The sequence below is a fragment of the Lolium rigidum genome, chromosome 7, assembly GCF_022539505.1.
Source record: "Lolium rigidum isolate FL_2022 chromosome 7, APGP_CSIRO_Lrig_0.1, whole genome shotgun sequence".
Lineage (NCBI taxonomy): Eukaryota > Viridiplantae > Streptophyta > Magnoliopsida > Poales > Poaceae > Lolium > Lolium rigidum.
Window position 1 is genome coordinate 21,112,781 of NC_061514.1, and position 72,089 is coordinate 21,184,869.

General features: G+C 46.5%; 2 protein-coding genes across 4 annotated transcripts; both read right to left on the bottom strand.

Annotated features, from left to right (window-relative positions):
* Positions 1-30,899: 30,899 nt before the first annotated feature.
* Positions 30,900-35,809, bottom strand: LOC124676418 (pentatricopeptide repeat-containing protein At1g80550, mitochondrial-like). 3 transcript variants are annotated; one of them, XM_047212486.1, is made up of 2 exons: positions 33,865-35,809; positions 30,900-31,092 (listed from the first exon to the last, which is right to left on the bottom strand). In XM_047212486.1, exon 1 carries the CDS (start codon positions 35,807-35,809, stop codon positions 34,496-34,498), a length of 1,314 nt encoding a protein of 437 aa, XP_047068442.1. In that variant the 3' UTR covers positions 30,900-31,092; positions 33,865-34,495. The 3 variants fall into 3 exon arrangements, with proteins under 3 accessions (XP_047068442.1, XP_047068443.1, XP_047068441.1); XM_047212487.1 differs by having other exon boundaries at positions 30,900-31,097; XM_047212485.1 differs by having other exon boundaries at positions 30,900-31,278.
* An 815-nt stretch (positions 35,810-36,624) lies between these two features.
* LOC124669410 (probable cyclic nucleotide-gated ion channel 5) lies at positions 36,625-45,410 on the bottom strand. The gene is made up of 8 exons (XM_047206025.1): positions 45,335-45,410; positions 44,597-44,809; positions 43,257-43,830; positions 42,708-42,920; positions 41,617-41,924; positions 37,844-37,955; positions 37,536-37,772; positions 36,625-37,450 (listed from the first exon to the last, which is right to left on the bottom strand). Exons 2-8 carry the CDS (start codon positions 44,623-44,625, stop codon positions 36,773-36,775), a joined length of 2,151 nt encoding a protein of 716 aa, XP_047061981.1. The 5' UTR covers positions 44,626-44,809; positions 45,335-45,410; the 3' UTR covers positions 36,625-36,772.
* Between the last annotated feature and the right edge of the window lie 26,679 nt (positions 45,411-72,089).

Below are 72,089 nucleotides of genomic sequence, written 5' to 3' on the forward strand. Positions count from 1 at the left end.
TTAATCTCTACACAAAACTCCTATATGATAAGATGCACATAAAAGTTGCGAGGATTCACTTCAACCCGCAGGCCGTGAGGACTACTCACGCATAGTAACAAGATCAAAGATAGAAATCATTGTTGCAAATTCTTGGATTGAAATCAAATATTTTTACAATGGTCGCAAATTCTCAAGGATATCTCTATTACAAGGTGATGGCTATGACTATGGAGGGGATTGGAGAGGAGATGGATGAACTATGGTGGTGGATCTCCTTCGATGAGTTGCAAATGAATATGGCGGATGGTGGCTCTGTTTGGCGACGAATGGCTCTCCTTTTAGAATGGCTCTCTTCACAAAAGTTATATGGTTGGACTTCAAGGGTCCTCCAGCGCACCATACGGGCGGACGGTACGGGCGGGTCTTGTCCGTACTGGTGCCCGCTATTGCTCCTGGAACCGACCTTTCGACCCTGGTTGACTTTGCTGTAATTGCAGACCCATTTGCCTTAAAAAGGTGATTTCATGCACATCACACAAAAAGAGAAGGGATTCCATATTTTGCAATAATTAGTCATTAGTGGCACACTTAGAGAGATATTTAGTCAATTTCTTGACTTAACAAAGGGTTTAAACGTGAGGAGAAATGGCGTATTTCTGAGCCATCACGTGTCTACTCCTAAAGTCTAGGAAATACAGGTACATAAGTACACATTGTTCCACATCAACCCCCCCCCCCCCCCGCAGTCAAAACCAGGCTAGGGAGCACGTTGAGGCTGGTGCGGAGATCGTAAAATATAGAGGAGGGCAATCCTTTGGTGAATATGTCTGCATACTATGAACTGGTTGGGACATGAAGAACTTTTTCCTCGCCAAGGGCAACACGGTCAGGGACAAAGTGGGATTCTCCCGTTTATGATGAATTGGGTTGATCAACGAGTAGGTGTCGCTGATGTTTTTGCAACAAACAATTGTGGCCTTGGTAGCTGGCTGATGTAGTTCAGAGACAAGCTCACGAAGCCATACAGATTGAACAACACAATTAATGATTGTCCGCTACTCGGCCTCCTGCTGGAGTGCGAAACATCTTACTGCGATTTGGATGACCAAGAGACCAGATTGCTTCTGAGAAAGACACATGAGGACCTTCGCCTCCGTTGTGGCGCTTGACATAGAAAATCTTCCGCCAAAGACCCCCGTGGGGGTTAATGCCGAGGAAAGCCTCACAGACGGTGATGAAAATGGCGAGGTGGAGAATGGAGTTTGGGGTCAGCTACCAAAGCTGAATCCCATAAGAGAAAAGAAGGCAGCGGAGGAACTCGTGGGATGGGAGAGATAGCCCACGGTGCAGAAAGGCAGAAAACATAATGGTGAAGCCCTTGGGAGGCTTTGGGCGAGAAGCAGAACATGGGTGAATGAAATCTAACTCATCAGAAGAGATGAGCCCCAACGTCCTCATCTTGTTCCCGTCGCGCTTCGAGATGTAGGACGTCGTCCAGTCGAGATTGGCGGCGGCGCCCGCTTTGTGTGATCCGGAGGGCGCTTTGGCCCTGGCAGTGCTTGCAGTTGCGCCGGAGCTGGTGGTCATCTTCTCCTTGCCCATGGCAGCAAGGGAGCTCTTGGAAGCAGGGCGATGGTGAGACAAAGGCAAGGAAGAAGATGAGCAGTGCGGCAGGGGTGAAAAGTTAAAACTAAACGCCCCCCCCCCCCTTTATAATAAAGAGTTGTTATGGATTGTGGCCGTTGAATCCGCATCAAGGAGATGTGGACGAGAATATAACTGCACATGTGTCAAGAAGGGAGATAAACCGGTGGCCCATTACCTCCACTACGCACGAGAATCGAGGAAATGCCTCGGTCAACGTGCAAGGATCAGTCATTTTCTACCTGACCGCGCAGATATAGGATGGACCCGATAGGTCATGTCCTGTCAATAGAGCCGCCGCAGAGGCCACGTCACTGATGATGTCATTGAAATTATCGGCTCTTCATTTGTAAAGCATCTGAAAGAATCTATAGCGTTGGACTGGTTGACTTTAGTCTACGCACTGTTGCAAGCATCCATCCCTAGACTCGAAGGCTACTCCCACCGGGAGCGCTGGACGCGCACCCGATAAAAACTACTAAAGAAGAAGAAAAACAAACCCGAAGATTTCAGAAGATCCAGGATCGAGCCCGGGGACTTGATCTTGAATAGAGTAACGTTGTTTTGTCGTTGGCAGTTAACTAGCATCGATTTATCGAGTAAGACTAGGCTCGTTACTTTTATCCCTTATATACTATCATAATAAACGACTTCATTCAAAGTTTTGTGAAGACCCGATAATAAAAAGATATCAGATGATGAAGGATATTCGGAAAGCATCGACATTAGAATCTTTGAGTAATTGTTATCACCAGATTTTGGCTAAATCAGGAGGTAGGCCGCGATCAAGATGGGCTTGGAAGATTACACATTGAAGATCTATGAAGCGGCCTTGCACGGAGAAGTTGGGCTAGTTTGCCCGTGTATCTTTAATTATAGCAGACTGTATCTAGATTAAAAGTTAGGGTTTATCTCGCGCACGGTTTAGTACACGCCCACATTAGAAAGTCCGCTGGACTATAAATATGTATCTAGGGTTTATGGAATAAACAACAACTCACGTTCAACCCCAAAACAAACCAATCTCGGCGCATCGCCAACTCCTTCATCTCGAGGGTTTCTATCGAGTAGCGACATGCTGCCTAGATCGCATCTTGCGATCTAGGCAAGACAAGCCCCACGTTGTTCATGCGTTGCTCGTTACGAAGCGCTTTTGATGGAGAGCAACGTAGTTATCATAGATGTGTTAGGGTTAGCATTGTTCTTCGTTTAAGCATGCTTACGTAGTGCAACCCTTGCATATCTAGCCGCCCTCACACCTATCTCAGGTGTGGGGGCGGCACCCCGCTTGATCATTATTCGAGTAGATCTCGATCCGTTACGATTGCTCCTTGTTCTACAAGGATTAGTTTAATATCCGCAATAGTTAGGCCTTACAAAGGGGGGAGGATCCAGGTGGCACGTAGGGTGGCGTTCGCAAGTCCTAAACAGGATGTTCCGAGGATCAACTTCATGTTGGTTTTTAGGCCTTGTTTAGGATCGAGCTTACGAGCACCGTGCGTGGCCGCGAGGCCCAACCTGGAGTAGGATGATCCGATTATGCGGTGAAAACCCTAAATCGTCGTAGATCTCATTAGCTTTATCTTGATCAAGCAGGACCACCAAGTATTCGTGCACCCCGTACGAATCATGGGTGGATCGGCTCTTGAGCCGATTCACAGGATAACCCGAGAGCCGATCGAGGCTCGTATTTAATGTTTACATGTATGCCCCTGCAGAAACTAAGCGAGGCATCCCCATCACCTTCCCCGACCGGGTATAGGTCGGTGGCACGCCCTTGCACTTCGCATCGCCGCGTGTGACCGGAAGAGCATTGCGGGCCATCGCTCGGAGGGGTCTCGGGCCAGCCGCAGCTCTAGGCTCTTCCCGGCTCTACGGTGTTGACAAGGCCGCTGCCCGCCGGTGGGTTTTGGCAGTCAACACATTCTGGCACGCCCGGTGGGACCAACGTCTACGTCAACCACATCGCCATCTACATCTGAGATGGCGGACGGCACGCCAGTCACCTACGAGGAGCTGCCTGACGAGCTCAAGAAACAATATAACGAGATCAAGGCTACCCTCGAAGCCGACCTCATCGGCTCATATCACAGAACCCGTTCGCATGGCGTCAGGCGGAAGGAGTTCTCACCGGAAGGCGCACTCGATGAAGTGGACCTATCTCGTCCCGTCGGAGGAACGTACCGGGGCCGTACGCCATGAGGTTGATGGCATGGTGGCTCACTCGTTGCGTCTCCATTCCGAGAGCCTGGTGAATACTTTGGAGCATGTCGCCGTTCGGATGATCAAGGAGGTCATGAAGAATCAGCACTCTTTGTCAGAACCAGCTCTCGGGACGCATCAAGGAGAGTTGCCATTCCAGTCCCGTCCACCAAGCAGAGGAAAGCCGATGGCGAGACATCGGCTGATGCGAACGCGTTGCTCGTCCTCCCGACAAAGCCTAGTGCTCCAGATTTACACGAGGGGTATTACGATACCTTCATGAGAGGGCTTTGACCCAGCGAGTCGGCTAAGATTATGTTCACCACACGGTCTGCTTGGGTCCAACGGCGATCTAACGAACGAGCGACCACATCGGCTACACGAATCCCAACAGAGCCGACGTACGAGTGCAGTGCCTTGGCGTAATGCAAAGCCGATATCTGTAGTTACCAGACAGATTCGGCTCGGGGGAGGCATATGGTCACCACACCAGATAGATGGTAAATGTTAGCCGGTGGAAAATCGGCCAGTAAAAAAAAAAGGAGTCAGAACGTTGCAAACGTAGCGATTACAGAAAGACCCAGTCCAGCGAAACATCATCTGTCTGTGAAGGCCCTACTGAAGAAACACACCAAGGGCGATAATGGCGTCGACACGGATGCGTTCCGCCTCAGCGATCTCAGCCTCGTCATCCGCGTCTTTGCCCGTCACCGGCCTGATTGCTCAGGGAACGGATTTCAGCCAGATCGGTCTTCAGATCGGCTGTGAGGCCTTTTGCTTCATCTTCGGAGCGGGCAACAAGGACCTCCTTGTCTTGGATGAGCCGTTTGGTCACCCTTACCCTCTCTTCAAGGTCCTCCAGCTCCTTGTGCAGGGTCTCGAGTTCGGCGCGAGTGGCAGAAGTATCCGTCTTGGCGTCCAGAGCAGCCTTCTTCTCATTGAGCCGTCGACACTTCTCGGCAATGTCAGCTCTCAGCGGAAGTTGGGAGTGGCGAAGAGTAATCCTTTGGCGAGCCGTTTGTACCCTTGACTTGAAGGCCGACAAGGTAACAGCGGGCCAGAGCTTCACTTGCAGGGTCATCGGGAGATGAGACCGGATATCCTCGAAGATGCCTTTGGCTTCCTCGGAATTTTCAATCAGAGTCTCAGCCGGGGCAGAAAGCAAGTCTCTGAGACGCTGGAGTGGACCACGAACCGTACTAGGGTTCGGCTCTCCACTTGCTTTGGAAGAAGCTCGGTTCGATGGATTCTGGGTCGAACGCAAGCAAGCTCGAGAGATCACAACCCCGATAGGGTAAACAAAGTGAGTTTAGCGAGGCAATGGGGGAATTGATGAAGCCAAGGAGGGAAGACATACCTCTCCCAAGGAAGGAGGAACAGCCTGACGCCGTAACAATCGGCTTCTCTGTGGACTCGGGTGGGTCAGCCACTTGGGCAGCCGCTATCGTCGGGGTAGCTAGATCCCGGAGTAGCGGACGGCCTCGGTACCTCCTCAACATCTTCGCTAGAAGTTTCGGCGGCCTCGCAAGAGGAAGTGATTAGCCGATCCAAATGATAACGGAGACGGCATGAAAGCGTGACCACGAAGATAATTACATTTGAGACCTCCGGCTTGATGAAGAGGCTCGTGGGTTCTTACGAGCCCTTTTGACACAAGCGTTGCTCGTGCGTAACCCCGATCCGGTCGGGGCCCGAGGAGCAGGGGTTTCGGTGATCGACCTTTTCTTGGAAGCCGGCGGCCGGCGAAGCCGTCGGCTCCGGGTAGTGGACCTCTCGGAATCACCCAAGCTCGAGTCTCCTTGGCTGGTTTCTTCGGCCCCGCTGGAGGATCCTTCAGTGGAGGCCTGTAGGAAAGGATACAAGCGTGTCATAAACAAATTCTTTGAAAAAACGGACAAGTGCCTACAGGGTCTGAACCAACTTACACGCAAGCTTTCCCGGGCCGGAGCTTTACGCTTCGGGGTTTTCCCGGCCGCTACCTTCCTCACCGCCGTCCTCGCCCGAGTTGAGGCTCGGGGGCAACCGGTCCCGAAGATGCTCGCTCTTGGGAGCCGATTTCGGTGAAATCGGCCGACTCGCATTATGACTTTCTTCGGGGGTGGCGAGCTCTGGCAGAGAGAGAACCACCGGTGCCGGAGGAAGAAATTCGAAAGGGGAACCGTCGGTTTGCGTGGGAGCCGGGCCATCTAGTTGCTGCTAGGAAAAAAGAGTTAGGTCACAGACAATCACCATAAGGTAATTGCAAGAAACGCTTAAGTGACGATGACACGGTCCGCAGGGGGATCATACTCGGCGTCAAGCTCCTTCAGCCAGCGGTCCTAGGGCCCTCCCGAAGACGTGGGTCTTCCACATAGACCACCAAGTTTCAAAACCATCGGTGGTGAAGGAGAAACGGAGGTCATGCGGAATTGGTATGGCCAAAGCGTCAAAAAGGTATAACACCTCTCGGGCAGTGAGGATGTCGGGCGGTTCAGCCCTACTTGCTCGTCGGGTGGTGTAGGAAGAAGTGTGGAGGCACCTGTCCGAGACCAAGCCGTCGAGCCGCTACTATCTGGTTGATAACACTCATAACCAGGCTTGATGATCCGGTTCGAGGTACTCATGCCAACAGGGAGGAAGCAAGGACGGATCATGAGAGAGTACAAGTGTTGTGTGCTGGCGTCATCGGCAAAGTCATCCAATCGGAAAGAGACGGGGTTTTCAAAATTTGCCGATTCAGTGTAAGGGTGGAACAGGGGGTTGTCCAAACCTTGGAAGAAAATCTTAAACCACCCTGCCGCTTCTCGGGGATCAGCCTCGCTGCCCGGGAGACCATACGGAGCTTGGCCGTAGCTGGTGCATCGAATTTCCTTTCCAGCTTCATCCGGAAAGGTGCAGGTGGTCAGCGATGGGAAGTCCGGGATTTGGCTTTGGAAATATAGTTGGGCCCACAACTCGAATGAACCACCGAGGGCCGCCGGCTTTAACTCGTCTTGCGGGAGAACAGTTTGACAGACATCAGTTGAAGGGATCGATAAATTTCTCCAAGAAATAGTTTGCCTAGGCCGAGTTTTGTGCCTTTAGCAAGCTCATAGGCCAGGGAGAGGTAATTCTTGGTGGGAGCAAGTGATGGACCGCAGAATATGAAGTGCTCCGACCAGAAATTCGGAAAGGTCGTGTGCTCCCTCTCTGTCACAGGGCCTTTGGTTTTCATATAGCGATTGAGATAGGCGCCCCAGCTGGTACACTTTTTTTAGAGGAGAGGGTGAAAGGGACTTTTGGCAGCTTGAAGGCAGAAGGGCTGGGGGATGCAATGTCTAGCCCGGTGATCATGGCCACATCCAGCAGGGTCGGGGTCATAGGGCCATGACCAAACATGAAGCAGTTCAGTGCATCAGACCAGAAGTAGCCGATGGTTTTCGGGATGTTCTCATTCTTCTCAAGAGGAGATAGCGATAATGACAGGGCATCGGCTATCCCTATGGTTTCCCAAGTGGCATAGTGGGATTTTGATACCCTATTGTACCATGCCACCCAACCTTCGGGAGGATTAGGCCGTGCTCGCAGCGGTCGGCCCAGGAAGTCAGATCTAGGTTCTGGCTCACAAAGGGGATTCTGTTAGCTTCGCACGAAATTAACAGGGCAGGACTCTCAGAAGAACGAGGACCGAGGCACATCGAATTTGCGAGAGAAGGATGTGGCAGAAGGATGTCTGAAACCTAAATTAGTAGCAGAGCGAGGCATTAATCTGTGTGTTTGCCATTAATCCCATGTCAAGCCAAGCGACGAGAGGAGGTTGAGGATTACCTTCAGTCCGGAAGCCGTGGTATCGGTGTTGGATGACTCCGCCATGGCGTTGAAGGAGTTGGGGGCGGCGCGGTCAAGATCTGTGTAGGTGGTTGTGGATTGGAACTGCTCAAGCGGCGATTTGGGGATCTGGCTTTGCCTTTTCAGATGGAGGTCGCGGGTTACCGTTTGGAAGGGTGACTAGGTCGATGTTGTCAGCGTTTTTTATGATAGAGACCGATGCGAGGCCATCGGTTATTTTTTGAAGGTTGTGTGACTTTGACTATCGGCAAAACCATTGACTGGGAACGCTTCTTCATTCACAAAGAAGGGTTTTTTATGAAGAGCCGATTGCTCAAAAAGAGCCGATTGCTCACGTAACTACTGACGCTATGTCACTAATCCTCGCTGCCCTCGTCGTTGACACGGAGGCGCTTCGCCGGCGGGTATCCAGTGGAGGAGGAGTCATTCGGCGCAGCTTAATAAGGAGAAGCCTAATGGGGGATTTAAGACCATTGCGGTATCCAAGGAAATGGTGCTAGATTATCAAGTTTTGCAAAAGCAAGGAGCAAGACGTCATGGTAAAGGGTACTACAACGGTTCTGCCACGACATGACCCGGTGAAAGGAGCTTAATGATTTTGGAACTGTCATTTCCAAAACCAGGGGGGCATGTGTTATCACCAGATTTTGGCTAAATCAGGAGGTAGGCCGCTGTTATCACCAGAATTTGACCAAGTCAGAGGTGGGCCGCAATCAAGATGGGCTTAAAGGAAGTATACATGGAGAATTATGAGAATCGGCCTTTTATACCAAGTTGGGCTTAATTGCCCGTGTATCTGTAACATATTAGATCGTATTTTAGTTTAGAGATAGAATCTTACTCGTGCACGGTTTAGTGCACGCCCACATTAGAAAGTCCCCTGGACTATAAATATGTACCTAGGGTTTATGGAATAAACAACAACTCACGTTCAACCCCAAAACAAACCAATCTCGGCGCATCGCCAACTCCTTCGTCTCGAGGGTTTCTATCGGGTAAGCGACATGTCGCCTAGATCGCATCTTGCGATCTAGGCAGCACAAGCCCCACGTTGTTCATGCGTTGCTCGTATCGAAGCGCTTTTGATGGCGAGCAACGTAGTTATCATTAGATGTGTTAGGGTTAGCATTGTTCTTCGTTTAAGCATGCTTACGTAGTGCAACCCTTGCATATCTAGCCGCCCTCACGCCTATCTCGGGTGTGGGGCGGCACCCCGCTTGATCATTATTTAGTAGATCTGATCCGTTACGATTGCTCCTTGTTCTACAAGGATTAGTTTAATATCCGCAATAGTTAGGCCTTACAAAGGGGGAGGATCCAGGTGGCACGTAGGGTGGCGTTCGCAAGTCCTAAACGGGATGTTCCGAGGATCAACTTCATGTTGGTTTTTAGGCCTTGTTTAGGATCGGCTTACGAGCACCGTGCGTGGCCGCGAGGCCCAACCCGGAGTAGGATGATCCGATTATGCGGTGAAAACCCTAAATCATCGTAGATCTCATTAGCTTCATCTTGATCAAGCGAGACCACCAAGTATTCGTGCACCCCGTACGAATCATGGGTGGATCGGCTCTTTGAGCCGATTCACGAGATAACCCGAGAGCCGATCGAGGCTCGTATTTAATGTTTACATGTATGCCCCGCAGAAACTAAGCGAGGCATCCCCATCACCTTCCCGACCGGGTATAGGTCGGGTGGCACGCCCTTGCACTTCGCATCGCCGCGTGTGACCGGAAGAGCATTGCGGGCCGTCGCTCGGAGGGGTCTCAGCCAGCCCGCAGCTCTAGGCTCTTCCCGGCTCTACGGTGTTGACAAGGCCGCTGCCCGTCGGTGGGTTTTGGCAGTCAACACATTCTGGCACGCCCGGTGGGACAAAGATCCACATCAACCACATCGCCATCTGCATCTGAGATGGCGGGCGGCACGCCGGTCACATGCGATGAGATCAAGGCCACCCTCGAAGCCGACCTCATCGGCTCTTTTCAGAGAACCCGTTCCCATGGCATCAGATGGAAGGGATTCTCACCGCAAGGTGCGCTCGATGGGATAGACCTCCCTACCCCGTCGGAGGAACGCACCGGGGTCCGCGGCGAGGAGATCAACTACCCGGTGGCTCACTCGCTACACCGCCACTCGAGAACTTGGTCAACGTGTTGGAGCGTGTCGCTCTGCGCGTGATCCAGGAGATCATGAGCCACCAGTACTCGCCGTCAGGACCAGCTCTCGGGACTCATCAAGGAGAGTTGCCATCCCAGTCCCGTCTACCAAGCAGAGGAAAGCCGATGGCGAGACTTCGGCTGATGCGAACGCATTGCTCGTCCTCCCGACGGAGCCTAGTGCTCCAGATTTACACGAGGGGAACTACGATACCTTCATGAGGGGGCTTTGACCCAGCGAGCAGGCTAAGATTATGTTCACCACACGGTTTGCTTGGGTCCAACGGCGATCTAACGAACAGCGACCACATCGGCTACACGAATCCCAACGGAGCTGACGTGCGAGTACAGCGCCTTGGCGTAGCGCAAAGCCGATATCCGTAGTTACCGGACAGATTCGGCTCGAGGGAGGCATATGGTCACCACACCGGACGAGATGGTAAATGATAGCCGGTGGAAAATCGGCCGAAAAAAAAAACAAAAAGGAGGGAAGCAAAACGTTGCAAACGTAGCGATTGACACATCAAGGCCCTACTGAGAAGCAAAATCATCTGTCTATGAAGGCCCTACTGAAGAAACACACCGAGGGCGATGATGGCATCAACACGGATGCGTTCCGCCTCACCGATCTCAGCCTCGTCATCCGCGTCTTTGCCCGTCACCAGCCTGATTGCTCGGGGAACGGATTTCAGCCGGATCGGTCTTCGGATCGGCCGTGAGACCTTTTGCTTCTTCTTCGGAGCGGGCAACAAGGGCCTCCTTGTCTTGGATGAGCCGTTTGGTCACCCTTACCCTCTCTTCAAGGTCCTCCAGCTCCTTGTGCAAGGTCTCGAGTTCGGTGCGGGTGGCGTGAGTATCCGTCTTGGCGTCCGCAGCAGCCTTCTTCTCATTGAGCCGTCGGCACTTCTCGGCAATGTCGGCTCTCAGCGGAAGTTGGGAGTGGCGAAGAGTAATCCTTTGGCGAGCTGATTGCACCCGTGACTTAAAGACCGACAGGGTGACAAGTGGGCCAAAGCTTCACTTGCGGTGGTCATAGGGAGATGAGGATGGATATCCTCGAGGATGCCTTTGACTTCTTCGGAATTCTCAATCGAGCCTCAATAGAGGTAGAGAGCAAGTCCTTGAGGCGCCGGAGCCGGCCACGGACCGTGCTGATATCCGGCTCCCCACTTGCCTTGGAAGGAATGGGATCGATGGATGCTCGGGTCGAACGTAAGCAAGCTCGAGAGATCACAACCCCGATAAGGCAAACACGATGAGTTTAGCGAGTAACGAGGAACCGATGGAGCCAAAGGGGAGAGACATACCTCTCCCAAGGGAGAAGGAGCAGCCGACGCAAGTAACGATCGGCTTTTCGGGGACTCGGTTGGATCAACCACTTGTGCAGCCGCTGGCGTCGGGGCAGCTAGATCCAGGGTAGCGGACGGCCTCGGTACCTCCTCAACATCCCCGCTAGAAGTTTCGGCGGCCTACAAGAGGAAGTGATTAGCCGATCCAAATGATAACGGGACGACATGAAAGCGTGACCACGAAGATAATTACATTTGAGACCTCCTGGCTTGATGAAGAGGTTGGGGGTTCTTACGAGCCCTTTTGACACAGCGGTGCTTCGTACGTAACCCTGATCTGGTCGGGGCCTGAGGAGCAGGGGTTCCGGTGATCGACCTTTTCTTGGAAGCCGGCGGCCGGCGAAGCCGTCCGACTCCGGGTAGTGGACCTCTCGGAATCACCCGAGCTCGATTCTCCCCGGCTGGTTTCTTCGGCTCCGCCGGAGGATCCTTCGGTGGAGGCCTCGTAGGAAAGGATACAAGCGCGTCATGAACAAATTCTTTGAAAAAGCGGACGAGCGCCTGCAGGGTCCGAACCAACTTACACGCAAGCTTTCCCGGGCCGGAGCTTTACGCTTCAGGGGTTTTCCCGGCCGCTACCTTCCTCACCGCCGTCCTCGCCTGAGTCGAGGCTCGGGGGGCAACGGGCCCCGAGGATGCTTTACTCTTGGAAGCCGATTTCACCGAAATCGGCTGACTCTGCATTATAACTTTCTTCAGGGGAGGCGAGCTCTGGCAGAAGAGAACCACTGGTGCCGGAGGAAGAAAGACGAAAGGGGAACCGTCGGCTTGTGTAGGAGCTGGGCCATCTTGTTGCTGCCAGGAGAAAAGAGTCAGCTCACGGACAATCACCATAAGGCAGTTACAAGAAATACTTAAGTGACGGTACCTGGTCGGCAGGGGGATCATATTCGGCGTCAAGCTCCTTCAGCTTGCGGTCCTAGTGCCCTCCCCGAAGACGTGGGTCTTCCACATAGACCACCAAGTTTCAAAGCCGTCGGTGGTGAAGGAGAAACGGAGGTCGTGGGGAATTGGTATGGCCAAAGCATCAAAGAAGGTATAGCACCTTTGGGCGGTGAGGATGTCGGGCGGTTCAGCTCTACTTGTCGTCGGGTGGTGTAGGAAGAAGTGTGGAGGCACCTGTCCGAGACCAAGCCGTCGAGCCGCTACTACCGGTTGATAACACTCATAACCGGGCTTGATGATCCGGTTCGAGGTGCTCATGCCAACAGGGAGAAAGCAAGGACGAATCATGAGGGAGTACAAGTGCTGTGTGCCGGCGTCATCGGCAAAGTCGTCCAATCGGAAAGAGACGGGGTTTTCAAAATTTGCTGATTCAAGTATAAGGGTGGAACGAGGGGTTGTCTAAACCCCGGAAGAAAATCTTAAACCACCCTGTCGCTTCCTTGGGGATCAATCACGCTACCCGGGAGACCATACGAGGCTTGGCCGTAGCTGGTGCATCGAATTTCCTTGCCATTTTCATCCGGAAAGGTGCAGTTGGTCAGCGATGGGAAGTCTGGGATTTGGCTTTGGAAGTATAGTTGGGCCCACAATTGAATGAACCACCAGGGGCCGCCAGTTTTAACTGTCTTGCGAGTGAACAGTTTGACAGACATCAGTTGAAGGGATCGATAAATCTCTCCAAGGAATAGCTTGCCTAGACCAAGTTGGGTGCCTTTAGCGAGTTCATAGGCCGGGGAGAGGTAATTCTTGGTAGGAGCAAGGGACGGACCACGGAATATGAAGTGCTCCAACCAGAAATTCAAGAATGTCGTGTGCTCCTCTCTCGTCACGGTGGCCTTTGGTTTTCATATAACGATTGAGATAGGCACCCCGATCTGGTACACTCTTTTTGGAGGAGAGAGTGAAAGGGACCTTTGGCAGCTTGAATGCGAAGGGCCGGGAGATGCAATGTCTAGCCCCGTGATCATGGCCACATCCAACGAGGTCGGAGTCATAGGACCATGACCAAACATGAAACGAGTTCAAGTGCGTCGGACCGAAGTAGCCGATGGTTTTCAAGATGTTCTCATTCTTCTCAAGAGGAGACAGCGATAATGACGGTGGCATCGGCTATTCCTATGGTTTCCCAAGTGGCATAGTGGGATTTTGATACCCTACCTGTACCATGCCACCCAACCTTCGTGGGGATTGGGCCGGGCTCGCGAGCGTCGGCCCAGGAAGTCGGATCTAGGTTTTGGCTCACAAAGGGGATTCCGTTAGCTTCGCATGAGATTAACAGGGCAGGGCTCTCGGAAGAACGAGGACCGAGGCACATCGAATTTGCGAGAGAAGGATGTGGCGGAAGAATGTCCGAAACCTAAATTAGTGGCGGAGCGAGGCATTAATTCGGGTGTTTGCATTAATCCCGTGTCAAAGTCAAACGGCGAGAGGAGGTTGAGGATTACCTTCAGTCCGGAAACCGTGGTATCGGTGTTAGGCTGATTCCGCCATGAGATGCGTTGAAGAAATTGGAAGCCGCGCGGTCGAGATCCGTGTAGGGGGTGGTGGATTGGAACTGCTCGAGCGACGATTTGGGGATCCGACTGCGTCTTTGCAGATGGAGGTCGCGGGTTACCGTTTGGAAGGATGGCTAGCTCAGCGTTACCCGGTGTGTTTATGAGAGAGACCGATGCGGCGCCATCGGTTCCTTTTTTAAAAGATCGTGTGACTTTGACTATCGGCAAAACGGCTGGCCGGAAACGCTTCTTCGATAATAAAAGAGGGTTTTTAATAAAGAACCGATTGCTCAAGGAGAGCCGATTGTTTGCATACCACCGATGCCATGTTACTAATCCTCGCTGCCCTCATTATCGGCATCATGACTCCTCACTGCAAAATATGAAGAGACAAGAGATACTGCAACGGTGATGCCATGACATGACCCGACGAGAGAAGAGCATGATGATTTTGGAAATCATATTTCCAAAACCAGGGGGGCATGTGTTATCACCAGAATTTGACCAAGTCAGAGGTGGGCCGCAATCAAGATGGGCTTAAAGGAAGTATACATGGAGAATTATGAGAATCGGCCTTTTATACCAAGTTGGGCTTAATTGCCCGTGTATCTGTAACATATTAGATCGTATTTTAGTTTAGAGATAGAATCTTACTCGTGCACGGTTTAGTGCACGCCCACATTAGAAAGTCCCCTGGACTATAAATATGTACCTAGGGTTTATGGAATAAACAACAACTCACGTTCAACCCCAAAACAAACCAATCTCGGCGCATCGCCAACTCCTTCGTCTCGAGGGTTTCTATCAGGTAAGCGACATGCCGCCTAGATCGCATCTTGCGATCTAGGCAGCACAAGCCCCACGTTGTTCATGCGTTGCTCGTACTCGAAGCGCTTTTGATGGCGAGCAACGTAGTTATCATTAGATGTGTTAGGGTTAGCATTGTTCTTCGTTTAAGCATGCTTACGTAGTGCAACCCTTGCATATCTAGCCGCCCTCACGCCTATCTCAGGTGTGGGGGCGGCACCCCGCTTGATCATTATTTAGTAGATCTGATCCGTTACGATTGCTCCTTGTTCTACAAGGATTAGTTTAATATCCGCAATAGTTAGGCCTTACAAAGGGGGGAGGATCCGGTGGCACGTAGGGTGGCGTTCGCAAGTCCTAAACGGGATGTTCCGAGGATCAACTTCATGTTGGTTTTTAGGCCTTGTTTAGGATCGGCTTACGAGCACCGTGCGTGGCCGCGAGGCCCAACCCGGAGTAGGATGATCCGATTATGCGGTGAAAACCCTAAATCGTCGTAGATCTCATTAGCTTCATCTTGATCAAGCGGGACCACCAAGTATTCGTGCACCCCGTACGAATCATGGGTGGATCGGCTCTTTGAGCCGATTCACGAGATAACCCGAGAGCCGATCGAGGCTCGTATTTAATGTTTACATGTATGCCCTGCAGAAACTAAGCGAGGCATCCCCATCACCTTCCCGACCGGGTATAGGTCAGGTGGCACGCCCTTGCACTTCGCATCGCCGCGTGTGACCAGAAGAGCATTGCGGGCCGTCGCTCGGAGGGGTCTCAGCCAGCCGCAGCTCTAGGCTCTTCCCGGCTCTACGGTGTTGACAAGGCCGCTGCCCGTCGGTGGGTTTTGGCAGTCAACAGCCGCGATCAAGATGGGCTTGGAAGATTACACATTGAAGATCTATGAAGCGGCCTTGCACGGAGAAGTTGGGCTAGTTTGCCCGTGTATCTTTAATTATAGCAGACTGTATCTAGATTAAAAGTTAGGGTTTATCTCGCGCACGGTTTAGTACACGCCCACATTAGAAAGTCCGCTGGACTATAAATATGTATCTAGGGTTTATGGAATAAACAACAACTCACGTTCAACCCCAAAACAAACCAATCTCGGCGCATCGCCAACTCCTTCATCTCGAGGGTTTCTATCAGGTAAGCGACATGCTGCCTAGATCGCATCTTGCGATCTAGGCAGCACAAGCCCCACGTTGTTCATGCGTTGCTCGTTCTGAAGCGCTTTTGATGGAGAGCAACGTAGTTATCATAGATGTGTTAGGGTTAGCATTGTTCTTCGTTTAAGCATGCTTACGTAGTGCAACCCTTGCATATCTAGCCGCCCTCACACCTATCTCGGGTGTGGGGCGGCACCCCGCTTGATCATTATTCGAGTAGATCTGATCCGTTACGATTGCTCCTTGTTCTACAAGGATTAGTTTAATATCCGCAATAGTTAGGCCTTACAAAGGGGGAGGATCCAAGTGGCACGTAGGGTGGCGTTCGCAAGTCCTAAACAGGATGTTCCGAGGATCAACTTCATGTTGGTTTTTAGGCCTTGTTTAGGATCGGCTTACGAGCACCGTGCGTGGCCGCGAGGCCCAACCTCGGAGTAGGATGATCCGATTATGCGGTGAAAACCCTAAATCGTCGTAGATCTCATTAGCTTTATCTTGATCAAGCAGGACCACCAAGTATTCGTGCACCCCGTACGAATCATGGGTGGATCGGCTCTTTGAGCCGATTCACAGGATAACCTGAGAGCCGATCGAGGCTCGTATTTAATGTTTACATGTATGCCCTCGCGGAAACTAAGCGAGGCATCCCCATCACCTTCCCGACCGGGTATAGGTCAGGTGGCACGCCCTGCACTTCGCATCGCCGCGTGTGACCAGAAGAGCATTGCGGGCCGTCGCTCGGAGGGGTCTCAGCCAGCCGCAGCTCTAGGCTCTTCCCGGCTCTACGGTGTTGACAAGGCCGCTGCCCGCCGGTGGGTTTTGGCAGTCAACAGTAATACAACTTGAGTCTACGCACTGTTGCAAGCATCCGTTTCTAGACTCGGGGACTACTCCCATCGGGAGCGCTGGACGCGCACCCGATAGCAAGAAAATTCGACTCCAAAATGATGAAGAAGGACCAAATCTTTTCAACAGTTATGGACATTCGGATGATGACAATTATAGTCCCTGCCCGAAGCTCTACTTCGGTCAGTCACTCGGGGGCTAGTGATGTGAGCATTACCCTTCGGGTACCCAACATTACTCTACCTCCTTTGGCCCAACTAGGAGCCGATGAAGATTTCCCAATAGCCAAGGTGGACATATACGTTGGTTTGGTTCCAGCGAAGGAGACCTACTCGAAGAAGGATTCCTAGCGAACAAGGCAGGAAGACGCCGTACAAGGAAAGACTAGAATAGATCTTGTTGTAACCTAGTCGAGTCCGGACAGAACTCTCGGGACCTGGCTTGCTATATAAAGGCCAGGAGAGGGCCTGTCGAGACACAACTTCAACACGTAGATCCACTGCAAGTTAGAGCTAGAACCCTAGAATCTTTGCCTCTAGGCGAGACAACCACAACAGCCTATTGGCTACCCCATTGTAACCCGATATATTCGATAATCAAGATCAGACAAGAAGGAAGTAAGGGTTTTACCTCATCGAGGGCCCCGAACCTGGGTAAATCTCTCTCCCCGTTTGTTTCGTATCCGATGTCTCGTGCTAGCCTGCAGGATTCCATCAACCATAATCCCCTCGTGGTGGCATTGCCGGGGAGCACCCTCGTCAAGGGACCTCTTTGATTTGCAATAGTCGCAAATGACAAGAATTAGTATGAAAAATGTGGCATTGTAGTGAATGCCATCTTAAATCAGCTGAAAATTAAAATGATTCTTTGTAAGAGGTTGCTGTTGTTGGAATTTTGCTGCTCCTTCCGATCCATAATACTTGTCGCTGATATAGTACAGCTATGTACCAAAACTAGGACAAGTAATATGAAGCGGAGGGAGTACTATAAACTCTAGTGCGGTTGAATACTAATGTCTTCAAATGGTTTGCAATCATCATCCTACAAATCAAACGACTTGCATCGGAATAATTCTAAGGTCCTCGGAAAATCTTGTGGAAATACATCCAAACTAAAGAGCCCTAAAGATCAACTGGCCGGTCAAAAGATTTTTTTTTTTTGGATCATCAACTTGTTTTATAGTTCGATATGCTTCTCTCCATGAATTGCCCCCATGCTCGACAAATGGTGGTGTACATGCGTGTGAGCGTGTCCACATAAACAGCAACATCATGCTGATCTTATGGTACGGGACAGTACGGTACGTATTCGAAGAACTTGACAAATGTGAGCGGATGTACTTACATTTAAGTGGAATTTGTTCCCGAGACAAATCTCCCGAGTTCCAACAGAGTCAATGCCGTTGATCCTTGGTTATCCCTCGGCGCCACGCCCTGTCTGTCGGGCATGCCAGATTGCAATGGATTTGCACACCGTACTAACCCTACCAATTTAAAACCACTAAACCCTGCCTGTCTAGTATCTACTGCGCATCAAAAGCTAGCACTTGTAGAATATCTGGTGAGGTACTAGATCTTGTTCCTGTGGGCGGACATATCTCTCTCCGGTTGAATGTTCGCCCTGAACTGTACTGTCAGCCGCACGCTTTTGGCGTGAACAAGGATCTCTGTCCCCTCGCCGCTGCATTGCCACTTTGCCAGTACGTTAACCACAGGGTATGGATGATGATGATCGTGTTATCTTAAGACATGTCGAACTTTCTAAGCCCGTCCAGATAATTGGGAGCATGCAGTAGGGTAGGGTTGATGCTTCATGCATGGCCAGGTGCCCTCAGGTGGGCGTGGGAGTTTGGGGACGTTGGGACTTGGCCAAATAGGCGCATCATAGGCTAATCAAAGCTCCTGCAATAGCTAGGCTGGAAGATCTCTCTGCGCGCGGCGCCAGCTTTGACCAGATGCTCTTCAAAGACTAGGCACGCATGCACCAGCAGGGGCGGAGCTACATAGGCTCACCATGATGCACATGCATCAGGGTAGAAATTATTTTTCTTTGTAACCATGCTAAGAAATGAGCCTATGCATCACCATGTAGCATGTAAAATGCACTTAGGTGCATCAGGGTTGACGCCGGGCCAGCTCCGCCCCTGTGCACCAGTGCGTGGTACGTGCACGGTGGCCGTGTGAAAAATGAGATGAAGTAAGCATGTATGCCATCACCAGACTCCTGACATGAACCAGCTGCATCAGCATTCAGCAGCTGAGATTGAAACCAGCTAGTGTATCCGTGGTGTGGTTATGTACTGTGTAATTTTGTTGATGTTCATCATGCATGGCAATATGGCATGCATCAACAAACACAACAAACAGATAGGAGTAGTATATACTAATGTATCTCCAATGTGTCTGTTTTGATTCACTTGTGACAGCCAGTGGACGAAATATAGGGCCGTGTCCTCTTCTGGTCTGTTTGGGTTGGGGTGAACCAAGAGGCGGGACGGGACGCATTTCTTTTTCTTTTCATAATATTTCATATTAATTATAAGCATGATGTGCCTATGCGCCCTTGTCATCGTTCATAATGATGAACACCAGCGGCAACCATGACCATGGTGTAGAAGGAGCTAGTGGCCAAAACATCGGCGGTTCTGACACTGGCGCTAGTGCTTGCCACCCATGCCACGAAGGCGCAGGTGCTAGTGCACGCCACGCCTGCGTTGGCATGGGCGTACGTGTGTGTTCCACGACGACCACGGCTGGACCGGCGCTAGCTAGTGCGGTGGATTCATAAGAGGCGTGTCAGGGCGTTGCTACATCAACGCCGATTGCCGCAGGGTCTCCACGAGCCCGTCACCTACTGAGTTCCTCCAACTCCGGCTGAAGGGCGAGCTTGGGGGCAACCTTCTCATCTAGCTCGATCGACTAAAGGGGAACCTCCTCCTATTGCTTGACGGTCGTTGACTCTAGCTCCCGGCCATACGCAAGGAGGGCTGCGTAGTTATCGATGTCGTCGCAGACTTCCTCCCTTCTCCTTCTCCTCGTCATTCTGCTTCTTGGGGCCCGACGCGTCGCCCAGGAAGTAGGAGTGGCGTTGCGCATCGGGTTCTCCCACTCTAGCCACCAATCCCAAAGGGGCGAGTGGGGACGTAGGTGAGGTCGTTCGATCTCGTTGCTGCTCCCTGCCCCTTCTGTCGTCACTGGAGGCACCGGGGGATCCTAGCGTGGTTCATGTGCCAACCGCTAGGGAGGTTGACATCGGGCCATGGCATCGGCGTCTTTGCCTCCCAGTAGGCGTGTGCCACCTCCACGGTGGCGTAGACGCAGTTGTGGTGGTGGTGCCCTAAGGAGGACCTGACCTCGTGGTCATTGTAGCCGCCTTTTTTCCACAGCCATGATCTCTTTGCCATTCCGGCCACCAACACTTGAGGAGGAGGGGGACTAGGGTTTGCAGGTGTGTGTAACAGGAAGTGGACTAGCAGGGTGTGAGGATGGGGGCGCGGCGGTGAAAAGAACATGTACATGGCCGACACTAATGGCGATGCGACAGACTAGAGGCTATGGCCTTAATTGCGACACGGAATATGAGCGAACGGTGAGTTGGTACCACCTTGACCTCGGCGGGCCTAGGGTACACATGACCACATTTCTAACTTAAATTTGAGCTACAAATAGGTTGCTTCGCTTGCATTGTCCTGCTAGGTCGCAAAAACCTCACCGCATGGACCAAAACGGATCAAACCGGGCAGCTGTAAATGGAGTAAAACAAATTAACAAACAGATCTATGGATGCGTGTGAAAAGGGCCGGAATCGCTGCACGCCTCGTTTGTAGTCCGTTGGAAGCCGACAGGTCTAGTTAGGTTCCATGCCGAGAATGACCGTACATGCGAAACGCAGGCAGCGCCGATGAGGAAGAAAAGCGTCTTTGCTTTTCAAGGTCTTGCACACTGTGCCACTTGGCTCAAGACGCCGGGACACGTTCGCGCGCCGCTCGCCCGCGCCGCGCGCTTTTTGACGCTCGCTGGATTGGACGTCAGACTCAGGGCCTCGTGCCAGTGGGTCACGGTCGACATGCTGCACTAGTGCACTGGCTCTACCAATTATCCAACTCGATCCACCACGACTAATCAACATTGCTCAACCCGCGTGACGCCAAACCGGCAAAGATTACATACGAAGCTCAGCAACCATCGAATTATTAGCATGATCACCACGAGAAAGGAAGAATAATTAATTAGCATGATCAGCGTGACAGGTTTATTGTTTTGCCTGACAGCGAAACGTTCATAGTGCACGCCTCTTTGGTTCACATTATTCTTAAGATTAAAAAACACAAGATTAGAGTGTCATGCCCCCCTTGAATCCTGCGGAATTTAGAACCTATGGAAATTTCTCTAAAAAAGGCTAGGTTCAAATTGTAATGTGGTGTTTGGATGGATGGAAATTTTCCTTCAAATAACACGGCCATGGAATCCTACGGAATGATTTCCTAAGGATCTAAGCCTAAGAATGAAGCCGTACACACATATAAATTTCTTAGGGATCAAACCTTCCAAATTTCTATGGGATTCCTTTCAGTCAAAGGAGTCATGGGACCTATCTCCCAAAGCCATTTTATTCGAAACGAGAGAAGCACCCATACTTCCTCCTCGAAACAAACTTTCGCACCGCTTTACAAATAAATTCAAATAGATGAACCGATACAAAGTGATGATGAATTCCTCTTACAAGCAAATCAGATATAAACAAGAAAAACTAAGAAGCACCGAGCTTGACACCGAAGGCTCCATGAGACTAAGGAGACCTAAGCTCCACGACAATGCTCCCAAGGAGGTAACGACACCGCATGCGCCACCATTGCCAAGACCACAAGGTGCTAGGGTTTTCACCGGAGCCCTAATGTGGAGAGGCTAGCCACAACAACACCCTCAAGAGGGTCACGACACCTGCATGTGTTGCCGTTGTTGGCGCCGGAACGCTGGGATTTCTCCTGGAATAAGTCTCGCCACACCTGGTCCCTCAAACTACAAGTCATCCCCGAGCCGAGTTCTACCACGCGATCTGGGCACTGACCATGCCGATGCGCCACCAACACAAGGAGCTCCCGATGCCCACTCCTCACCACTTTCATGGCCTCAAGGGAGGGCCATCACCACCGCCATGTTGCCAGCCGCCCGGGCAGTCCACCTTCCGACCCGGCATCCACGAACTTACGCCCGTGTCGCGAGGTCCATCGTGTGACCTACGAGTCGAAGGAGGTAGGCAAGTTGGACCCAGAGGGTGGCAACAACATAGCCACCTGGAGGACGTCCTCCACCGCCACCGGCGGGTGCCGACCAAATGCGGCAACAGGGACACACCAGGCCCTGCAAGCCCAGCTGGCCCGTAAAGTTCATTTTAATTTTTTCTCTCACGTGACCTGAGATGAATCCATTGTCACATCTCACATGAACGTACGGGCCGCGCGATGGATTTAATGAAGCAGCCGGTCATCTCGACCGGTCGCCACCTCGATGACCCCTGGTGCCGGATCCTGTTCCGGCAGCGCGGCAGGCACGTACGCAGGCAACGTCGCGGTCGTCCCGTGATTCTGTCGACTGGCCAGGCGCGCCATCACATCGAAACGGCGACCGATCACAACGTAACACGATCCTTGTGGATCGCCGGCGGGTCCCTGGCCGTTGCTGCAACAATGCGGTGCAGACACCGAGCTTGCGTTGGTGACCGGACACCGGAGCCATGCATGCATAGGCTGCTCGATCGCTTGTGTCGCGATCGGTTCAGGAAGCCGGCGACGTGCACGACATCGAACCCACGGCGCGCGATAGATGCGCAGCCGGCGTTGCTTGTGCTTTGATGCAGCCAGGAGACGCCCCTTTCGGCGGCCCAACTGTTGCCGGCTGGGAGCGTCGTCGCCACCACACCACCATGTACGACTGTTGCCGCGCCGACCGCCAGAAAAGTGGGGGCGCTCCGACGTGTCGGGATGGCCGGGCCGGACACCGTTCGGTGGCGCCAGGTTGAGTATGGGCGTCTCGCGTTCCTCGTGCACGGACGAGCGACGGCGACGCGACCGCTCTGCCGACGGTCGGTGCCGGCGCGCGCGCGTCGCTTCCGCCGTGGATGTATGGCTCGCCCACGTCGCTGGCGCACGGCGCTGGGGCACGCCGGCATGTCGCGCCCACGGCTTCTGGCGTGTCCGTCGTAGCTGTACCAATCAGCAGCCACCTGCGGGGCTCGGTTTGTCGTCGACATGTCCCCGGCCGGCCGGCCACCGTGCGTCGTGGCGCCATGCATTACTGTCCTCTTCCATTCACATGGTCACCGATGGATCGGCAGACGCGGACGTAGGTACGGCTCCAATCGTACCGTACATACCGCGCTCGGGACTTCTCATTGGCAACGATGGTGTTGCCACATCTGTCTCGTCCCGTCCCGTTCTAGCGGCAATGTCGTTGTGCCCCGACAGAGGGAGATCGAGATGGCGCGACAGGGCGGCTGCCGTTGTATGCGCGTCTGCAGACACCGTACCTGCCACACTGTACTCGCAACCGGAAGCAACTCGTACTCGGCCGATCGTGCCAATGGGAGACGGCAGGAACAGTCATTCTGGTAAGGCTGTCGGCTACCAGTACAAGCAGGCTCTCGTGGATAGTACTCCTTCGTATCACCTCTGTGCCTAATTATAAGACGTTTTGGTAGGAACAGGTGCACTGAGGATCATGTATGTCAGTATGTGGGCCATTCTCATCTGGGTTATGTCTGCAACTGGTTATCACTCTACAAACCAAGGAGATGTACAGTTAATTGTCAAAGAAAGCTAGATACACGTGCAGTTGGCGAGTAGCAACATAAAACACCATTCAGGTTCTGGAGCTAATCAGGCATTCGCTTACATGGGCAAAAACAAAAATTTCCAGGCAAGGAACTAAGCGCCTAGTAAAGGCATCTCTAAAGAGTGCAGCTTCCGTATGTCCAGAATTTTCATTGATTTCTCACTGGCAGCTACAGGCCATTTTTTTTCCTTAGAATGCAACCAAAATGTCATAAGGATCGAGCTGTGAACTCGTCTCTCAATAGCAGTTTTCAAAGCCCACCCACGGGAAACAACTGAAATATAACAGGAAAAAGGCACTAAAGAACAATAAGCTATTACAAAACGGAGAACATTCCGAAGACGGACTTCATCGATGAGCTTCTCGCAGGCCAAACCCTGGCGCCATTGCTGCATTGGATCTGCAACAGCTGCCAGCTCTTAGCATGGCACCCATCAGCAGCACCTTCATATCTAGGCTATCCTCAACAGCTCGCCCCAGTGATGATCCAGAAACAGCAGATTGGCATCCAGCAAACTCAAATGCTTGTCTTGGCAAGGGCTTTTCCAGCTCCCAATCAGCGCACCATTTTTCCCAACATCCCTTTGACACTGGCCAGCTTTTGCCCTGAAAACAAACATCATTGCGGTTAGACCACATGGTCTGCAAAATCGCAGATGATAAGATGTTCAGAACAGGGTTCTTATCCTCACTAATCCACTATCTAGCACTAGCAATGGATTCAAAATATAAGTATGATCTGATCATGTATGTCAGTATGTGGGCCATTCTCCTCTGGGTTATGTGGTACTCTAGAAACCAGGGAGAGATACAGTTCATTGTCAAAGAAAACTAGATACAGGTGCAGTTTGTGAGTAGCAACATAAATAAAACAGAGCAAAGTTAGGTCACACCCAGTCTCTATTCAGGAGCTAATCAGGCATCCGCTTACATGGGCAAAAACAAAATTTTCCAGGCAAGAAACTAGGCGCCTAGTAAAGGCATCTCTGAAGAGTGCAGCTTCGGTTTGTCCAGAATTTTTATCGATTTCTCACTGGCATCTGTAGGCCATTTTTTTTCTTAGATGCAAAGGGGTAAAACCCCTTGGTTCCATTAAAATGCAACCAAAATGTCACAAGGATCGAGCTGTGAACTCGTCTCAACAGCACAGTTTTAAAGCCCACCCACGGGGAACAACCGAAAAATACCAGGAAAAAGGAGAACATTCCTAAGACAGACTTCATCGACGAGCTTTTCGCAGGCCAAACCCTGGCGCCATTGCTGCATTGGATCTGCACCAGCTGCCAGCTTTTAGCATGGCACCCATCAACAGCACCTTCATATCTAGGCTATCCTCAACAGCTCGCCCCTGTGATGATCCAACAACAGCAGATTGGCATCCAGCATATTTGAATGCTTGTCTTGGCAAAGGCTTTTCCAGCTCCGAATCAGCGCACCCAATTTTCCCAACATCCCTTTGACACTGGCCAGCTTTTTCTACATCATTGCGGGTAGAGCACAAGGTCCACAAAACCGCAGATGAGAAGATGTTCAGAACAGAGTTCTTATCCTCACTAATCCACCATCTAGCAACCGATTCGAAATTATCACCAACTTGTCTCCCAAAAATAACTGACACAACACTCCAAAGGATTTTGGCCACCACACACTCAAAGAACAAGTGAGCAGATGATTCATGCTCATTACAAAACAAGGAGGTTAAATCATCCAGGTGCCTACATTTGTTGAGATTATCCCTAGTTAATAGCTTGTCATTAGCTAGCAGCCAGAGAAACACGTGAATACTAGGAGGCAACTTCCAGACAGCGGGGTTATGAACCGGAATCCCACCATTATTAACAACACCATAGAACGACTTACCAGAATAGTTCCCCAATGGATGGAAAAGCCAAATGGGGCGATCGCCACAGTCAGTCAACTGAACTGTTTGGATGAGCGCCACCAATTCTAATCATCTATCAAACAAACCCTGTGACACAGTCCTCCGGAACGAGAGCTTCAATTCAGCACCGTCCCAGACCTCAGCCACAAGACACTGTTGTTCATTGACAATGGTGTGCAGGTCCCAAAAGACAATAACAAGGGAGCAATGCCCTAGCCAAATGTCTTCCTCAAAAATAACCCGCCTACCGTTACCAACATTCCACTTAGCGCATCTCCAACGGGGCGACGCAAACGGACGTTCAGCGACCGTTTGCATCCGCCCGGGCCGAAAATGCGTCTGGTACCACCTCCAGCGGGACGACGCATAGTGTCTGGGCCGTCCGCAGCGACACAAACATGGCCCAAAAATGCGTCTTTGCGGACGCAGCGGTCGTCCGCCCGGTCCTCACACGGGCCCGCCTGGCAGGGGCACAGATGCTTCGCTTCCATGGCATTACTTACGGGCGGCGCGCTGCAGCTTTCCAGGGCCGCGTTAATGGCGCGCCTCGGCTTCCGCGAGCGTGCGCTGCTAGGCGGCGTCGCAGTGGCAGGACATTGAAGGCGAGATGGAGATGGTGTCCGAGCCACTTAAAGGAACGCTACCGGCGCCCATTTTCCCAACCACACCATTGCCAGAGCCCACCCTATCCACCCGACCGACGCCATGGGGAAGAAATGCTGGCCATTCCGCAAGACCAAGAACGACCACGAGGCTAGCGGCTCGCGGTCCGGCAAGAAGCCACGGGTCGGGCGGTACGTCCGCATCGAGCTCGCGCGCGGCCTTTCGGGGCCATGGACGGACGCAAACCTGCCTGGAGGAGGCTGGTACCTCAACTCCAAGCGCGTGCCGGTCCCCCACCACGTGCCGCGCGAGGATCGAGAGCGCCGAGACGAGGTGTGTCGCCGCCGAGCGATCTTGCCGCCGGATCTCCGAGAGGATCTGGCGTACGCGCTCAACTCCTACAACTGGATCTCATTCGGGATGTGGGAGTTCGACGCACGCCGCCGCGCTAGCTACCTCGGCGACGTCGAGTACTTCGACCGCGAGATCGTCGCGCAAGAAGAGGAGAACGACCAAGAGGACGCGGACGAGGACGAGGACGAGCACGCAGACTACGACCACGACAACAGCGGGCCGGCATGGGATCCGGAGACCCAGCCACCGGACATTACCGAGGACGAGGTCATTGCCATGGCACTGGCCAATAGCGAGCTCGACGAGCTCAACGAGCTCGCTTTGTGGGACGGGCTTGCAATCCAGCTCCGCGAGTCCGCGCTCGCGCAGGGGAGGCCGGCGACTCCTCCGGCCACGCGGACGCGTTCCAACAACGGCGCGTCGGCTGCTGCTCCGGCCTAGGATCCATGGCCACCTTCACCACAGCCTCCTGCGCAGGCGATGGCCTGGCCGTAGTTGCCGCAGCCTGCCCTACCTCCTCCACCGCCGGCGTACCAGCTTCCATGGCCGACGCCGGAGTTCATCGACCTCGTCAGCGACAACGACCAGTAGGCAGTACCTAGTTTTACCACGCTTTTATGGCCTTTTTAAGTCTTTTTATGTTTTTTATTGATGTAAATTATGACTTTTATGAATGGGAAAAAAAATTATGCGCTGTGCCGCTGGAGCCACCCCGACACAAACGAACGAGCAGTCGATTTCGACCATGTCGGACGAGACGCATCCGTTTGGCGTCCGAAATGCGTCGCCCCGCTGGAGATGCCCTTATAACTAACTTTAGTTGCATCGGCAGCCCACATCACACCTTTCAAATAAGGTGAACAATGTGTAGGTTTAGCTCTAAGTACATTAGGAGACAGATTGTATTTGTAATCCACAATTAGTTTCCAAATTTATTATCATCCATGTGGTATCTTTTGATCCATGAGGCGTAAACTCAAGTTAAAGTCCCTCATATTTTTGAATCCCTAGACCACCATATTCTTTTTTCTGGCTAACAAAATCCCAATTAGCTAAGTGATATTTGTGGGAACCCCCAACATTATTCCAGAAAAAATGATCCATTTGAGATTTGATTGCACCAATAGCCCATTGGGAAATTTAAGGAAAGACAACAAATACATGGGGATGCTTGCAATACAAGTTTGTAGAAGAATAAGCCTCCCTTTATAGGAAAGGAGCTTACCCATCCACCCAGCAATCCTTTTAATAATTTTGTCAAATATTGGCTGAACATCCTCTTTTCTCAGTTTAGAAAAGTGTAACGGGACACGAAGGTAAGTAAAACGAAACTCAACCAACTTACAGCCAAAAATTTGTGCAAACAAATTGACCTCAGACACATCCATATTAATAGGCAATAAATCACTCTTATGATAATTAATACGCATACCCGACATTTGCTCAAAACATGTCAGCAACCATTTCCAATTTCTAGCCATATCCAAATCATTTTGCAAAAATGGATGGTGCCATTAGCATATTGCAAGATGATAGCACCACCAAGGATGACTTGAGGCATCAACCCACAGATGAGGTTATTTGCAACAACTTTATAGGAAATACTTTTGTACTTACACGCATGGGTGTGGGTGTTTCCGTCACCATCCATTTTGCTTTGAGATTTGGATAGAAAGAGGAGAGAAAGGAATCTTTCCATCTACCAAAGGAAGTGGGAATCTTGAGGAATAAATCGGCGGTCCAGAACACACACACACCCATGCGTGTAAGTGCAGAATCCACTCTAGCAACTTTATACAACATTTTAGAAAAAAACATCAGCAACAAGGTTAAACAAAATGAGGGAGAGAGGATCCCCTTGTTTAAGCCCTTTTACAGCCATAAAGTAGCTACTGTTAGTATCATTTATTGTAAAACACAAAGGAATAGATTTAACTTGGTTCCTGAAGATCACCCCAAATCCCCTTGACTCTGACATTTTGTCAAGAAATTGCCAATCAATTCTGTCATATGCTTTTTTCATAATCTAGTTTCAAATCTAGACCAGATTGTTTTTTTAATGGACTTCGTGGATTACCTCATGAGCCGCCACCACACCTTGCAGAATAAAACGACTTTTAATGAAAGCGGACGGATTCTTAGAAATGATTCTACGACCAATAGGAGAAATCCTATTAGTCATAGCCTTAGAAATGATTTTTAAACTACAATTCCCCAAACTAATGGGCCTAAACTTTTTCATTTCCTGAGCATTACTCTCTTTTGGAATGAAGGCAATAACGACATAACTGAGCCTGGATACATCTAAGGTACCAGCCTCAAAATCCCTGATTAGAGCCATAATATCGGATTTAATTAAAGGCCAATGGTAGAACAAAAAGGGAAAGCCATCAGGCCCAGGGAACCAGCGGCATACGAGCCCATGAGGCCATAATAGCATTATAAATCTCTTCCTCATAGAGTGGTGTATCAAGGATGAAAGCTTCCTCATCCATGAGGAGATCCTGACTATCCCAGAAGTTATTATCTAAAGAAATTGCAGGGGTCTCCTCTTTTGCAAAAAGATTTTTGTAAAATGCAGCAGCAATTTTAAGCATTTCACCAGTATGTTCAACTGGGCCATCTGGACCATCTAAGACAGCCAGGGTTTCTTTCCTTCTTCGTTTATTAGCTACTGCATGAAAGTATGCCGTGTTGCAATCACCTTCTAAAACCTTCCTATCTCTTGAACGCTGACAGGATTTGGTTTCCTCTTAAACCCAAATATCATCCAACTGAGCTTTGATACAATCCAGTCTATCTTTTCCGCATCGGATAACTGATTTTGTCCTGAAAAATATCAAGAATATCAAACTCTTGTAAAATAAGTTTTTTTTTCAAAGCCACGTCCACATTAATATCCCATCTTTTTACTGTTTTCCTTAATAGTCTCATTTTAAATTGCCAGATGTCAGTTGCAGCAGTGCAACTACATCTAGTATTCCACACTTTTTCCACAATACCAGCAAAATCTCCATGTTTAATCCACCATTTCTCAAAGCAAAACAATTTCAAAGGTGGGGATTTATTAGCTCCAGTATCACTAACAAGAGGGTATGGTCGCTAACTAAAGCCCTAACAGTAACTTTTGCTCCCAATCAGTTGAGGCAAAGAACCGATCTGAAGTGGCCAGGATAAGATCAGATTGATTGTTTGACCAAGTAAACAATCTATTTGATATTTTAAAATCAATCAGATTCCACTTATTGATCCAATCGTTGAATAGGAAAGCCCACTGGGCATTGAAATGTTCATTGCTTTTTTCCTTCGCATTTCTAACCAAATTAAAATCGCCACCAATTAAGGTAGGAAGTTGATGCTTTTCCATGATGTCATGCAAATCAGAAAATAATTGAAGTTTATGATCTGCATAGGCAGTACCATAAACCATAACTAACTGCCAAACAAACAAGTCATTTTTATCCGAAACAACAACAGAAATACAGGAAGAATCAGTAACAAATGATAACTAACCTATCATTTCTAATACCAACCAAGATTCCACCTGCAGTTTTTCTAGCAGGCAAGGTAACCCAATTATATGGAATATTGCCGGCAACAAAGTTCAAAAAATACAAATCAATTTGCTCTTTTTTCATCTCTTGCAAGCCAATAAAATCAAACCTATGTTCAGTGGTCGAATCAGCTAAAGCTTGCGATCGGCCTTTTTTACTAATACTCCTTATATTCCAAGAACCACCAATGATGATACCACCGGATTTATAACTACTAGAGTTTAAAACTGAACAGTTGTTTAGAATTTGAGATAAACCAACAGGCAACTGATGGTTAGTAACACAGTAGCAGGGAATTTAGTTGATTTTTAGGTAGAGGCCAGCGGCATGCTCAGTCAACTGAGCAACATCCACATCAATAGATTCAGGCATCACAGAAATAGGATTATCTCTAGCAAACTGAAGGTTTCTACCTAATTCAACATCAATTAAACTATTGATAATCTTATTATTATCACTCACATCATTGCTGATGGTAATGTTCACTTTTTTCGACATGGCATTCAAATTATCACCGGCTAAAAGAGCAAAAGATTTACCTCGAAAACACGGAGGGATCTCCAAGTTCTTCTTCCTCTTCTGATATTCCTTAGCCTTGTCGATAATATTTTTGTTCCCATGATTACTAGTTGCCATCCGAGGGGCAGGAACCACAGGGCCCCAGGTCTTCTTAGGAAGAACAGTTTTCTGAGAAGCAACAGCCAATTGCTCTAAGATGGGAAAAAGATTTTTCCTGAGGCAGATTCTCCAATTGACCAGACTCCCTGTCACCGAATTCATTTTCCTCATCAGAGTCATTAATCATAAAAGCTTCCAGAACCTGCGAGCAATATGCAGCACTAGCAGATTTTTCCGAGCTGTTAAGAGCATCAGAATCCACTTGATCAATATCAGGCATCTCAAAGTCCCAGACCGAGTCATCCTGTTCATTGTAGTGCAAACAAGGAGGCAGAGAACACAAGCCTGGAGGAGAGTTGCATTGCCACTCATCCAAGAGGATCTCTCCCTGAACACTCCTGCAAATAGCAGAGAAAGACAGACGAACATCATCAAGTTCCATATCTTCCCAGGAATTAGGAACATCCAGGACTGTCCTATACACATTATCATGAATCCTCTCAGAAGCAACATTGGCCCTAGGGTTGAGATGTCTGTCAGTCTCCATCTGATGCATAGTTTTTTCCTTATCAAAACCACCAGTGTCAATGTCTTCCTCACCAATGTCTTCCTCACCAAGACCATCACCGTCATCAGTATTTTCAGGAATTTGCTCTACTCCACTTTATACTTCAATAGATACATTTTCTGTACAATCTCCATAATCCTTTCTTTAGGAATTTTCACAGGGTCACTACAGGCCACTTGCAGACGCACATCAGCATAGAAACTCTTGTAGAACGAACCCCAATCATAACAGCTGTTCCCCCGTCCTTGTCTCCTTGAATGGCACTTGCCTGGGATTAGATAACTGCTCCCTGCACTTTGATAGTCGTCTGAAATTAGATACAGAATGCCGCATAAGATACATTCTTTTTCAAGTAATAATGTGCCTGATCTCTGACATTGACGGCAATCTTCCCAAATGAATGTCACTTCACATCCTTGGTTTACCATCGTGGCTGGAGTTCTGTTTGATTGCCAGAGAACTGGATACAAATTTACTGAAAAAGGGTTAATTGACCACTAGTCCCTGACTCCCTCTGGGTTAAACTCCAAAAGCATGTAAAAGTAAAACCAATAATTGGTCAAAGAACACTCACACGTAAACTAGTGATTGATTAGTCCAGCAGACTACACACTGACAGAAGCATTTCATACTCTCTAGAGCCAATGCTTTGGGTGCAGTGCTAGAGACCCAAGACATTTGGATCACACAACGGACTGAACTTACAGTCAGTATTGCTTACGTAATCCACGTTGCATTTTGAATTCACAACCAGATTACATGGATAGTCCTACTTTTACAGTATATAAACACTCATATATGTGGTTCCATAAAACTTTAACTAGAAACAATAATTAGGTCCTCCCACCAGTTATAGGGTCAAACTGCAACGGGTACCAGTGTGACATCCTGGCGTAAGGCTTAATAGGATTGATAGAATACTCATACCAACAAGTTGCAACTTCTTTTCCGGAAGCTCATCTCCAAAGAACTCCGAGGTTAATCGTGCTTGGCCCGGAGCGATTTGAGGATGGGTGACCGACCGGGAAGTACTTCCCGGGTGCGCACGAGTGAGGACAAAGTGCGCAGGAAAGACATGAGTTGGTCCGTGGGGCTAGTCTAAAGATCCTAAAGAGCTGCCAGGGGTGACATGCCCGGTCGGGGGGTGGCCGGGGTGTTACATTTGGTATCAGAGCCGATCTTCGTGGTTACACGGGCGTGTGCGGGTCAGGGGTTCGGGCATGTGGCGCATGGCTGGTGTGGCCCGTCGTGGCACACGGCATGGCACATGTGCCGGCACTGGACGCACAGACGTGTGCCAAGAGGGGACGTTCCTGGCCTGGGGCTGATCGACGAGGGCGTCGATCTTCTAAGGGGGGATGAGTGTGACATCCTGGCCTAGGGCTTAATAGGATTGATAGAATACTCATACCAACAAGTTGCAACTTCTTTTCCGGAAGCTCATCGGTGCGCACGAGTGAGGACAAAGTGCGCAGGAAAGACATGTGTTGGTCTGTGGGGCTAGTCTAAAGATCCTAAAGAGCTGCCAGGGGTGACATGCCCGGTCGAGGGGTGGCCGGGGTGTTACAACCATGACTTCACAACTGCAAACATGATTGGACAAATGCTGGTCTATGGATCCACAAGGACTCCTTCAGAATTTACTTGACTTTGCCTATCTAGTATGACATGTTCAACAAGTGGCTAGCCTTACACAAGAGTTGCACATGTCCTCGGTTAACACAACTGGTACATGGATCTCCTCCGGACTAGTTTTAGCTAGGAAAATTAAGGCCAAACCCCCCAGGTTGTGATAGTTACACCAAGTAGGCATGAAGTTTCATGTTTCCAACTGTTACAACATAATATCACTGATTCCAACTGTTTGATGTTTCTTTTGAGGTAAGCATGAAGTTTCATGTACTACATAGAAAGTCATTACTTAATAATCTGGAAACCTCTTCTTGTAACCTAGCCGATTTGTCCAAGCCAAAGGTAAGTTGAACATGGTACTCTTAAACCAAAAAATCAATGAGGCTCAGAGCAATGACCCTAAGAACAGGGTACATCACCGGTTTTTAAGCTCCTGATCATCTAAACGTCAGAGGCCAGAAATAATGAGTTCACAGCGCAATGGCTATCAAAAATAAAATATAGTGAAGGAGAAGTTAACACTGGATTGAGGTATGTTTCTTAGATTCTGATTAGGCCATTTACACGGGTAACGAAGATAAATACATCCCTCCTGAAGCTGAATATTCAACTCCCTAGTCAGCACACAAACTTTGGTTAGCTTACAGTTTGTTGGTATTGGGAAGTAAATTCAGAAAAGCTTAAGCTGTTTTTCTAGAAAAGGTTTAAATTAAGAGAACAAAAAAAAAATTCCAAGTCTACCTCCGATGATAAATCTCATAAAAATATAAGAACACTAGAAGGGAAATGTTTAAGAAGTTATGTATAGGAACATTTTATTTCAATCAAAGCTGGGTGCAAAATTCAATTTTAAAACAGTTGTCATGTCAAGGGACAGTACGAAGGTCGTTGAATAACAACCGGATATCTTGTTTGTGGTGATGGTGCCTGTAGTTTCATAATTTGTATAACAATACAAGCACATCATACTGCCAGAATCAAGATCCAGAAGAATGGAAACTTCTCTGCAATACAAGAACCACAGTTCAGTACATTTACGGGAAACTCTCATTTGCAACTAGTTGCGCCCGCACCCCATTTTTTGTTGTGACACTTCTAAGTTTCCAAAAAATGCAAACTAAAATTCTAGACATACATTGTGTTGTGTCTTGTGCATCTATGAAGTTTCATCCAAAAATATGTCAAAATGTGACCTGTGTAAAAAAGAGAAGACGTACGTAAATAGTGTCACGTACTATTTACAGATCATTTGTTCTTTTTGTGTAGGCCACATTTTGACATATTTTTGGATGAAACTTCATAGATGCACAAGATACAATAGAATGTATGTCTAGAATTTTAGTTTGCATTTTTTGGAAACTTGGAAATGTCAAAACAAAACTGGGGTGCGGGCGCAACTAGTTGCGGAATATCCCCTCTCTACATTTACCTGTAATTTGTATAGCAAGCTTCACATTTTCTGTATGCATGGTAATATTGTGTTATTCTAAGCTTTCATCACAACATGAGATGTGTTGCACATCCTCCCATAGCTTCCTGACCCAGTGAGAATATTAGAGCACCACTACCACTGATTACATTTCACTTCAGCGTAGAGTGTATGATTAAATGCCCATTGGGACAAGATTGTTTGCCTTGAGAGACATATCGATGCATCATCGTTGCAGGCAGCCAGAATAATAATATACCGAGGAGCACATAATTTCCTCTATACCTCCGATATAGATATTCCTCTCCAGCTCCCTGAATACATGATTCGATGTATTAATATGATGAAGCAGGCTAACAGCCCAACTCAGTCCCAGCCACTTAGTCGTCAGGTCCTTCCTCAACTCAGGTGTCAGCACAACAAACAACCCCTCTTCTGTATGCTTTCTAAGGGAAGAGCTGTTGGACAATTGATGGGAAGGGCAAATTTACCTATAAATTCCGGTTTATTTCAATGTAAAGTCCATGGACTGATCATTATTTCAATCACGGAACGATCCTCCAATGGTGCAATCCTAACCAGTGGGTGGATGAGCATGCTAATACCACTTTTCCTGTCTAGGGGCCATAACTCAAAACACTCCACCCAACGCATTATCACTGTCAGAGTCTGCTCCTGGCACCTTAGTCCCTAGCTCTTTCCTTGGCTTGGGTGAGAGCCCCTTTGCGAGCATCTCCTCATCGTACTTCCTAGCCATATCCACCATTCCCTTTTCCAGCAATGCATCAATGAGTGTGTTGTACGCAAACGCATCTGGAGTGAGCCCTTGTTCTTCCATTGTCTTCCATACAAAGAACACTGGGCGAAGGAAGCCCCATCGCCCGAACCTCTTTATAAGCATGACATAGGTGTCCATTCTCGGCCGGCAACCCCTCTCAAGCATTTTCTCAAACAGTCCAAGGACCTCCTGCGGGCGAGTCAGATACTGGAAGAAGCAATGGTAAGTGAGCACGTTGGGCGCACAGCCGGCCTTGTGCATCTGCGGAACAAACGCATACGCTTCCTTGAACCTCCCTTCCTTGCACAGCAGCTTGACAATCGTGTTGAAAGTGGCAGCATTCGGCTTGCAACCAGCTTCAATCATCTGCCGGTAGAGCCGGATCGCGAAATCTACGCCTTCCGCGAGCCCAACCGCGTGGATCGCGGTGTTGTAAGCGACGACGTCCACCGTAATGCGTTTGTGCTTCATTTCCTTGAACACCTTGACGGCCTTCCACGGCTTCCCCGACTTGGCAAGGGCGTCCATGTAGATGGAGTAGGAGTGGAGGTCCTTGGCGACGCCGCGGGTGTCCATGTCGAGCCAGTGCTGGCGGAGGCGCGTCCAGGCGCGCGTCTTGGCCCAGCCGCGGAGGAGCAGGTTGTGGGCCTTGGTCCCCGGCGGGAATGGCGGCGGCGCGGCCCTGCCGAAGCAGAGGTGGTGGGCCTCGTCGACGCGGCGGTGGTCGCAGAGCGCGTCGAGGAGGAGGTGGAAGGAGGCCTCGTCCCGCAGGCCGAGGGAGTGGGCGGTGGAGTCGAAGGCGCGGACGGCGTCGTCGACGAGGTTGGCGGCGGCGAGGCGGTTGAGGAGGGCGCGGAGGGCGGGGCGGAGGAAGGAGGGGTCGGCGGGGTGGTGGTGGGCGAGGAGGAGGGAGGTGGCGAGCGGGAACTCGAAGTGCTTGCCGAGGATGTCGACGGCGCGGGAGAGGGTGGAGGGGGTGGGCGGCAGGTTGGCGCCGTCGGGGGAGGCGGACCAGTGGAAGAAGTCGAGCGCGCGGCGCCAGTCGTTGGTGTAGAGCGAGAGCGTCTCCAGCACCGCCGCCGCGTCCAGCGTGGGGGCGGGGGCGGGGAGCGTGGAGAAGGGGACGGCGAGGAGGCAGCGGCGGCGGCGGCGCACTAGGGAGAGCATCCCGCCAGCAGAGATGAGTGTGGAGGACCTGAATCTCCCCTGACCTGCGAGACTGCAACTTTGCCTTTGTAAACCGTCTGATTAGTCACATTTCTAAGCATTTGAATTAGATACCTCCTCGAAATAGGCTTTTGCTCCGTTTTATAAATATAAATCAACCACATCGATACAACTGACCACCAAAAAATCCGCTGGGGCCACAGCATATCATGCCCGGAAAAGAGAAAACAAGTAATGTAGCCCAAAGACAAGAACAACCCAGAGGCTGGATGGCGTAGAAATGCGACGAGCCGCCGCTAGAAGATCCTTCATATGCCATCCAGGCGCTCCCTATTCCACTATCTACACAGCGGGTACCAATAAAGCCAAGAAATTGTAGATATAGTTAAAAGCGTGTCGATGAAAGATACGCTCTTATCACCATCTTATTGCGCACAATCCAAAGGGTGCAAATCAAAGCCGCGAACAACAACCAGAAGAGGCGCCTCCTCCTCCAGTGTTATTCGCATGGACGTTAATAAAGTCGCCAAGGACTAAGACCTGCCACTCAGGCCCCAACACCTCATGCTAGAACTCCATGGGCATCGGGGTCCAGCAGATGCAGTTAAGCGCCCTATAGGCTGATCTCAATGAGAACAAGCCAGATGCAGTTAAGCGCCGATTTGAATCAGCATACAACACTAAGTCGCGGTAATATTGTACTACCACAGCTGATCTTTTTCAGTACTGCAAATATTGTACCGTACAGTCGCAGTGTAAGAGTGAGACAGTGTTCGGAAATTTCAGGCAATGGAGAAATAGCAAAACTAAGACATGCAAAACTAAGACATTATACATTTTCATCTTCTATAGTGAACTTTTACAAGCATAATGTTGTGAAGCTGTCTTTGAATTTTGTACACGATCTACAGAACACTTCTGTCAACAGCGTAAGTACATGCATTTCGCGTGTGAGTGTCTTGTTTAGTCAGCATCCTCGACTCCAAAATCTGGTTCCGGAGGCTTTGGCAATCTCACAATGGTGGGAACAGTCTTGTTCCTAAGCCGGTGAACTCCCCGGAGGGCATTGGCTGCGAACCGAGACGCGTAGATGGTTGCTCCCAGGCTAGGGCCACTGCTACTGCTCTGGCGGTTCGCCGCCTCTTCTTCCCTGCGACGCTGCTCCGCCATCTTCCTCTTGTAGTAGCGGCGCCAAGCCGCCTGAACGAAGCAGGCACCCCAGGTCCTCCACTGCTGCGAGTAGAACCGGAACGTGTGCTGAACCTGCCTACTGTGGAGTCTCCTGAACTGGCTGGCCACGAATTTCAGTTCATCGGCGCGCAAGGAGAATGCCTCAACCTCACTTAGAGCTTTCACTGTACGGGTCGAAGATGGGAAATTGGCAGCAGACTTGGGATCCAATGCCCACGTGAGTAACTCCTCGCCACAGAAATCACCCTCCTTTAGCTGGACCTTGTTGAAGAACCCACTCCGTCCCCCATCAGTGGTCATACTCTCCAAACAGCCGTGTAGAATAAACTGCATCTCGTCCACTGGATCACCTTCCCTCAAAATGTATTCGTGCTCGGTGTAGAGTGCAGGCCTTAAGCGCTCGCATATTGCATCTAGCAATCTTTCATCCATATTCTCAAACAAAGGTACCTATCAGCAGCAAAACAAAACAAGGTCAGAGATCAGTGTAATTCACTACAAGATGCGGAAAGATAATTGACCAGACATATCCTACCCTTTTCACCAAACCCAAACAGAGATGGCGTTTGATGTCCCTCCTAAGATCTTTTGGAAGGGTTTGAACCAAATTTTCTTCATCTACTCCTCTGGTCTCCAACCACCTGTACCGTTCATATCGCCTTACTCGTTCTCTGATTTGCGGTGGCAGTGAACGGTGATGCATCCACCTCTCAGCATCTCGTTTTTTAACTCTCATCTCTTCAAGGCGTATAGCAACTGATTGAAGGTAGGTCTGAAAAGAAAAGGTTAGAATCAGGCAAACAAAATTGCTGAAAAGATAGTTTCCAAGCAATGTCACTCTACCTGCATGTTACCGATGAGGAGCGCAAACAGGATTAGTCCAAGGATGCATATAGCAATAGAGAATAACACCTCCCAGGGATATGTGCTTGTTACAAACCCTTGGCCAAGGGTACTGTTAAACAGAAGGAAGTTAAACATAGCAAGCATAATGAACCACAAATATAGGATATTGAAATGAAATACTCTCTAGCCGCAAACATTAGTCATTGTGCAGACAGAAACGATCTTCAAGGTACCACTGCTAATTTCTATCAGAATAGTTTGTTAAGGATCGCAAAATAGTACACTATAGTAAAGCCTAATATATCATGGAAGTAGATTTCACAGCAAATCTAGTAATGTGAATTTCATGCTGCCAATTAAAAGAAAAATATATAACAAAGGTCCATTAGTCTTTGAAATGTTTAACCAATACAGTTTCTAGAACACCATACATTTACAATTGGAAAGAGTACACGGAAAATGACAATAGCAAATATAAACTTGCAACAACAAGAGTGCAACTTTTGACATTCAGGCAGAAGGAACCAGGTTAATGAGGATCCGGGGTTCAAAAAAATAGCTTTTGTTAGATTTCCGGCCTAAGCCACCAGTGTTCTGGACAGGCTGCTTGGCATGCCATTTTTGTTGTACATAACATAAAATCCTGTGCTTTCTTCATCTTGCATGACTAACATTATCAGAGTTCTGTTCAAGATAAAACCGCCCTCTTTCTATGTGTTATTGCAGATCCTGCTACTGACCAGGGAACCAGGAATCGGCAGCAGCTCTCTTTGGCTCCCTCCTCTCGGTTATTTTTTTTATCACACAAATCATATTTGTATCAGTAAGTTTAGTTCTAACATTATTATTTCCAAACAAAACCTAATCTAACACCAGTGATCAGTCAGTCCAGATTAAGCTTACAAGTAACACGGCTTATACAATATGTCATATTCTCCCAAAAAACCTGGCTCCAACCCATGTGGTTTTCCGGACCATAAAGCTAACCAATATTAAATCACAAACCGAGCAATGGACAGAGCGAATCAGTTTCGGTCACTTCGGCTTCGGTTCAGGGAGTTATTTGCAATTTACGAAACTGAGCATTCGGTGTATCGATCGATCGGTTCGGTATTAGGTTTTGGACAGAACGCACCAAACAACTGGGGGCCTTTGTCCGTGGCGAGCAAGACCCGCTGGCCGAGGACAGGCACCATGCAGTGAACTACCTCGGCCAGGAGCTCCGCGGCGGGGCGAGGTACCTAAGCCCGACCGCCCTGTGGGATGGTGGTGGCAGACCGGCAGCACATGGACGCGCATCTCGGGGGACTGGACACTACATCCGGCTTAAGCGAGTGCTTGCCACCATGTAAAACAAATTTGGGCTAATTTTAAGAAGGTCGAGAAAATCATAAATTTACAAACGGACCGTTTGATCCTACTTAAACCAGTTTTTGTAAGCAAGTGATTTTTTTGATCTCCTCTAAATCAACTCAAATTTTATACACATAATCTCTTACACAAGAGTGGAGAGAATATGAAGGTTTTACATTTTTTATTTTTTTTGAATTTGGGGGGGCACCTTGTGGAACTCGTGGATAGTGAAAGCCACTCTAAACATATTTTAGTTAGTGGCAGACAAGGCAGACAAAATGCAACATATATCAAATAAGAGGTAACATGTAATAAAAGCAACATTTGTCACATAGGAGGTAACATGTGAAAAACGCAACCAGCAGTACTGACAGGAGCAACGTCTCCATGCAGTTACAATGCCCAACAGTGATATCATATGAACAGACTGAGCAATGGAATTTTCACATGGTTCTAGCAAATGTATCATTACGAAAACGAAGTTTTCACATGTATCTTCCGGATTCATGGCAAGGCAACGAGAACAAGCATCACTTTGTCTTCCTTTTCTTCGGCTACTACGCACTATTTCTTGAATCTCATCGAGCAGCTTTGCTTTGTTTTGGGAGTGCAAAAGAAGGTGCCCCCACTTTACGAGCTTATACCCTTCAACATCGTTCTGCAAATTGGAATGAAAAGGAAATGCAGGTCATGCACAATGTTTTTTGCATCATCTATGACTCCTGAAGGAGAATGTAAAGTAAGGGGAATATGCTAACCGTCATGAATATGGGAGTTGTTCTTCCATCGAAACACTCAATGCAAGCCATCCAAAAGCGCTGTCTGTGGGCATGGCATGGAAACTAAGACCTGCAGGACTGCATTTATTTGCGTCGGCAATTGGGGAAGGGCGGGAGCAATTCATAAAGGCTTGTTCTAGATGCTTCACGAATATTTCAGTCCAGCTCTTCCCCAATGCAAGACTCAATGCAAGCCTTTATGAATTGCTCCCGCCCTTCCCCAATTGCCGACGCAAATAAATGCAGTCCTGCAGGTCTTAGTTTCCATGCCATGCCCACAGACAGCGCTTTTGGATGTATGGCTTGCATTGAGTGTTTCGATGGAAGAACAACTCACATATTCATGACGGTTAGCATATTCCCCTTACTTTACATTCTCCTTCGAGAGTCATAGATGATGCAAAAACATTGTGCATGACCTCGCATTTCCTTTTCATTCCAATTTGCGTAACGATGTTGAAGGGTATAAGCTCGTAAGTGGGGGTACCTTCTTTTGCACTCCCAAAACAAAGCAAAGCTGCTCGATGAGATTCAAGAAATAGTGCGTAGTAGCCGAAGAAAAGGAAGACAAAGTGATGCTTGTTCGTTGCCTTGCCATGAATCCGAAGATACATGTGAAAACTTCGTTTTCGTAATGATACATTTGCTAGAACCATGTGAAAATTCCATTGCTCGACCTGTTCATATGATATCACCGTTGGGCATTGTAACCGCATGGAGACGTTGCTCCCGTCGCATCAGTCGGTTGCGTTTTTCACATGTTACCTCCTATGTGACAAATGTTGCTTTTATTACATGTTACCTCTTATTTGATATATGTTGCATTTTGTCTGCCTTGTCTGCCACTAACTAAAATATGTTTAGAGTGGCTTTCACTATCCACGAGTTCCACAAGGTGCCCCCCCAAATTCAAAAAAAATAAAAAAATGTAAAACCTTCATATTCTCTCCACTCTTGTGTAAGAGATTATGTGTATAAAATTTGAGTTGATTTAGAGGAGATCAAAAAAATCACTTGCTTACAAAAACTGGTTTAAGTAGGATCAAACGGTCCGTTTGTAAATTTATGATTTTCTCGACCTTCTTAAAATTAGCCCAAATTTGTTTTACATGGTGGCAAGCACTCGCTTAAGCCGGATGTAGTGTCCACAACCTCTGTTCCTAAATATAAGACATTTTGGGAGTTCGAATGGGGGTGCAGATCTAATGTACTAAGCTAGGAAATTTCATTTATGAGTCTCCAAGTTCCGTGTGTTGCTCGCTTCCCAGTTCTTACATAACACTCGCAAAATTTGTCTGGAGTGGCCATCATACAGAGCTAATTAAATCTCTTGTTCTATAGAAGATGGCGATAAATGGACTTTACACACAATTCCACAATTAAACAACTCGTGTTTCAGCAAAATGACTCAGTTTGTGGGGACTGTCAAACTCGAGAGACATTCAAACAAAAATAGGCACAATAACAGATTCATGTACTCCCTCAGTTATGTAAGACCTTTTAGCCTTTTTCGTAAATGCATGTATCTAGACCCGTTTAGTGTGTAGGTTCACTCACTTTGGTCCGTACCTAGTCCACTTTGAAATATCTAAAAAGTCTTACATTAGTGAACAGAGGAAGTACTATTTTTTCCATTACCTTAGGTTTTGCAATCCCCACCAGAAGCAATAACAAAGTTTAGAGACAAAGTTTCCTGGAACAAGTATTCCAGAGACCAACGCTTGCTGATAGATACCAAAGTTGAAAGCATCAGCAGCACTATCAGTACCATTGCACTTCTTAAATATTTGGGTACTATTACTCCAACTGTTATAGCTGACACTGCTAGCATGATTGGCACTACAATACAAGTAGCTTGGATCACAGCCAGCGCTAGTGTGACAGTTGAAACGCCAGCAACTATCTTCCCGCTCAATTGTTAAGAAGTACCACAGAGTGCCAACATTCTGCAACAAATAGTGTATAGAAAAAATACAGCATAAGTCAAAGAAAACATGAATGCGTACAACAAAGTAAAGACAAAACTTATGATCAATGTTAACTACGTCTCATTTAACATGATGTTAGACAATAATGACAGGTGCAGGAAAAGGGATACCGTCAAAAGTTAACAAAGGTAAATCATCGAAATATATTTATAATATCTAATAGGCCAATTGGCAATGCCTACAATGTATTGTGCACAATCTTCAGGTTCTGAGAAATCCTATAATCTATCCTATGTGACAGGATAGCTGAAGACTTCAAATGGTAGGATGCAAATTTATATGAGTTATAGGGAATGACTCTCCTACTACTCCAGGCACTCATCATAATGTGAAATAAGGAGAAATAACTGTGATGCTCTCCAGATGAAGACGTGGTAGACGCTAGGGTTCTACCAGGTCTAGGGCGGAGGTTGTATGGGTGGAAGGGAGGGTGGCGAGGTTGGAGGCGCGGACGTCGGCGACTCGGCGCCGTGGCCGCGCGTGAGGAGGAAGGCGGCGGTGCGCTGGAGGCGGCGGCTAGGGTTTAGGGATCCCGTCTCCTGAGGGAGACGGCAACAAATATGTTTTTTGCTTGTCATAAAACGAAGGGGTACATGTGTTTATAAATAGGCTAGCTACTCGAAACCCTAGATAACTTGGGCTAAGCCCTTAATTCGGTCCACTATTGGGCCTCTTCCATGCATACTGGAGCCCGACCATAACAAGACGCTCCCAGCTGAATAAGGATAGGCAAAAACTTACATGACCAGCAAGCATAAACCAGAGAAGATAGTAACCAGCACCAGCCCAGGCAGTTTCAATAAAAACACCAGCTGTCCTTTTCAAATCAGTGGTCACGGGGAATATTCTTAGCAACCTTGGAATGTATTGACATAATACAACCCAAACCAGAGCATTTTTTGTAGCCAGTACGTCTGGACCATCAGAACTGTGGAGATATCTCCAAACTACAATCTGTCAATTAACAACAAGATAGTTCAAGCCATCAAGGTAAACTGGAAAAAAATGCTTATAACTAAGCAGAAATCATAGTTCAGAATATGGACAGAAAGTACTGCTGCATAATTATCTGTATGGTTGTATGCAAGTAATGGTACTAATTTCGCTGAAGCAAAACTGTGCTGAGTGTAGAGGCAGGCTAGTCAAATCATAAACTATCCAGTGCTGAAGTTTCAAAATAGTTGGAAGGCTCTTTTTACGTAAACAAAAGGATTACTGTTTCTAATATAAAGACTATGGGACATTTAAGTAAACTTCAGGTTGTTGAAGAGCAAGACTGTTAAGAAGTACCTGTGGAAGTGGTAGCAATGCAAAGAAATCCATTATAAAGTAGCTCTTAATGTACCGCATCGCAATTAACATTGGATCAATCACAAGCTCGCCACTTCCAAACACTCGAGAAGATGGAGCAACATAAGCAGTGCGGAATTGAAGGAACACTCGAATAAGATAGACACAATCAATAATAGTTCGTATTGTTGTTGCTGTCACTGCCAAGTCCTTATCTATACCAATGCAATTTGAGTTGCTGATGATGGGTAGGAAGAAGAAGAGCGGATCCACTCCAACAGCGAATATACATGACACGAAGAAAAATCTATTCATTCGCAAAAGGAACTTTTCCTGAGGATCAAATATATTCTTCTTAAAAGATTTAAGGTCTTCCGCAAAAGCTGTCTTGGGAGCGCCAGATGTAAGGGACTGTCTAAGTGATATGATTCTTCCAGAACCCTTTCTCATCCCTGACATGAGTGATTTTAATGGGTTAAACGAATCATAACCAAACCCAGGCATGCTGAACCTCCGGCTGCTCCTCGCCCCTATTTCAGATTGTACAGATGACCTAGGGCTTGACTCTTCCAGCCTACATAAAGTATACGAATATAATTGAAACATATTCACAACAGTCAACAGTTAAACAAAAGTAGAATAAATGTGAATGAATAGTGCACAGTGAGAAGTTAAAACATATAACTCTGATGGGCTGATACATGAAGGAAAAAAAAGGAAAAGGAAAAGGAAAATGAGAATTCCCCCTGCTTTTTCCTGCATCACTCAAACATGAAGGAAAATGTAAAAGGTAATGGCTGACTTTCTTTGTTCTTGAAGAATCTTACACTGACGCAACTCGTACAGCTAAAGCGCTAAAACCTAGCTATCAGTACAGCATAAAGGAAAATGTAGACACATTACCGGCTTCACCTATTTCTTCTTCGAAAAAGTAACATGAGCTAACTCTTACAGGCAAAAAACGAAGATCAAATAATTAGCAAACAAAGAGCCAAGACATGTCTAAACTAAGAGAGACAGCAAGGAAAGATGTCAGGTGTCAGATGAGGGGTTAAAGGATACCATAGGAAGAACCCGTGAAATATTTGTTGTAGAAATGGACCATACAGCAACAATACCTATTTCAGCTACAGGGTTACCACTATATACAGGAGAAGACCAAGAGCAAATTGGTACAAGTGATCAAGCACATTTTATTTTAATTTTTCAAAAAAAAGGCAGAAGATTTCTCGCATTCAATTAATTGCGAGAGTTACAGCATGCAAACGATAAAGATTACAGAAACGACCTTTTGGAGTTATGAAAGAATACTAAAAGTGCTATTTAAGGAGATGACAAACCTCCTAAAGGTGTCTCTGTGTCTGTCCATGTATGGAGCTTTCTGAGCCACAATCAAACATATGGCCGTGTCAAATGAAGAGTAAAGCTGGTGAAAGATCCCCCACTGCTCCGAGAACTGTCACCAATCTACCATTTCGTGGATCAACATTCATTTCCATTTCTTTCCATGCTGTCAATAGGGCACCCACAGTCCCCGCGCCCAATGCCCTGATCTGTTTGATCGATCACACATAATCAATATACAGAATACGAGTGTAAGCATAATAGGAAATTGTCAGGTGAGCGTGATACATATAAGACAAATGCAGTTGCAACGCACAGATAAAGAACGGAAGCACTCAAATTAGGAAAACCTCCTATTAACGGGTAGCATCCATCCAAGTATACTACTACTAAGCTGAAGCGGCGCAAATATAAGAAGAGATTCGCCAACAATAGAATCGTACAGCTCTAAACTAGGCGGCGCGCGTGCAGAAACTACGCCTTCATTTCCCCTATGCTAGGGATGAAACGGAGTAACTGAAATCCCTCTAATCCTTCGTCTCTCCCGGCCCGAGGCTGATCCAGATCCACGAGCCTGGCTAGAGCGGGCACGCACCACGGCTCCCGGAACGCGACCGCACGCAATCGAAGGAACGACCATACCAGCATCGATTCTCCGCAGCAGAAGCAGCCAGAAAAAAAAAAACGAGAAATCGAGGTGGGAGAGGACGGTTTGCGTCCGGCGGGTGGATCACCTGCGAGCCGTGCGGGGAGCGGGAGTCGAGGGAGAGGTACCGGCGGCGAGGTCACGAGCGGGGCGTGGCCTGGCAACGGGGCAAGAAAAGGGGAAGCAGCAGCACGGCTTCGGAGAAAGGAGAGAGATAGGCAGGCAGTCAACGAGGGGAAGCGACTGCTTGGCTTCGGCTTGGGTTGCTCCGGCACTCTGGCTGCCTGCTGGGTCCGGGGGCGTCAACGAGAAAACGGATGGCTAAGTGGCAAACCTGGTCAATGGGCCGGGCCCAGGTGCCTCCTCCAGTCCTCCCCTTCGCTAAATGTGCCGGCCCATGGCCCGAATAGCCCGCATGCCAACGACGTCCATGCGGTGTGGCTGACCGGCGGGTAGCTCTGGGCGTTGATTCCTGACGGCAGGTGATCGGAGCTGAAACCCAACGATGAGGTGGAGGTGTGGGCATGGCGATGAACGAGCAGAAGGAGGGTCCAGGTGAGGACAAGGAAGGAGAGGAGTTAAAGCGCTAGAGGCTAGAGCGGATGTAGTTGATTTTTTCACACCTCGCTCGAAAGCCTCCAACACTTGATGTAATTGATCAATCAAATGGTGTACTTAGGGTTTGATTGGTTGCTCATAACTTTTGCTCGCATCTATGAAATATGACTTTGTGGATGTTGTTTGGGTTAATGCAACATCTAATCCATGTTGTGCAAGTTGTTTGGTTGCCAACAATTCTTACTCTGCACCAGTTGGGAAGCAAAGTCTCTAGTGTTTGGTTGCCTAAAAATCGCGTTTGAGCAAATGCACGGTTGTTTGGTTACGTCCACCGTGCGAAATACGATCACCTCCTAAACTTCTTGGTGAGCTTACCCAGTTCACTGAAGATGTCCACAAGGTGTCCGACGAAATAGAAAAAAACATGACAACAACTATATATCACATAATCAGCAAGGCTAGCATACGGATTAGTTCTAGCAGTAGAGTTGCACCCCGGATATTGTTTCTAGTGCTATTGCATGTTTGTGATTGATACTTTGTCATTATTTTGTGGGGAGATTATATATTCAGATTGTGTTGTAATCATTATGCCTCTGGTCCATATCATGTTTGACACTTGTGAGTAGTTCTCCACGTTTCTGGGGGCATAAGATGATATGGTGTAATAACCCAGAACCTAGGAACAACGAAGGGTAGATTTAGAAATGGGATGTGCATTTCATCGCAAAACGGGGGAAATTTTCGCGCCTTATTGCAACTAAACCTAAGAGGGATCGAGATTCTCTCTCATCTTGCACTTAGGGTTAGGCAATGTGAGTTAGGGAAATTTCGACATGATCTCTTTTGTATCTTGTTGATTTGGGGAATTGATTTCATTTGACAAGTGTTAATACATTTAACAATAAGCATTGAACAATATAAAATAGAACTCATAATTCAAACACAATTTATAAATTCAAATGACTTTGAATTTCAAACTCGGATATTAAATACAATATTTAATTCAGAATTTAAACACTACATAAATCAAAAGCTCATGAACAAAAACTTGAGCTTTATTGATATCAACACGATTACAAAGTCTTTACAATATTCTTGATACAAGAATTGATAAATAATAAACAGAAATGAAAATAAAGATTACAATTTGCTCCTATAACTAAAACCTAAACTAAATGCTTGAAGAACATATTCGCGTCATATTCAACTTCAAAACTCCGCAAAACAGATCACAAACACTAGCCAAAATATAAGTGTTAGCTCAAGATTCAGTTTAGACAGCTTAGCAAGTGACACAAACTTCGGCTTGGACAGAACCAAGTCACAAGACACTTGTGCTTGTCCAAAACCAGGGACGAGCACAAGATAGGATCGACAGACGAGACCAAAACCGAGCAAGCTGCAGGGGCTCAAGTTTCAAGCATATGAGAGCACACAGCTCAAGTGTGCTTGGCAGCAACGACAAGGCAATGCAAGGGGTGAGTCATAAAGTGACCGAGGCTTGTGTGTCATGGCCAGGGAAGAAGTAGAGACCATATAAATAGCACACAAACCCTAGAACCAAGGCACGATCGACCGGATAAGATCACCGGGTAAGGGTGAAGCAAAAACAAGCATAGTTCATCTGTTCTTGAGCAAGAACAGAACCAAGCACACAACTCCTCAAGCCACCGGAGATCATGGTGACCTAGAAGATCATCCAAGCTCTGGAGGTGAAGGGTCGTGAACAAACCCAAGTCCGCATCAACAAAGCATTACTTTCTAGGAGCCGGAACAAGGTATACCTAGTTCCCGGAAGAGATCCAATGGATCTAATCCATCATATGCATAAGCATGGTATGAGCGAGATGCTCATATGGGTAAATCATCACTTGGTTTTCACCAAGGATTACCGCTATCAAAAGCCACTAAGACAGAAACCATCCGAGATACAAATCAGGTGCACGAAGCTAGACAGACATGCACAGATGCACACTAACAAGATCACATGCACGAGATAGCACCAAGTAGATAGCATAGATTAGCAGGCTAAGACTACACGGAAGATCCTAAGCAAGCAACCATCGAAACCCTAGATTTCTTCACAGGCAAGCATATTGGCATTCATACTTACTATGATCCCCTAATATGCAAGCAAAGTTGAGTAGCCAACAAGATCCAACCACTAGGTGAGCAACCGATCAGTAGCAAGGCTACCGAGGTCACATCACACTTAGCACCAAATAAGAGCAAGCCAAATAGACCACATCACTATCCGAGAAATGGATTCGGAGTTTAATTGCTTGTAAAAGAATCATGAACAACAAACTCATATACAAGCAAGACATTTAAATCATCATCTGCATAAGCAGCTCATCATAATTAAGTAATCTAAGCATGAATTTATCACGGATCCATGCTAAGCATGACAACAAGATACTCGTTAAGCAATACAACTTAATTCATAGCCACTAGAGCAAGTAAGCAACAAAGACACAGTGATGCTTGAGCATCGACATCACCAAATAAGTGAACCATATAACCACAGTGTTAGCCAAGTAAGCAATCATCGACAAACAATTGATCAAATTGATCAATCATAGCAAGCCAAGCTACACGAGAGTTTTGCCAACAAGCAAGAAATGATCCAATGGATCATTAGGTTGCGGAATTAGTACTCGAATCATATCACGAGCACCTCGGCACACACACAAGTGTCACGGATGCATCACAAGTACACCTAGACAAGCAAGCATGATAGTCCAAGTAAGCATAAGCAAGTCATAACCAAGCATAGCATGGAATAGATAGCTTTTGAGCAAGCACGAGAGAGCATGGCAAGTACAGAGCATGCTAGGAGCAGAGAGAAGTAAGCACAAAGCATAGATAGCAAGCAAATCGACATGTGCCGGTACCAAGAATCGGTAATCCGACCATGGGCTTGCAAGAAACCGAAGCACGGTAAGATTGCGCAGCGAGTAGTATGACTCTAGATGATCACAAGACCACCAAAGAGCAACGGATCATGAGGAGGAAGAAGAACAGTGGCAAGGGAGGCGCACGTAAGAGAAGGAGGAGGAGCAGAGGACCTTACCCGCGCTCGGGAGGCGTGGCTATGGCATGGCGAGGCAGAGTGCCCGCGCGGCCATAGCAGCCGCAAAGCCAGTGGAAGTCGCCGGCGTTACGCCGACGAACACCACCACGAGCAGACACAGCATGGAGACGACGGCACGGGCGCCGCAAGCAGCACCCGCGCCGGGTCGGTCTCGGAGGCGCACACGTCGACGACGAGGGCGAGAGCTCGTCGGAGAATCACTCGGATCGCCCATGGCGATTCTCCGAGAGATCCGGACCAAGGCGATTCGCCGAGGAGAGGACGAGAGGAGAGAAACGGCTCGGACGGATCGATAGATCTGCTCGAGGCGGTTCTAGATCGGTAGGTGACCACGGCGGAGGAGGCCGGTGATGGCCGGAGCAGGGCGGCGGCCATGGCGGCGACGCCATCGCCTCGGTGGTCGCCGGAGATTAGGGTTAGACGAGTGAGAAGAGGGCCGAGTAAGAGTGAGAGTGGTGGGCCGCTTCGGCGCCACCAAACCCAAAAGGGGGCCAGCCTATTTGGGCCGTCCCTGGGTTAGTCTATTGGGCTGGGCCCAATATGAGTCCAAGGGGTAATTTGGTCTTTTTCTAATTAATAAAAGATCAAAACTTTACCAAATTTTAATAAATCATAAACAACTCTAAAAATCCAATAAAAATTGGATTTATGAATGAAAAATAAATCTTAACCGAATAAAATATGAAATGGAATTTATGAAACAAATTCAAAATTATGAATTTTCGTAATTTAAATAATCACTTGGAATTTTCAATTATTATTTCCTTGTATTTAAAATTCAAGGAAAAATCTCAAATAAGTTCAAAAACTTATTTTCGAACATTTCAAAATGAGATTCTATTATTCCAAGTCATTTCTTTTGAACAAGAGAATTTTTTCCGTAAAACTACTATATTCCCTTTTATTCCAAAAACTATAGAGGTAACTTTATAATTTCAAATTATTTTGGAATGACTAAGGTAATTACCAAGTAAAATCATGTTACTTTGGATTGTTGTACTTTGTGTGAATTACAATGATTAATACTTTTAAATCAATTGTAAATTACCGTCAAAGACATAAATCTTAAATACAACCCTAAATTGTAATAACTCAATGGGGTAAAGGGATTCAACATAAAAAAATACATCCATGATTGCATTATTTGGATTTTTATAACATTGTCCTTACCGGACAATGATGCTTCTTACAGAACCCGAGGTCCAGGTTCCATCAACTGCATTGAACTGCACTATCTCGCAGTCCACAGGCAAGTTCACCCTTGCTCATGTCAACTTGATTATTTTTACTACTTTTAATGCAAAGCTATATACTTATCATTCCGGCATCGCAAATGAAAGGTTAATTTCCAACTATGAATATGACTATGTGGCTGGCAATGGAACCATGGTATGTGTTGATATGGTGGAGGTTCCATTGCAATGGGTTATATCACCCTAGGATTAAATTACCAATGCCAGTCCAAGTGATTCTAGCGCCGTACAAATCGCGTTGACCATGAGATCTATAATGGCTCTGGGGAAGCCGGCCGTATCTTTTCCCTTCGCACGCCAACGGATTGGTAGAGCCGGCGGGGTGCCGGAGGCACCGCCGTAGGTTGGGATAGCCTTTAAATCCCCATCCATTAGTGATGATGGCTCTACGATCTATGAAGGATTGTCCAAAGTACACCATGAGTAAAGCCGTATTATCGGGGGAAGTCTACCGGAGGTGTGCGGGTGGACAAAAGGGTGGGTTTGCGATCGCGGAGAAGGCGGTGTGGGCTTGGATCTTTATACCCGGCCTCACACCAAAGGAAGTGTGAACGGGGGCAAGTCCCTGCGGATGGCAAAAAGGGTGAGATCTCTTGTGGGAAAAGTAACGCACCTCTCGCAGAGTGTATTAAATTGTGGTCGTCACTCCTTGTTCCGGGAAGGAACCGCGAACGCGGCAGAAAGGAACTCCACGAAGTTCGGTCAACTCCGTGAAGACCGACGGGCATAGTTTTCATAATAAAAGCAACCTTTTGAAGAAATGTTTTCAAAACATGCATTGACCCGCGATTTCCCGATCAATGGTCGTAGCTAGTGCATCAAACACCTTTTATTCTTTTAGAACTTGCCGAGTACCTCTCGTACTCACTTTCTTTCGACACCCTTGCTAGACCGTGATCCCGAAGTGGAGGCTATCAACGATGGGGCACCGGAAGGAAGCTACGAGCCGGTCTACGAAGAACCCGATCTTACCGGCGGAGTGGAAGGCGTAGACTATGGGACAGCCTACGGACCGGATGACACGGAGGTGGAGGAGTAGTGACGTACCTTAGTATCATAGAGCCGAGCAACGTAGAACTTACCTAAATAAGTTGTTGAGCTCTTTTCATCTTTAGTATAATTTGTAATGGTACTTTAGTAGTCTCTTAGGGTGTTCTCATAGGACCTGTGAGGATACCAACTTGTAAGACAATGTTTGTAATAAAGTATGGAGTGTTATGACCTGCAATGTTTCGTTGTACCACTCGAGGGATATGGCAATTTGTGAGGAAGCCCCTTCACAAAGATCATATCAACGACTTGTATACTACAACATGCAGTGGTATCGTCGGGTCACCGCAGTCGGTATCAGAGCAAATGTTGCGACCTTAGGTTGGAAAAACCTAGTATAGGGAAGAAACCTGTAGGAGCCTAGTAGAAATAGTAAAGGATTCTCTAGAAATATGGTGGTTATTCACTTGAGAATAGCAAAACCATATATTTTAGTGCGATAATTCTTTATTATAGCTATTATGATGCATTATCACTACTAATATTCTCGCTTTTGTATACGACCATAATGGCAAACACTTTTCCCAAGAGGACTTTGAGGAAAGTTGAGGGTTGGCTCGGTGATTATGATGGACCAATAACAGCCTCTCCGTGTGGGATGCTCGAAGGAACTTCATTGCGATCCACGGATACCCGTTATCAAGTATACTTACTATGATGGGGAAATCCTAGCCAAGTGCAGAGTATCGGTCCAACTACCGGAAAACCGTCGATGAGTCGTATAATGCCATACGGAGAAGCCAAAACTATCACCACAGCCTACCATATGGGCCTATTCAAGGCAATCCTTGAGATAAGGCAAAGACAAGTCAAGTAGAACTCCTATGTTCGTAGTTTTCTCATATACCTCATGCCGAGGAAGATGAGGATCCCACTCTTAATCATTTGGTGTTAGCCCACGAAGTCCTCGAAGCTGCAAGACACAGACATGGATAGCTGTAAGTCTTTATTGACCACGATGTATCTTTTACACATGAAGATGAGAGGTGAGATTGACCACATGCTAGCTGAGTTCACCGGACCCTGATAAAGTCCAAACTCGGATGCATGACTTGAGGGCACAACCACAACATACTACACCTTTCTTTAACCCAGACAGTGATGTAGATTTGAGTGACCAAGTGGTTCAAGAGAAATCTACCTACAAGAGACCCACTTACACCTAATTTTGTTCCGCACTATCCACATGTGTCAAGCATCATATGATACCGGATATGGGGGAGACCACTCATGGAACATAAATTGCTCTGAGTCACCGATTGAAAACTCGACGGGTTGGCGTTTCGGGAACCTTTCGGTGATGAGGAGGAGCCAATTCCATGTGATACCGGAGATGAGAGTGATGCGGTTAACCCAAATGTTAACCAACACTACGAGCGAGGAAGAGAAAGGTACTCGATTCCATTTCTTTAGATTTGGAGATGGGCATATCTAAACCATCGCAGTACGAAGTAGGTGAGAGTTCTGGAACCAAGAAAAAGAAGAAGAAGAAGATGAGGGGTCAAGTGAATAGGAATCCTCCATGGATGACTGGAGAAGAGGCACTGTATTCCACTGGGGATATGTATGAGTCTTTATCTAGTTACTTTGGAATGACAGATCTCGTCTCGGCACTTCGTCCGATTCAGATTACATACCTACTGGAAGGACCTTTGTTCCGGACGGTGTTCGGAAGACTAGTCGCTGTACTGGTTGGACCCCAAGGATGTACGCGGAGGCGAATGAAGACGATGAGGAGTAGAGCTCCAAGGAAGAATAAAGTAATCTAGGTGGTATTGTAATAGAACGTATTTTAAATTTCCGATGGCTTGGGCTTGGAGCCAAATAAGTGGTTTATATATACCACATGTAATATAAGTTTGTGAGTGTGTTATGTATTATACGGTGTATATACATAATAAATGTTTGTTTTGGATTTGCTTCTTGATTTCATTGTGTGACTAGTACTCGGGCAATGAGTTGAGCTCGTAAAACATTCGCATGGTGTAATTATGAGTAATCGCTCTTTGTTACGGGACTAGGGGGAAATGGCGTTAGTAGAAACCGAAGAGGCTCGCGGAGAGCGGGAAGAAAGAGAAAAAGAGGAGGCAGATGCAGCAGCCTAGAGCGAAAACGCACCACCACCACCACACCCAATGTTGCACCCGGACTTCCAACAAGTATATGAGGTCAATGGAGGAAGACGAGAAGGCGTTACCGGGAAAGTCGGAGCAAGAATATGCGGGATTTCTTTACCCATGTCATCAATGAGAGGGGTAATGAAGGCAAGGGAGTAACACTATCGGACTTCCAAAATGCAAGACCACTACCATTCACATCAGCTCCGTAACCAATGGACGCCGAAGATTGGCTTATGGATACCGAACGGAAATTGAAGACCGTTGGTTGCAACGATGAGGAGAAGATCGGATATACCACTTATCCGTTGTCGGGACCCAGCAGCATCATGGTGGGAGAACCTTGTAGCAGTACACCCTCCAGATAAGGTATTCACCTGGGAGGAGTTTAAGAAGAAGTTTCGGGATGCTCATGTTCCGGACAGCGTGGTGGAGCTGAAGAAGAGGGAGTTTGAAGAATCGAGACAGTAATACGCACCAATCATGCAAGATGTTCGGGATTTCAATAGGTTATCCGAGATATGCACCCGAAGATGTAGATACGAGAGGAAAAGCGGAAGAAGCGGTTCATGAAAGGCATGAATCCATACATGAAGATGCAACCGAGGTTGGCAAGAACTGCCGAATTCCAGGAACCGATTGACTCCGGCAATCACTTTCGAGGATGACTACAGGCAAGTCCAGGAGGACAGGAGGAAGAGGGCTCGTATAGAACCAAGGAAGTACCCAATCAGTAAACCAACACCTGATCGAAGTTTCAAACCTCGATACAGACCTACTACTGGTAATCAATACAACCGAGGAGGTCAGAGTCAGAATCCAATCAGTCAAATCATCTGCAACAATTGTGGCCTAAAGGGTCATTTGCAGAAGGATTGTCGAAAACCCAGAATCATTTGCTATGGTTGTGGGAAGGAAGGACATATTAAGCCGGAGTGTCCAAACAAGTCGTCTTGGAGTGGACAGAGCTGCGGAGGACGAGGTGGCAACAACAACAATAACAACAACAATAACAACAACCGCAACTACAACAACAACAACAATAAGAGGGGAAAGCCTTATGGAAAGCTGAATTGCACATCTTTGGAACAAGCGGAAGAATCGGATCAAACGAGCTTTAGGTACGCTAAGCATTCTTACTCATCCCGGCAAAGTATTATTTGATACTCGGAGCAACCACATCATTTCTTGCATTGGAGTTTGTGGAAAAATTCGGGCTTAGATGTTCTAAGTTAGAAACCCCTATAACTTGGTCCTATCCGCGGGGGGAACGATCTTAGTGACCCACGTGAAAGAAGCACAAGTCCTAACCATATGTGACTGTGTGTATTTCGCGGACCTATTAATCATACCCATGAAGGACATATCAGTCATCTTAGGGATGGATTGGTTGACCGAAAATGGAGCGGTGATTAACTGTGGAGACAAAACAGTATCACTTCGCGACTCCATCGGAGGTAGAATTGTGTTCCAAGGAGATAAGTACGATGAATTAGAGATTGGATTGGAACTCAACGACTCGAAGGAAGTGAGAATTGAAGATATTCCCGTAGTGAATGAATTTAAGGATGTATTTCCTAAGGAACTACCGGAATGCCACCCGATAGAGAGATAGAATTCACAATCGACCCGATTCCAGTGCACGAGACCAATAGCACAACCACCATATAAGATGGGGCCAAAGGAGTTAGTGGAACTGAAAGCTCAGATAGATGAACTGGAACATAAGGGATTTATTCAAGAAAGTGTGTCACCATGGGGTACACCAGTTATTTTTGTGGATAAAAGAGATGGAGGAAAGAGAATGTGTGGAGATTATAGAAATTTGAACAATGTAACGATCAAGAACAAGTATCCTTTACCTAGAATTCAAGATCTTTTTGATCAAGTTCAAGGAGCAGGAGTCTTCTCGAAGATAGATTTAAGGTCGGGATACCATCAAATCAAGATCAAGAAGGAAGATGTACCAAAAACAAGCATTCGTATCAAGGTATGGACACCATGAATACTTGGTTGTACCATTTGGACTAACAAATGCACCAGCAATTTTCATGAATTTGATGAACAAGATATTCATGAAGTACTTGGACAAGTTTGTGATAGTGTTCATAGATGATATTCTAATCTATTCCAAAGATAAAGAAGAACATGCCAAGCATTTGAAGATAGTTCTGCAAACTTTGAGAGAACATCAGCTATATGCGAGGTTCAGCAAGTGCAAATTTTGGTTAGATAGTGTTGAATTTCTTGGACATTTCATAACCAAAGAAGGCATAGCGGTGAATCCAAGTAAGGTTCAGTCCGTATTGGAATGGAAATCACCTAAAAATGCTAAGGAGATACGAGGATTTCTTGGTATGGCGAGGCTATTATCGGAGATTCATAGAGGGATTTTCGAAGATGGCGGGACCAATGACCAAGTTACTCAAGAAAAATACTCCATTTGTGTGGACAGATGAGTGTGAAGCCGCTTCCAAACACTCAAAGATAAGTTAACCACAGCACTGTGTTAGCAGCTCTCGAACCGAGAAAGGATTACACAGTGTATTGTGATGCTTCCAAGAATGGACTTGGATGTGTTCTAATGCAAGATCGGAAGGTAATAGCTTATGGATCAAGACAGTTGAAACCACATGAACACAACTACCCAGTACATGATCTCGAGTTAGCGGCAGTGGTGTATGCTTTGAAGAGTTGGAGACAATTTCTATATGGATCTAAATGTGAGTTATACACTGATCACAAAAGTTTGAAGTATTTCTTCACCCAGAAAGAATTAAACATGAGACAGAAGAGATGGTTGGAGTTGATTAAGGATTACGACCTTAAGATCAACTATACCCCGAGCAAGGCTAATGTAGTAGCGAGATGCCTTAAGCGAGTAAAAGTACGGAGAATCAACCTACGGAATGGGAGATTCCAAAGGAACTTCGGAAGGAGTTAGAAGATGCTCGGATCTTGTTTATTCAAGGTGATGCCAAAGGAAGTATAGCAACCATGAGGATTATGGATGAGATGTACTCGCATTTGAAATATGAGATTATCCGAAAGCAAGCGGATGATTTGTTCATTCAAGAGGAAATCAAGAGGATTGGCGAAGGAAGACCATCGGAATTCCATCTAGGGGATTTTGATTCATTATATTTCCGTAAAAGGATCTCGTGTACCGGATGATCAGAAGTGAAGTCAATCATATTAAAAGAAGCACATGAAACCCCTTATTCCATACATCCAGGAAGTACCAAGATGTATATGGATTTGAAGGAGATGTTCTGGTGGAACAACATGAAAAGAGAAATAGCACAATATGTCTCGGAATGTCATACATGTCAACGAGTGAAGGCAGAACATCAGAGTCCTGCGGGATTACTCAAACCACTAGAGATACCTGGAATGGAAATGGGATGAAATCGGAATGGATTTTGTCACCTGGTTTACCAATGACTAATAAGAGGAAGGATATGATATGGGTAATAGTGGATAGACTTACCAAGAGCGCTCATTTCATAGCCGTAAACACAAAAGATACCGCAGAAAAGCTTGTGGATATTTATGTGAAGGAAATTGTGAGTAAACATGGAGTACCAAAGAAGATAGTCTCAGATAGAGGTTCGATTTTCACATCAGCATTATGGAAACAACTACCAGAATCTTTGGGATCCAAATTGGATTTCGAGTACGAGCATATCATCCACAAACCGGAGGACAAACCGAAAGAACCAATCGGATACTTGAGGACATGCTTAGAGCTTGTGCTCGAACTTTGGAGGCTCATGGGAGGATCATTTACCTTTAGCGGAGTTCTCATATAACAATAGTTATCGAGTAGCATTCGAGATGGCACCGTACGAAGCATTGTACGGAAGGAAGTGTAGATCACCAATTTGTTGGTTTGAAACCGGAGAAAACAAGGAATTTACACCGGATTACATCAAAGAAAGACAAGACGTCATCGAGGTGATCCGGGATAGACTCAAGATAACTCAGAGTCGTCAGAAGAGTTACGCCGACTTAAAGAGAAGAGATTGGGAACCGAAAGTGGGAGACATGGTTTATTTAAAGGTTAGCCCAATGAAAGGACTTAAGAGGTTCGGAGTGAAAGGAAAGTTAAGTCCTCGATATATTGGACCATTTAAGATACTCAGTCGAATCGAGGAACATCCTTTGAGTTGGAATTACCAAGCACAACTAAGTCAAGTTCATAATGTATTTCATGTTTCACAACTCGGAAAATGTTTGAAGGCACTCGGATGATCCTATCACATATGAAGAAATAGAATTGCAATCTGACCTAACTTATGTGGAAAGGCCCGAAAAGATCTTAGAAGTACAATGGAAGAAATTAAGAAACAGAGCAATCAAATACCGCAAAGTGCAATGGCAACATCATCCCGAGCAAGAAGCTACTTGGGAGACGAGAAGAAGAACTCGGGAAGTCTTACCCCGAGATGTTCGGTACCAATCTTAACTTCGGGACGAAGTTTCGTTAAGGGGAGAGGTCAGTAATAACCTGAACCTAGGAACAACGAAGGGTAGATTTAGAAATGGGATGTGCATTTCATCGCAAAACGGGGAAATTTTCGCGCCTTATTGCAACTAAACCTAAGAGGGATCGAGATTCTCTCTCATCTTGCACTTAGGGTTAGGCAATGTGAGTTAGGGAAATTTTGACATGATCTCTTTTGTATCTTGTTGATTTGGGGAATTGATTTCATTTGACAAGTGTTAATACATTTAACAATAAGCATTGAACAATATAAAATAGAACTCATAATTCAAACACAATTTATAAATTCAAATGACTTTGAATTTCAAACTCGGATATTAAATACAATATTTAATTCAGAATTTAAACACTACATAAATCAAAAGCTCATGAACAAAAACTTGAGCTTTATTGATATCAACACAGATTACAAAGTCTTTACAATATTCTTGATACAAGAATTGATAAATAATAAACAGAAATGAAAATAAAGATTACAATTTGCTCCTATAACTAAAACCTAAACTAAATGCTTGAAGAACATATTCTGGTCATATTCAACTTCAAAACCCGCAAAACGAGATCACAAACACTAGCCAAAATATAAGTGTTAGCTCAAGATTCAGTTTAGACGGTTAGCAAGTGACACAAACTTCGAGTTTGGACAGAACCAAGTCACGAGCACACTTGTGCTTGTCCAAAACCGGGGACATCACAAGATAGGATCGACAGACAGACCAAAGCCGAGCAAGTTGCAGGGGGCTCAAGTTTCGAGCATATGAGAGCACACGGCTCAAGTGTCTGCCGAGCAGCAACAGCAAGGCAATGCAAGGGGTGAGTCATAAAGTGACCGGGCTTGTGTGTCATGGCCGGGGAAGAAGTAGAGACCATATAAATAGCACACAAACCCTAGAACCAGTGCACAGTCGACCAGATAAGATCACCAGGTAAGGGTGAAGCAAAAACAAGCATAGTTCATCTGTTCTTGAGCAAGAACAGAACCAGCACACAACTCCTCAAGCCACCAGAGATCATGGTGACCTAGAAGATCATCCAAGCTCTGGAGGTGAAGGGCCGTGAACAAACCCAAGTCTGCATCAACAAAGCATTACTTTCTAGGAGCTGGAACAAGGTATACCTAGTTCCTGGAAGAGATCCAATGGATCTAATCCATCATATGCATAAGCATGGTATGAGCAGATGCTCATATGGGTAAATCATCACTTGGTTTTCACCAAGGATTACTGCCAGTCAAAAGCCACTAAGACGAAACCATCCGAGATACAAATCGGGTGCACGAAGCTAGACAAGGCATGCACGGATGCACACTAACAAGATCACATGCACAGATAGCACCGAGTAGATAGCATAGATTAGCAGCTAAGACTACACGAAGATCCTAAGCAAGCAACCATCAGAAACCCTAGATTTCTTCACGGGCAAGCATATTGGCATTCATACTTACTATGATCCCCTAATATGCAAGCAAAGTTGAGTAGCCAACAAGATCCAACCACTAGGTGAGCAACCAGTCAGTAGCAAGGCTACTGAGGTCACATCACACTTAGCACCAAATAAGAGCAAGCCAAATAGACCACATCACTATCCAGAAATGGATTCAGAGTTTAATTGCTTGTAAAAGAATCATGAACAGCAAACTCATATACAAGCAAGACATTTAAATCATCACTGCATAAGCAGTTCATCATAATTAAGTAATCTAAGCATGAATTTATCACAGATCCATGCTAAGCATGACAACAGCATACTGTTAAGCAATACAACTTAATTCATAGCCACTAGAGCAAGTAAGCAACAGCACAGTGATGCTTGAGCATCAGCATCACCAAATAAGTGAACCATATAACCACAGTGTTAGCCAGTAAGCAATCACTGACAAACAATTGATCAAATTGATCAATCATAGCAAGCCAAGCTACACAGAGAGTTTTGCCAACAAGCAAGAAATGATCCAATGGATCATTAGGTTGCAGAATTAGTACTGAATCATATCACAGGCACCTCTGGCACACACACAAGTGTCACAGATGCATCACAAGTACACCTAGACAAGCAAGCATGATAGTCCAGTAAGCATAAGCAAGTCATAACCAAGCATAGCATGGAATAGATAGCTTTTGAGCAAGCACAGTAGAGCATGGCAAGTACGAGAGCATGCTAGGAGCAGCAGAGAAGTAAGCACGAGCATAGATAGCAAGCAAATCGACATGTGCCGGTACCAAGCAAGCGGTAATTCGACCATGGGCTTGCGATAAACCGAAGCTACGATAAGATTGCGCGAGCAGTAGTATGACTCTAGATGATCACAAGACCACCAAAGAGCAACGAGATCATGAGGAGGAAGAAGAACGAGTGGCAAGGGAGGCGCACGGAAGAGAAGGAGGAGGAGCGAGAGGACCTTACCCGCGCTCGGAGGCGTAAGCTATGGCATGGCGAGGCGGTGCCCGCGCGGCCATAGCAGCCGCAAAGCCAGGGAAGTCGCCGGCGTTACGCCGACGAACACCACCACGACGGCACGGCATGGAGACGACGGCACGGCGCGCGCAAGCGCACCCGCGCCGAGTCGGTCTCGGAGGCGCACACGTCGACGACGAGGGCGAGAGCTCGTCGGAGAATCACCGGATCGCCCATGGCGATTCTCCGGAGATCCGGACCAAGGCGATTCGCCGGGGAGAGGACGAGAGGAGAGAAACGGCTCGGACGGATCGATAGATCCGCTCGAGGCGGTTCTAGATCGGTAGGTGACCACGGCGGAGGAGGCCGGTGATGGCCGGAGCAGGGCGGCGGCCATGGCGGCGACGCCATCGCCTCAGGGTCGCCAGAGATTAGGGTTAGACGAGTGAGAAGAGGGCCGAGTAAGAGTGAGAGTGGTGGGCCGCTTCGGCGCCACCAAACCCAAAAGGGGGCCAGCCTATTTGGGCCGTCCCTCGGGTTAGTCTATTGGGCTGGGCCCAATATGAGTCCAAGGGGTAATTTGGTCTTTTTCTAATTAATAAAAGATCAAAACTTTACCAAATTTTAATAAATCATAAACAACTCTAAAAATCCAATAAAAATTGGATTTATGAATGAAAAATAAATCTTAACCAGAATAAAATATGAAATGGAATTTATGAAACAAATTCAAAATTATGAATTTTCAGAATTTAAATAATCACTTGGAATTTTCAATTATTATTTCCTTGTATTTAAAATTCAAGGAAAAATCTCAAATAAGTTCAAAAACTTATTTTCGAACATTTCAAAATGAGATTCTATTATTCCAAGTCATTTCTTTTGAACAAGAGAATTTTTTCCAGAAAACTACTATATTCCCTTTTATTCCAAAAACTATAGAGGTAACTTTATAATTTCAAATTATTTTGGAATGACTAAGGTAATTACCAAGTAAAATCATGTTACTTTGGATTGTTGTACTTTGTGTGAATTACAATGATTAATACTTTTAAATCAATTGTAAATTACCGTCAAAGACATAAATCTTAAATACAACCCTAAATTGTAATAACTCAATGGGGTAAAGGGATTCAACATAAAAAAATACATCCATGATTGCATTATTTGGATTTTTATAACATTGTCCTTACCGGACAATGATGCTTCTTACTGAACCCGAGGTCCGAGGTTCCATCAACCGCATTGAACTGCACTATCTCGCGGTCCACGGGCAAGTTCACCCTTGCTCATGTCAACTTGATTATTTTTACTACTTTTAATGCAAAGCTATATACTTATCATTCCCGCATCGCAAATGAAATGTTAATTTCCAACTATGAATATGACTATGTGGTCGGCAATGGAACCATGGTATGTGTTGATATGGTGGAGGTTCCATTGCAATGGGTTATATCACCCTAGGATTAAATTACCAATGCCGTCCAGCTGATTCTAGCGCCAGTACAAATCGCGTTGACCATGAGATCTATAATGGCTCTGGGAAGCCGGTCGTATCTTTTCCCTTCGCACGCCAACGGATTGGTAGAGCCGGCGGGGTCCTGGAGGCACTGCCGTAGGTTGGGATAGCCTTTTAAATCCCCATCCATTAGTGATGATGGCTCTACGATCTATGAAGGATTGTCCAAAGTACACCATGAGTAAAGCCGTATTATCGGGGGAAGTCTACTGGAGGTGTGCGGGTGGACAAAAGGGTGGGTTTGCAGTCGCGGAGAAGGCGGTGTGGGCTTGGATCTTTATACTCGGCCTCACACCAAAGGAAGTGTGAACGGGGGCAAGTCCCGCGGATGGCAAAAAGGGTGAGATCTCTTGTGGGAAAAGTAACGCACCTCCGCAGAGTGTATTAAATTGTGGCTCGTCACTCCTTGTTCCGGAAGGGAACTGCGAACGCGGCAGGAAAGGAACTCCACGAAGTTCTGGTCAACCTGTGAAGACTGACGGGCATAGTTTTCATAATAAAAGCAACCTTTTGAAGAAATGTTTTCAAAACATGCATTGACCTGCGATTTCCGATCAATGGTCGTAGCTAGTGCATCAAACACCTTTTATTCTTTTAGAACTTGCTGAGTACCTCCGTACTCACTTTCTTTCGACACCCTTGCTAGGCTGTGATCCCGAAGTGGAGGCTATCAACGATGGGGCACCGAGAAGGAAGCTACGAGCTGGTCTACGAAGAACCTGATCTTACCGGCGGAGTGGAAGGCGTAGACTATGGGACAGTCTACGGACCAGATGACACGGAGGTGGAGGAGTAGTGACGTACCTTAGTATCATAGAGCCGAGCAACGTAGAACTTACCTAAATAAGTTGTTGAGCTCTTTTCATCTTTAGTATAATTTGTAATGGTACTTTAGTAGTCTCTTAGGGTGTTCTCATAGGACTCGTGAGGATACCAACTTGTAAGACAATGTTTGTAATAAAGTATGGAGTGTTATGACCCGCAATGTTTCTGTTGTACCACTCTGAGGGATATGGCAATTTGTGAGGAAGCCCCTTCACAAAGATCATATCAACGACTTGTATACTACAACATGCAGTGGTATGCTGGGTCACCGCATATGGCTATGATTATATATGATGTGCAATAAGTATTTGGTCAAATTTTTATCTTTTATGTTATTTTATGATGGTTTTATGCGAACCTTGACTGCATATTACTTCAACTATATGGGGCTCATAGGTCTACACTTTAATGTAATGAATGTGTGTTGGAAGGGACGGAATGACAGAAAGCGTTTTTTAATACTATGAGTTCCGTAGACATTTATGTCTTAATGATTCTTATACTTGCACATGAAAATGGCTCTATGACCCATCATTAGGGGTGTATTTGCTCATATCTATGGTTGCACCTAATTTACGCTCCGGCCCTATTGAATGAAACTTGACAAAATATTTACCATGTTCTGTAGAACTCTGATGCTAGTAAATCCATGCCGCCCTCGGAAAAATTTGTCTCATATAAGCACACACACTTGAGTTTGTCCTTTTGCTGCATAGAGGATTGTGTTGGAGATATGCCCAAGAGGCAATAATAAAAGTGGTTATTATATATCTTTATGTTTATGATAAATGTTTATATAGCATGCTATAATTGTATTAACCGAAACATTGATACATGTGTGATATGTAAACAACAAAGAGTCCCTAGTATGCCTCTTAACTAGCTTGTTGATTAATGGATGATTAGTTTCATAATCATGAACATTGGATGTTATTAATAACAAGGTTATATCATTGTATGAATGATGTAATGGACACACCCAATTAAGCGTAGCATAAGATCTCGTCATTAAGTTATTTGCTATAAGCTTTCAATACATAGTTACCTAGTCCTTATGACCATGAGATCATGTAAATCACTTATACCGGAAAGGTACTTTGATTACACCAAACGCCACTGCGTAAATGGGTGGTTATAAAGGTGGGATTAAGTATCCGGAAAGTATGAGTTGAGGCATATGGATAAACAGTGGGATTTGTCCATCCCGATGACGGATAGATATACTCTGGGCCCTCTCGGTGGAATGTCGTCTAAATGTCTTGCAAGCATATGAATAAGTTCATAAGAGACCACATACCACGGTACGAGTAAAGAGTACTTGTCGGGAGACGAGGTTGAACAAGGTATAGAGTGATACCGAAGATCAAACCTCGGACAAGTAAAATATCGCGTGACAAAGGGAATTGGTATTGTATGTGAATGGTTCATTCGATCACTAAAGTCATCGTTGAATATGTGGGAGCCATTATGGATCTCCAGATCTCGCTATTGGTTATTGGTCGGAGTAAGTACTCAACCATGTCCGCATAGTTCACGAACCGTAGGGTGACACACTTAAAGTTGGATGTTGAAATGGTAGTACTTGAATATGGAATGGAGTTGGAATATTTGTTCGGAGTCCGGATGAGATCCCGGACATCACGAGGAGTTCGGAATGGTCCGGAGAATAAGATTCATATATAGGATGTCATTTTATGTGAATTAAAATGTCGCGGAAGGTTCTATGGAAGGTTCTAGAAGGTTCTAGAAAAGTCCGGAAGAAACCACCAAGGAAGGTGGAGCCCACATGGGACTCCACCTCCATGGCCGGCCAACCCTAGTGGGGAGGAGTCCCAAGTGGACTCCCCTTAGGGGGCCGGCCACCCCCATATGGGAGGTGGAACTCCCACCTTTGGTGGGAGTCCTAGCTTGGCTAGGTTTCCCTCCTTATGGAAGGTTTTTTGTTCGGGTCTTATTCGAAGACTTGGATACCAACACTTGGGGTTCCACCTATACAATGAGGGGCATAGGGGAGGGGGCCGGCCACACCAAAGCCACAAGTTGGCCGCACCCCCTTGAGGCCGTCCACCCCCTCCCAAACCCTAGCCGCCCCCCTCTCCTCCATATCTCCCGCGTAGCTTTAGCGAAGCTCCGCCGGAGTTCTCCACCGCCACCGACACCACGCCGTCGTGCTTGTCGGATTCAAGAGGAGCTACTACTTCCGCTGCCCGGCTGGAACGGGAGGTGGACATCGTCTTCATCAACAATCGAACGTGTGACCGAGTACGGAGGTGCTTTGCCCGTTCGTGGCGCCGGAACCGATCGTGATCAAGATCTTCTACGCGCTTTTGCAAGCGGCAAGTGAACGTCTACCGCAGCAACAAGAGCCTCATCTTGTAGGCTTTGGAATCTCTTCAAGGGTGAGACTCGATACCCCCTCGTTGCTACCGTCTTCTAGATTGCATCTTGGCTTGGATTGCGTGTTCGCGGTAGGAAATTTTTTGTTTTCTATGCAACGGTATCCTACAGTGGTATCAGAGCCGTGTCTATGCATAGATGGTTGCACGAGTAGAACACAATGGTTTTGTGGGCGTTGATGCTCTTGTTATCTTTAGTTGAGTACTTTGCATCTTTATGGCATAGTGGGATGAAGCGGCTCGGACTAACTTTACATGACCGCGTTCATGAGACTTGTTCCTCGTTCGACATGCAACTTGTATTGCATAAGAGGCTTTGCGGGTGTCTGTCTCTCCTACTATAGTAAAGATTCAATTTACTCTTCTATTGACAACATTAGTATCAACGTTGTGGTTCATGTTCGTAGGTAGATTAGATCTATATCGAAAACCCTAAACCACGTAAAATATGCAAACCAAATTAGAGAGCGTCTAACTTGTTTTTGCGGGGTTTGGTGATGTGATATGGCCATAATATGATGATGAATATGTATGAGATGATCATTATTGTATTGTGGCAACCGGCAGAGAGCCTTATGGTTGTCTTTAAATTTCATGTTGAGTAGTATTTCAAAGTAGTTGTAATAGTTGCTACATGGAGAACAATCATGAAGACGGCGCCATTGACCTTGACGCTACGCCGACGATGATGGAGATCATGCCCAAAGATGATGGAGATCATGTCCGTGCTTTGGAGATGAAGATCAAAGGCGCAAAGACAAAAGGGCCATATCATATCACATATGAACTGCATGTGATGTTAATCCTTTTATGCATCTTATTTTGCTTAGATCGCGATGGTAGCATTATAAGATGATCCCTCACTAAAATCTCAAGATAATAAAGTGTTCATCCTTAGTAGCACCGTTGCCAAGACTTGTCGTTTCGAAGCATCTCGTGATGATCGGGTGTGATAGAATCAACAAGTGCATACAACGGGTGCAAGCCGATTTGCACATGCGGATACTAAGGTGGCCTTGACGAGCCTAGCATGTACAGACATGGTCTCGGAACACGTGATACCGAAAGGTAGAGCATGAATCATATGATTGATATGATGAACACTTTGAGTGTTCGCCATTGAAATTACACTTTGTCTCGTGATGATCGGACTATGGTGTGGTGGATTTGGTTCGTGTGATCACTAAGACAATACGAGGGATATTGTTTTGAGTGGGAGTTCACCTAGATTTTTAATTATGTTGAATTAAAATTTGAACTCAATTTGTCATAAACTTAGTCTAAACTATTGCAAATATATGTTGTAGAGATGGCGTCCCCAATCAATTTTAACCGAGTTCCTAGAGAAAGAAAAGCTTAAGAGCAACGGTAGCAACTTCACCGACTGGTTCCGTCATGTGAGGATCTTCCTCTATGGCGGAAATCTGCAATATGTGCTTGATGCACCGCTAGGTGACCCTCCTGCGAAACCGAAACCGATGAAGTAAAAGCTGTTTACGAGACTCGGAAAACTCGGTACTCTCAAGTTCGGTGTGCCATCCTGTGCGATCCGGAATCCGATCTTCAAAAACGTTTTGAGCACCACGATCCTCATGAGTTGATGAATGAGCTGAAAGCTATTTTTGAGACTCATGCGGCCGTGGAATGCTATGAAGCATCGAAACATTTCTTCAGCTGTATGATGGAAGAAGGTAGCTCCATTAGTGAGCACATGCTCGCCATGACCGGGCATGCGAAGAAACTCAGTGACTTGGGAATAGTGATTCCTAACAGACTGGGGATTAATCGTGTCCTTCAATCACTGCCACCAAGTTACAAGAACTTTGTGATGAACTACAATATGCGAGAACATGAACAAGGAGTTACTCGAACTCTTTGGCATGCTAAAAGCTGCTCGAGATTGAGATCAAGAAAGAGCACCAAGTGTTGATGGTCAACAAGACCACCGGTTTCAAGAAACAGGGGCAAGTCTAAGGGAAAATTCAAGAAGGGTGGCAAGAAAGCTGCCACGCCTCCTATGAAACCTAAGAACGGCCCTAAGCCCGATGCTGAGTGCTATTACTGCAAGGAGAAGGGACACTGGAAGCGTAATTGCTCCAAGTATTTGGCGGATCTGAAGAGCGGCCTTGTCAAGAAGAAGAAAGAAGGTATATCTCGATATACATGTTATAGATGTTTATCTCACTTGGTTCTCGTTCTAGTACCTGGGTATTTGATACTCGGTTCGGTTGCTCATATTTGTAACTCGAAACGGGAACTAAAGAATAAACGAAGACTACCGAAAGATGAAGTGACGATGCGCGTTGGAAATGGATCCAAAGTCGATGTGATCGATGTCGGCACACTTCCTCTACATCTACCTTCGGGATTAGTTTTAAGCCTAAATAATTGTTATTTTGTACCCGCGTTGAGCATGAACATTATATCTGGATCTTGTTTAATGCAAGACGGTTATTCATTCAAGTCCGAGAATAATGGTTGTTCTATTTTTATGAATAATATCTTTTATGGTCGAGCACACGAAAAGAATGGCTTATTTACGTTAGATCTCGATAGTAGTGATACGCATATACATAACATTGATGCTAAGCGAATTAAATTGAATGATAATTCTACTTATATGTGGCACTGTCGTCTTGGTCATATTGGAGTGAAGCGCATGAAGAAACTCCATACCGATGGATTACTTGAATCACTTGATTTTGAGTCACTTGATAGATGCGAAGCATGTCTAATGGGAAAAATGACTAAGACTCCATTTTACGGTATGATGGAGCGAGCTACTGCCTTATTGGAAATCATACATACCGATGTATGCGGACCAATGAGTGTAGCATCGCGCGGTGGTTATCGTTATGTTCTAACCTTCACGAGATGATCCGAGTAGATATGGGTATATCTATTTCATGAAACATAAATCCGAAACTTTTGAGAAGTTTAAGGAATTCCAAAGTGAAGTAGAAAATCAACGAAACAAGAAGATTAAATTTCTACAATCTGATCGCGGAGGTGAATATCTGAGTTATGAGTTTGGCATGCATTTAAAGAAATGCGGAATACTTTCACAATTGACACCGCCGGGGACACCACAACGAAACGGTGTGTCCGAACGTCGTAATCGAACTCTCTTAGATATGGTTCGTTCTATGATGTCTCTTACTGATTTGCCGCTATCATTTTGGAGTTATGCATTAGAGACAGCCGCATTCACTTTAAATAGAGCACCATCAAAATCCGTAGAAACGACACCGTATGAATTATGGTTTAATAAGAAACCTAAGTCGTCGTTCCTTAAAGTTTGGGGTTGCGAAGCCTATGTAAAAAAAGTTACAACCGGACAAGCTAGAACCCAAAGCGGAGAAATGCATCTTCATAGGATACCCTAAGGAAACTATAGGGTACACTTTCTATCACAGATCCGAAGGCAAAATCTTTGTTGCTAAGAACGGAACCTTTCTTGAGAAAGAATTTCTCACTAAAGAAGTGACTCGGAAGAAAAGTAGAACTCGATGAGATTGATGAATCTATACTCGTTGATCGAGTAGCGCGAGTACCGGAAGTTGTACATGTACCGCCTACACCGGCAACGAGAGGAAGCTAATGATAATGATCATGAAACTTCGAACGAGGAAACTACTGAACCTCGCAGATCGACAAGGGAACGTGCCACTCCCGATTGGTATGATCCTTGTCTAAATGTCATGATTGTGGATAACAATGATGAGGACCTCGCGACGTATGAAGAAGCGATGATGAGCCCAGATTCCAACAAATGGCAAGAAGCCATGAAATCCGAAATGGGATCCATGTATGATAACAAAGTATGGACTTTGGTAGACTTACCCGATAGCCGAAAGGCTGTCGAGAATAAATGGATCTTCAAGAGAAAAACAGATGTCGATGGTAATATTACTGTCTATAAAGCTCGACTTGTCGCAAAGGGTTTCCGACAAATTCAAGGAGTTGACTACGATGAGACTTTCTCACCGTAGCGAAGCTATAATCTGTGAGGATTTTGTTAGCAATAGCTGCATTTTTCGATTATGAGATTTGGCGGATGGATGTCAAAACGGCGTTCCTTAATGGAGACATTGAGGAAGAGTTGTATATGGTACAACCCAAAGGTTTTGTCGATCCTAAAAATGCTGACAAAGTATGCAAACTTCAGCGTTCAATCTATGGACTGAAGCAAGCATCAAGAAGTTGGAACCGACGCTTTGATAAGGTGATCAAAGACTTCGGGTTTATACGAGTGTCATGGAGAGGCCTGTATTTACAAGAAAGTGAGTGGGAGCTCCGTAGCATTCCCGATATTATATGTAGATGACATATTATTGATTAGGAATGATATAGAACTATTAAGCGAGTGTAAAAGGTTATTTGAATAATAGTTTTTCAATGAAAGACCTTGGTGAAGCATCGTATATATTAGGCATCAAGATTTATAGAGATAGATCAAGACGCCTAATAGGGCTATCACGAGTACATACCTGGACAAGATTCTAAAGAAGTTTAGAATGGACGAAAGTAAGAAAGGGTTTTTACCTATGTTACCGAGCAAGGTCTTGAGTAAGACTCAAGGACCCGATTACGGCAGAAGAAAGAGAAAGGATGAGTCGGATCCCCTATGCTTCGGCGATGAGGCTCTATTATGTATGCCATGCTATGTACAAGACCGGATATAGCGCATGCTGTTAGTTTGACTAGCGAGATATCAAAGTGATCCGAGAATGGAGCATCTGGACAGCGGTCAAGAATATCCTGAAATACTTGAAAAGAACTAAGGATATGTTTCTTTGTTATGGAGGTGACCAAGAGCTCGTTGTAACAAGTTACACCGATGCAAGTTGGAACACCGATCCCGATGACTCTAAGTCACGGTCCGGGTACGTGTTTATATTGAATGGTGCTTGCAGTAAGCTGGGCAAGCTCGAAGCAGTGCACGGTGGCGAAGTCTTCAACAGAATCGGAGTACATAGCGGCTTCAGAGGCTTCATAAGAAGCGGTATGGATGAAGAGGTTCATTGTAGAGCTCGGTGTGGTTCCTAGTGCATTGGACCCAATAGTCATATACTGTGACAACATGGGTGCCATCGCCAATGCACAAGAACCAAGGTCACACAAGAGGCTGAAGCATATCAAGCTGCGTTACCACTCGATTCGCGAGTACATCGAAGATGGAGAAGTAAAGATTTGCAAAGTACACACCGATCTGAATGTAGCAGATCCGTTGACTAAAGCTCTCCCTAGGGCAAAGCATGACCAACACCGAATGCCATGGGTGTTAGGTTCCTTACAATGTAATCTAGATTATTGACTCTAGTGCAAGTGGGAGACTCGTTGGAGATATGCCCAAGAGGCAATAATAAAAGTGGTTATTATATATCTTTATGTTTATGATAAATGTTTATATACCATGCTATAATTGTATTAACCGAAACATTGATACATGTGTGATATGTAAACAACAAAGAGTCCCTAGTATGCCTCTGGTCCATATCATGTTTGACACTTGTGAGTAGTTCTCCACGTTTCTGGGGGCATAAGATGATATGGCTATGATTATATATGATGTGCAATAAGTATTTGGTCAAATTTTTATCTTTTATGTTATTTTATGATGGTTTTATGCGAACCTTGACTGCATATTACTTCAACTATATGGGGCTCATAGGTCTACACTTTAATGTAATGAATGTGTGTTGGAAGGGACGGAATGACAGAAAGCGTTTTTTAATACTATGAGTTCCGTAGACATTTATGTCTTAATGATTCTTATACTTGCACATGAAAATGGCTCTATGACCCATCATTAGGGGTGTATTTGCTCATATCTATGGTTGCACCTAATTTACGCTCCGGCCCTATTGAATGAAACTTGACAAAATATTTACCATGTTCTGTAGAACTCTGATGCTAGTAAATCCATGCCGCCCTCGGAAAAATTTGTCTCATATAAGCACACACACTTGAGTTTGTCCTTTTGCTGCATAGAGGATTGTGTTGGAGATATGCCCAAGAGGCAATAATAAAAGTGGTTATTATATATCTTTATGTTTATGATAAATGTTTATATAGCATGCTATAATTGTATTAACCGAAACATTGATACATGTGTGATATGTAAACAACAAAGAGTCCCTAGTATGCCTCTTAACTAGCTTGTTGATTAATGGATGATTAGTTTCATAATCATGAACATTGGATGTTATTAATAACAAGGTTATATCATTGTATGAATGATGTAATGGACACACCCAATTAAGCGTAGCATAAGATCTCGTCATTAAGTTATTTGCTATAAGCTTTCAATACATAGTTACCTAGTCCTTATGACCATGAGATCATGTAAATCACTTATACCGGAAAGGTACTTTGATTACACCAAACGCCACTGCGTAAATGGGTGGTTATAAAGGTGGGATTAAGTATCCGGAAAGTATGAGTTGAGGCATATGGATAAACAGTGGGATTTGTCCATCCCGATGACGGATAGATATACTCTGGGCCCTCTCGGTGGAATGTCGTCTAAATGTCTTGCAAGCATATGAATAAGTTCATAAGAGACCACATACCACGGTACGAGTAAAGAGTACTTGTCAGGAGACGAGGTTGAACAAGGTATAGAGTGATACCGAAGATCAAACCTCGGACAAGTAAAATATCGCGTGACAAAGGGAATTGGTATTGTATGTGAATGGTTCATTCGATCACTAAAGTCATCGTTGAATATGTGGGAGCCATTATGGATCTCCAGATCTCGCTATTGGTTATTGGTCGGAGTAAGTACTCAACCATGTCCGCATAGTTCACGAACCGTAGGGTGACACACTTAAAGTTGGATGTTGAAATGGTAGTACTTGAATATGGAATGGAGTTGGAATATTTGTTCGGAGTCCCGGATGAGATCCGGACATCACGAGGAGTTCGGAATGGTCCGGAGAATAAGATTCATATATAGGATGTCATTTTATGTGAATTAAAATGTCGCGGAAGGTTCTATGGAAGGTTCTAGAAGGTTCTAGAAAAGTCCGGAAGAAACCACCAAGGAAGGTGGAGCCCACATGGGACTCCACCTCCATGGCCGGCCAACCCTAGTGGGGGAGGAGTCCCAAGTGGACTCCCCC

Bases quoted from the DNA above. Each gene is read 5' to 3' on its own strand.
- LOC124676418 (XM_047212486.1), bottom strand. From the start codon at position 35,809: ATGCTCTCCCTAGTGCGCCGCCGCCGCCGCTGCCTCCTCGCCGTCCCC.
- LOC124669410 (XM_047206025.1), bottom strand. From the start codon at position 44,625: ATGGACAGACACAGAGACACCTTTAGGAG. The intron at 41,925-42,707 runs GTAAGTTTTTGC...TATTTGTTGCAG, and splicing joins GGTTTATGCTTGCTGGTCAT to AATGTTGGCACTCTGTGGTA. The intron at 37,773-37,843 runs GTAGAGTGACAT...TTTTCTTTTCAG, and splicing joins TCCTCATCGGTAACATGCAG to ACCTACCTTCAATCAGTTGC.